Source organism: Nuphar pumila, chromosome 5, assembly GCF_984573655.1.
Source record: "Nuphar pumila chromosome 5, dmNupPumi1.hap1.1, whole genome shotgun sequence".
NCBI lineage: Eukaryota > Viridiplantae > Streptophyta > Magnoliopsida > Nymphaeales > Nymphaeaceae > Nuphar > Nuphar pumila.
The window spans coordinates 19,002,627-19,074,715 of NC_143253.1; the positions used below are offsets into that span (position 1 = coordinate 19,002,627).

A 72,089-nucleotide genomic window follows, 5' to 3' on the forward strand; every position below is an offset into this window, starting at 1 on the left:
GGTAAGTCCCATGCTCTTCACAAAAGGGTGGAGCAGCTATGCACCAGAGCCATCAGATGGGCAGAACTGAAAAGGAAATCAAAGGTACATGGACATGTTCAAAACGGAATTCATTTCTTTTCTTTCTTATCTGCTGCTTTTTCCTCTCTTTTGGCTGGTCTGCCTGGATTTTAAACATGGATTCTTGTTTTGCTCATTAAGGTTGTTAATTCGTTAAGACTGAATTCACATTTTGGCTAATTAGGATGGTTCCTCATCCTTTAGTTGTATCGAGTAACACCATACTCCGATCAACAACTTGTTGGTGATGTTTTACGGTCGATTAAACATGTGACTTTGGTGATGGTTGTATCTATAGGAGGAAAAGAAGATTGCAATCACTGTGTTCAGCTTCCCTCCGGATAAGGGCAATGTGGGAACAGCGGCATATCTCAACGTCTTCTCCTCCATTTTCAGTGTGCTCAAAGATTTGAAGAGAGATGGATACAATGTTGATGGCTTGCCAGAGACGTCAGAAGCTCTCATTGAAGGCGTAATTCATGACAAAGAGGCAAAATTCAGTAGTCCAAACCTTAACATAGCTTATAAGATGAGCATTAGGGAGTACCAAAACCTCACTCCTTATGCAAAGGCACTGGAAGACAATTGGGGAAAACCACCAGGAAACCTCAACTCAGATGGCGAAAATCTGCTAGTCTATGGCAAGCAATATGGCAATGTGTTCATTGGTGTCCAACCCACTTTCGGGTATGAAGGTGATCCTATGCGCCTTCTATTTTCGAAATCAGCAAGTCCACATCATGGGTTTGCTGCCTACTACTCATTTGTTGAGAAGATCTTCGAGGCCGATGCAGTGCTGCACTTTGGAACACACGGTTCACTAGAATTCATGCCAGGGAAACAGGTGGGAATGAGTGATGTTTGTTATCCAGATAGTCTCATTGGAAACATTCCAAACATATACTATTATGCTGCAAACAACCCATCTGAAGCCACCGTTGCCAAGAGACGTAGTTATGCAAACACCATCAGTTATCTCACCCCACCAGCAGAGAATGCTGGTCTCTATAAGGGTCTGAAGCAGTTAAGTGAGCTTATCTCCTCTTATCAGTCTCTCAAGGACACAGGCCGTGGTCCACAGATTGTCAACAGCATTATTAGTACTGCTAAGCAGTGCAACCTTGACAAGGATGTGAGCCTGCCTGATGAAGGTAAATTTAAGGGCTTTTAATATGTCTAAACAATTAAATTGAGGGAGTGTGATGGGATTGTTTATATTGAAGTGATGCGTTACATTCTGCTTTTTTAATTGCTAAGTTATAGAAATCTCAAAAACTGACATGTACTTTGCACTAGAGGGATTATGTGTTATAATAATTTAGAGAAAGAACACCGACTTAGAGTGGATAAGCAATAGTTGTCCGTGAGAGTCAGAATGTTGAATTTCCTGTATAAATTTGATATTTCCTTTGGAATTATAACGAACATTCACATACTCTTTCAGTGAAATACATTATTTTAGATTTAGACTTGATGACAAATATCTAGAAGTAAAATGGGCTGTGCAGAGCATTCAATTTGTTCACTTAGTCTCGATATCTCTCTTATATAGATCAAACCAGAAGCTACTGATAAATATATATAGAATTATAGATCAAACCAGAAGGGAATGCAAAAGCTAATTATATGATTATATTTTAGTAAAGCTACTGTCAAAGATCCAATATGATTGTGTTGTTGGAACTACTGAATACTGTATGTTTTTTGAAGAACTTAAATGTGCTTTGCAGCATTTTGTCATTTTTCTTCTGTCATTCTGCCAACTTCCATTACCTTGGCTAATTAGCTTTTTCTTGTTTTGGATCAGGTATCGAGCTAACATCTGACGAGAGAGATCTTGTGGTTGGGAATATTTATCGTAAGATCATGGAGATTGAGTCTAGGCTCTTACCCTGTGGTCTTCATGTCATTGGGGAGCCACCTTCTGCTATGGAAGCAGTGGCAACACTTGTTAACATTGCCTCCCTGGACAGAGCAGAAGAAGGAATACAGTCTTTACCAGCAATACTTGCTGATGCAGTCAACAGAGACATCCAAGAGATTTATAGAGGAAGTGACAAAGGAATCTTGAATGATGTTGAGCTCCTTCGACAGATCACAGATGCTTCACGTGGAGCCATCTCTGCCTTTGTTGACCAGACTACCAACAAGCGTGGTCAGGTTGTAGATGTTGCCGAGAAATTAGGATCAATTCTTGGGTTTGGTATAATGGAGTCATGGGTTCAATATCTTTCTAAAACGAGGTTTGCGAGTGCTGACAAGGAAAAACTGTCTTTGCTTTTTACATTCTTAGGCGAGTGTCTGAAACTGGTTGTGGCTGATAATGAGCTTGGAAGTCTCAAGCAAGCACTTGAAGGTAGCTATGTTGAGCCTGGTCCAGGTGGTGATCCTATAAGGAATCCTAAGGTCTTGCCGACTGGGAAGAACATTCATGCCCTTGACCCTCAGTCAATTCCAACTGCTGCAGCTTTGGAGAGTGCTAAGATTGTGGTTGATCGTTTGCTCGAGAGGCAGAAGGCTGATAATGGTGGAAAGTATCCTGAAACAATTGCGTTGGTTCTGTGGGGAACAGACAATATCAAAACTTATGGTGAGTCATTGGCTCAAGTGTTGTGGATGGTAGGAGTGAGACCGGTCTCTGATACTTTCGGTCGTGTAAACAAGGTTGAGCCTGTAAGCCTTGAAGAACTTGGCCGCCCGAGGATTGATGTCGTTGTTAACTGCTCTGGAGTTTTCAGGGACCTCTTCATCAATCAGGTAAACCAAGAACATTAACCTTACCGAGTGCCTTAACTGAAATTTCACCTTCATATATACTGCAAGGGAAGAGAACCACTGTCAGCGTTGATTTTGAAAAGCACTAAAGAGCCTTTACATTTCCCAAATAAGAATCCGGATTCAATGGCTAACTGAGTTCACAAGATTTCGTATCGACCATATTTTCAATCAGAAATGCAGTAGTATTTGAATGTAAAATCATTAATATTATGATAATGATATGATAATGACTTTAATTCATGCAGATGAACCTTTTGGACCGTGCTGTGAAGATGGTAGCTGAGCTTGATGAACCAGAAGATATGAACTTTGTAAGAAAACATGCAGCTGAGCAAGCAAAGGAGCTTGGAGTGAGTGTGCGGGAGGCTGCAACGCGTGTCTTTTCCAATGCCTCTGGTTCTTACTCCTCAAACATCAACCTTGCAGTTGAGAACTCTTCGTGGAATGATGAGAAGCAGCTCCAAGACATGTACTTGAGCAGGAAATCCTTTGCTTTTGATTCTGATGCACCTGGGATCGGCATGAAAGAGAAGCGCAAGGTGTTCGAGATGGCGCTCAGGACATCAGAGGCCACCTTCCAGAACCTTGATTCATCCGAGATCTCCCTCACGGATGTCAGCCATTACTTCGATTCTGACCCCACAAACCTGGTGCAGAGCTTGCGCAAGGATGGAAAGAAACCAAATGCATATATTGCTGATACAACAACTGCAAATGCACAAGTGAGGACATTGGCTGAGACTGTGAGGCTGGATGCAAGGACTAAGCTTCTCAATCCAAAATGGTATGAAGGGATGCTGGCAAGTGGGTATGAGGGTGTAAGGGAGATTGAGAAGAGGTTGACCAACACTGTGGGCTGGAGTGCTACATCTGGTCAGGTGGACAACTGGGTGTATGAAGAAGCCAACTCCACATTCATTCAGGATGAAGAGATGCTCAAGCGGCTCATGGGCACCAACCCGAACTCATTCCGGAAATTGGTGCAGACCTTCTTGGAGGCGAACGGGCGTGGCTACTGGGAAACCTCTGAGGAGAACCTTGAGCGGCTGAGGCAGCTCTACTCGGATGTCGAAGACAGGATCGAAGGCATTGATCGATAAAAACTGAAACATGAAAACCTGTCTCTCCCAAGAGGATCTGTTTCTAATTCCAGTCATAGTATTAAAGCAGCTTATATCATGTTTCCGTTAATTGCATGAGTCTTTTTTAATGTAAAACAAGTGATAGTCTTTCAATGAATTTGAACTTGAGTTAAAACTCAAGAATATCATTATTACTCAGCAAAGCATGCCAATTAAATGCCTTCCACTTTGGTTGCTCTCACAAAGGAGGCCACTTGATGAAATCCCAGACTAGTTGGATTCGTAAATGATTCCATATCCAATTATCTAAATAGGTCAGATTTGACCAACAGGGGCTCCGCTTGTCTGGTAGGAGCAGGTAGTGCACGTCAACTTGTGTTGGAACGTTGCAAGTTCGAATCCCAATGGTATCCTTGTATAACTGGTAGGGGTCTGCCTAACCCATATATATATATATATATATATATATATATATATATATATATATATATATATATATATGTGTGTGTGTGTGTGTGTGTGTGTGTGTGTGTGTGCGCGCGTGTCAGATTTGGTTTTAGACTTTTATATCCAAATCCTTACTGGAACACGCTTAGCATTTGATTACAAATACAATGTAAAGTGTATCTACTTAGCTTGCCAAATCAAGTGTAGTTCGGTAATATCTTTTCCCATACATACCAAATCCGACACTGTATGGAATTAAAGCTAGATCTGATTATGTCGCAGGTAGGGGTGGGCATCGGGCCGGTCCGGCCCGATAATGGATCAGACTGATCGGGCCGGCATGGCCCGTTTACTAATGGGCTGGGCTTTGGCCCAGTTCTTAATGGGCTCAGGTTTGAAGAGAAGCACATGGCTCGTCCCATTAACCAAACTTGCCAATGTGAAGCGGGTCGGGTCTGGCTTAGCCTGACCTGGTTCGGTCCAAACCCATTTGTATGTTACTTTTTAATAAAATCAACACATTAATTCTTAGAATACCAAAAAATAAAATTATATACTATAAAATTAATAACCAGTAATAGTTACTCATTCTTAAAATTAACAAAAAATGAATTAAATATAGCACATACACCAACAACATGTTGCAGTGTGGTCTGCCAAACCGCATGTTCAAGCCTACCGCAAGATGCACAAGGAACCTTGCAGTTGAGCTGTTAAGAGCGAGTAGGGACACTATTTTGCTGCAGCAAAGGGAAAGAAACACAAAGGCCCAAATAGCACCAACCGTGCATGTAAGATCCAAAAAGTTTTAGCAAAAATTCTGAATAAATTCATGAGGCATTTTTATGTAAAAATATCATATGAACCCGAAATACGAAATGAATAAATTTTAATAAATTAATTATAATTAAGATATATGTATCTTCGCAAATATATGTTCAAACAGTAAGGGAGCCATAACTTCATCTCTGAGTAAAATTAGAAGGTTTTTACGAGCCAACTTTCTTAGTTTCGTCGATACGAAGAGAACGACATACTCAAAATTTTTTGAAAAAAAATCACCGAAATCCTGAAAATTTCACGGGCCCTACAAAAATGTTAGCGGGTCCCAAATAAATATTCCTTAAAAAATATCAGGTAGGACCCACAAAATATTCTATGAAATATTTCAAGTAGACCCTGCCCAAATGGAACATCTTCACACTATCCGCAATGAGAGGGGCAAAATGGTAAAAAGGGGCAAACTTATCTTCTAAGAAAGCTAAGGAAGCTTTACTTCCTTGGTCTATAAATAGAGACTCCTCTCCCCCTTTTATAAATTTGATCCCCTCCCCCCCCCCCCCCCTCTCTCTACTTTGCTTCTCTTTCTAGAACCTCCCCTACCTAACCTAACCCATCTGAGCATGCCTGACCTGGCCTAAGTTTGCTTGACCTAGCCTGAGTCTAGTCAAGCTTGATCAAGTTAAACTCTTTTGGTCTTAGCCTAGGTCTGACCCACCTAACCTACTTGAGCTAAGTCTGAATCCACCAGACCCAGTTGACTTAGACCGAACCTAGTTTGGTCTAAACTACTTGGTCTTAGCGGCTTGACCCGCTCTTCCTTTTTCTCAACTAGGTCGAACTCATCTGACCTAGTTTAGCCTCTCAAAAGAAGGTTTGAAACCAGTTTAGTTGAAACTAGGTTCAAAGCATGCTAAGCACAATCAAAGCTATTTTTCACCTGTTGGAGAGTAAGTTTGATTCGTCGACCTCTCTCTCTCAAGTGTTTGCTAATTGTTCTTGTGTGGTATATATTGTATACGTTCTTAAAAGTAGTATCTGACCCTAGCCCTTGGTTTACACCTTCTGAGACACTTTGGTGTTCACGTACGTATCCTTGTGACTATCGTTGGATATTTTTTGGTAAAGGCTTATGTTTCTGCAATATATATATATATGTATTTGCTTATGCATTTGAGATTGTCATCGCGTCAAATGATGCCAAGGCTTCTGTTTTCCGCATATTACATATATGTATTTGTTTATACTTTTGAGTTTGTCATCGTGTCAAACGATGTCAAGGCTCATGTTTTTCGCATACTACATATATATATGTATTTGCTTATGCATTTGAGATTGTCGTTGCGTCGAACGATGTCAAGGCTTCTTCTTAATGTAATTTGCTTATGCATTTAAGATTGACATCATGTCCAACGATGCCAAGGCTCTTGCTTTCTGCAAATATATATGTATTTACTTTCTGCAAGTTATTTAGTTTGATTTCTCTCTCCGAACATTAAATACACTTTCATTTACACTGTCGCGTTATATCGCACAAGCTTATGCTTATATTACATATAGTTACACATAAATGAGCATTCAAATAAAGATCAACTTTAAATTGTCGATGTGATTTCATATGTCGCTCCTCGATCAAGATTCTGATTGATGAAAGAAGCCCTTGTTGGAAAAGCTTTGATCTTGCATAAAATTGTTTTTTCATAAAAACCTAAGTCTCTTGTGCATGGTCTATCTAAGGCCTAAGGTTTCAACGAACCTCGATAGATGCGAAGTACGCACAACAGTGTGCATTTATCTCTGAGTTAACCATAGTATTTCCTATGTCAAAGAGAGAAAGTGCTGCCTAAATTTTTAAAAGAAGCTCAACAAAAGAGGAGGTGCTGCCGAAATAGCGTAGCACGTACTCCGTTATACAGAAGAGGTGCTGCCAAAATTCTAACAAATACCTTCTACAAGTAGAAGAGCGATCATGCTTTCTTCGTCAAGCAGAGGAAGTACTATCGAAATGATTGACAAAAGATTTGCCTGAACTGGTTTGAATGGCACGAGGATGCCCCTATTATCGAAATGGTACCAGAATGGCTCGTCCTACTTTTGCCTGTAAGGCCACCCTACTCGTAAGAACCGGTGTGCTAGAGTAGCTGTTGTGCTTTGACTAGGTCAAGTGCTCATTGCGGCTATATATGCCAAACCGTCGATCCGTTGAGATCATGTCATATGCATGCTCATGTGAAATAATATTGCACAACTAGATTCATAAGGGTTGAAGTTTGTTGTTCATCCAAAAGAGGTAAAGTGTTGGTGATGTCATAGATACCAAGAGCAGAGTTAGACATGCATGTGAATAAAACTTAATGATTGACCACACGGTTGAACTGTGCTTCAAAATGCTGAATGGGGTTGGGGTACATATTTCCTTAGTGCATAATGCACTGGTTTACCTGAGTGGCATTCGAATATCCCACAAGTAATGGTTAGATCGTCGAACCACTTCAAGACTATTTCTCACCATGTAAGGCGATGATGGTACAATCACGATACATATTTATTATAAATCAAAGAGTTCAAGGGACCTCCCATCACTCAGGAGGTTTGGAGGTCAAGTTATCCTTAAGATCTGAGGATTGAACTCAACTACTGCAGTAGAGAATGCATCTGGAACGGCCTGGTAGGGTTATCCCGGTATAAGTTATACCCCCTACCATAGACAGGGTCAACAAGCCTCTAGGGTATCTAAAATACATGGAATAATAAACCTCCAGAACATCACGTTGATGTTGAAGTTCAAGCTTCTCATGTGTATCACGAGGTAAACGGTTAATATCGAAACATTGTATTAGTTCTAGGTTCAGCGATGTATGAATAAATGTGCATTGTTTTGATAAGTCTTGCATAACCTTGATAAATGTGTCAAGATTGGTATACTATTAGACTGATAGGGTAAAGACCCATGTTGTATCTGTACAACTAAGCTAAGCTCGAGGAGCTCACGCTTGGATTCATGGGATAAGAATGTGTCATGTCTTGGAGACTTGAGCTTGATGTTCCAATTGAGGCTCAGAAGAGGCTCACGTATTATGTCTTAAGTCTTGGAGACTTGAGCGAGATGTTCAAATCATGGCCTTGAGGAGGTTTTCGTGATATATGTCAAGTCGTAGAGACTTAAGCATCATTGTTGTGAACTGTGGCCTTAAGTGGTCTATGTATTTTCTCGAGTTTACAATTGAGATGGTTTGAATTCTTTATTATCAGACCAACCATGGTTCTAACTCAGTTTAATGGAGAATACAGGTGTTGAACCTGCGATGCGATATGCGAAGTAAGGTGACATTGAGTTCCAGAGTTTCTTCAAACAGTGTTGCACTGCTTCCTTTATAAAACTTGTACTGCTTTTCCAAGCAATGATGTTTATAATAAACAACTTATTTTGATAAATGGAATACCTTGGTGGTCAATGAGTGTTTGACCACATACTTGTGACTTGCCTGGTGTTTTCTAAAATCGATGACTCATTATCGTACATTTTTGCTGCTAAAAACCTTTTCTAAGTTTTGCTGGAAAAAAAATCATGAATTTTCCACCAAGTAATGTTTTGAAAATCTGGGGCATTACAGTGCACACAAACATGTGCTTGATGGACTTGTTGAGAAGCCAAGCACCTTGTGGCAAATTAGCACAGCTCACAGCCATGACGATGTCGATTATCAAAGCTAACACCACTCATGACCGTATAGATTAGATCACTTTAGTTAGATCAATTCGTGATCTTGAAGAGTTCAAGAAACGCATCGATCATCTGGATTTCAGCTTCAGCTTCGCTCTGATCGCATGCAGATCGTGGATGCCTCCAGCTGATCTACTCATTTGAACATCGCCTCGACACATCAAAGAGTTAATTGGTCTTGATCGTCTAATATGAGTATTCAGATTAGTGCAATCACACTTGATCGATCTTTTTTCTCTATTGTTCACGTTAATTGTTGAGTGCATGTATCTTTTCAGCAGAACTGAGGTGATTTGTGTCTTAGAACTGCAGATCATCCATAGCGCCTGATCGAGTGCTTGCGCATTGGCGCACCATGTCATCTACAGTTGTGCGTGAGACTAAAGGCATCTACAAGACTTAGGCGCTGCCTCTGCAATTAGCCTGTGTGTGTGGCTTCATACTGCGTGCCCTGCGCTTGTTGTGTGTGTCTGTGTGCCCCACACCGCTTGCCTTAGAGTATGTGTGCCAGATCCATACATCGTGCTTGTGCGTGCATGTATTTGCAATGACAGAACACACGCCTGCGTGAGCTGCCTGTCAATCCACCTTTGTGCCTAAGTGCGCTTGTAAAAATAGGTTGTGCGGCATGTGATCCTGGGAAGCCATATCAGTGAGGCGCAACACAAGTATGGCATATGCGCAAACAATAACACAAGGGACAAGCAAGTGTTGTGATCTGAGGGCTCAGTGGTGGCCTCATCATAGAGAGAAGACCTAGGCTCGGTGGTGGCCAGAGAGGGTCGGCGGCGGTGGTAGGGGTTTGGGATTGTTGAAAGAGAAAAAGTAAAGAGTCGACTTTTGCCTTTTCATTTTTTCTTTTTTAACGTGTGCGTTACGTTGAAAGGGACATTCCCTTAAAACACTATCTGATTTGAGTTGATCGTATGACCCTCAATGTTTCAACCAGTGAACAGCTTCTGGTATACATATTTCAGGAACCATATATATATATATATAGTAGTTTGGGTTGATCCTAATTTACTATATTATTATTATTATTATTTATAAGAGTACCTATGTCAAGCGACATTTTTGTAAAATGACAAGATAAGTCTTGTGATTTGTATTGTCATTTTCTAAATTGATTGTTATAAATGCATTTTAATAAAGGGAAAAATTAGGAAAGTTATTTCATAAGATTCTACGGGGATGAGAGGGAGAGAGAGGGTATCACAAGACACAGACATTATTCTTGATTTAGTGGAATTTGTCATACAGTCTAATATGAACCTCGAAGTTGGCCTGAGGTGCCAAAGATCAAATTATTCTAAATACGGTCACACTTAGTTTACCAAATATGCAACGTATACTAGATATATCCAAGAGATGTGATAATCTTATTCTTGCCTGCGGCAGGGGTCGCATCCATCGTTGGCAGTTCGCAATAGAAAGAAACAGAAAAGCAGGAAACCAATTGGCATATCTCCATATTAAAGATTGATAAATTTTTTCTCCTTCAGGCTTTCAACAGTCTCTTTGAGGCCCACATCCAAAGGAGTATAATTGATTCCCAGCTTTTGAGCTTTCTCTTTAGATATTTGGTACATAGGAACAAAAGATTTGTCGTCTGCACACCTGCAAAACAATGGAATAATCATTACCGTCTCTAATCTGAATCAAGACATGCTAACTTGCAGGTTGAATCATAGACTAATCAAGATTGCAGCATTTTATGTGTAATACTTGTAACATGTCTAGGGATGGCAGTGGACCGGGGGAAAGCGGGGCCCCGCCCCGCCTCACCCCGTTTGGACCGGGGATGAAGGGTATGAAACGGGGATGGAGGCGGGGGTGGAGGATAAAATCCATCCCCGCCGCAGAGGCAGGGCGGGGGTGGACGTGCACTTTTCCCCGCCACGATCCCCGCCCCAACCCCGCCCCGACCACTTTTCCCCGCAATATCCCCGCCCCGCCCCGCCTCATCCCCATTTGGACCGGGGATGAAGGGTATGAAATGGGGATGGAGGCGGGGGTGGAGGATAAAATTTTGAGGCGGGGCGGGGGTGGAAACCTTGTCCCCCGCCCCACTGCCATCCCTGTTACATGTCCAGAAGAATGCCTGTACAGTAATACTTTTGGCATGATGATTAAAAAGAAAATGCTAATTTTAGAAATTTCAAGTATGGCAGTCAAGGTATATTGGTTAATGTTAGGGCTAAAAATCAACCGGCATTGTTGAAAAAATTTAATTAGTGGGTGCGGTAACTGAGCTTGAACCAGGTGCGCTTGGAGGCACATATTAAACGTTTTATCTTTCAAATGATAGTTGCCTCACTTATGATCAAGTCCTTGGTATAACGATTATTGGTGCAACTTCGTTCATAAGATACAATTGAGTTTTTGCATACTCGTGAAAGTTGGTTCATGATGAGTAACTCAACACAATTAAACCGCATTAAATAGTTTCTTAACTCAAGTTTGCACACCCTAAGCTCTATAAGGCAGAATCTTACTATGTCAACCTAAAATCACTAGAGAGAAAGAGAGGGTGAGCACTAATAAGTGAGGAGAAAGATAGAGCTCGTAGTGAAAGCAATGAAGAAAATGAGAGAAGATTGAGGTATATATAAGCTCCAATCCAATAACTACCAATAAAGGGTTTAGGTTGGCCAAAGGACCAGTCAAAGATAATATACTGGCTAGGCGCAGTCAATTGACCAAAAAAGGTAAAACCTCAATCCAAAAAAAGCATAAGAGAGTTAAGAACGTCCAAAAATTGAGGTACGATCAACGGTCAACAAGATTGAGCAAACATGAAACATTGGGCAATAAATAGATTGCATGCAGGAAAGTTGGATCGGGACAATGGTGGCTCCAAAGTTGTTGACTAGGTCTTGGTAAAAAATAAACGGGCAAAGCTCATTAAATGAGTTGATCAAGGCTTCAGGATCAAGGATCAAACCAATCAGAAGTAAAAGAAAGAATAGTCAAAGGTCAAATAAAACCAGGCCAAACCCAAGTGCAAGTCCAAGTCAAAAGCCAAATCCAAATCTAAAATCTAATGTCCAAAGTTCAATTGATAAGCTAACACTACATTTTATAAACCCATGTGAAGTTCCCTATTCTCATTAATCTTAAACTTTTGAAAGAAGTAAAAATAAAAACCTGCGAACTGAGATAAATATAAGAAAATGAGCAAACAAAGCTGGGTTCTAACCTACTAATTTTAAGACAAAACCCAAGCAGAATGAACTGAACTCAGCCTGTTTGGGCTTGGCTGGCTTACCAATTGAATCAGCTCGTCCGGACCCGATACCATACCCCAAAATCTGGTCCAAGTCTGGTTCCACCTGCATCCAAACCAAACCCGACTCGTTGACAACCCTACCCACTGAGCCCAACCCACAGACACACATGCATGACTTGTCTTCCCCGACCCCACCTCTCTCTCCCCAAAACTCACACTTCTGCAGGTGTAGCTGCGGCAGGTCTGCTCCTAGAACAAGGCAAAGGAGGAGCAAAGCAAAAGCCATGGATACTCTCTCTCTCTCTCTCTCTCTCTCTCCACTGTGCACCCACCTTGGGAGTTCCACGGGTTAGTTTGGTACAAAAATTATTTCCCCGGGAGATTTAGCACTATTTTGTGTAATTAAGAAGTTACTCGCTCAAGAGAGGATCAGGCAGTTCGGAACCCAATTCCCGAGCCAATGTTAACTTTGCAAAATTCAGGAAGAATCAAACCCCCACCTCTTCATCTTGTGTAAAACTACAAGAAAAATAAGGCTCAAGGTGGGTTGTCTATTTGGGTTGAACAGGACCACCAGCACCGATCTAGCAACAAAACTTCAGAGATGGGGCAGGTAGAAATTCAACAAGCTCCTTCATGTGGGAGAACTTATTGCAGTCCAAGTCCTGGTCTAGAAAATCTGGCAAATCAGGAACCAGATCACCTTTGAAAATTGATGTTTCAAAGAGCCAGAAATTACCAATGAATGCACCCAATCGACAAGAGCGATCATCTTGCCCAAGATAAGAAGTGCGGAAAGTACAGACTCACATAAATCAATGGAATCCTCCACCTCAAGGCTGGTGCAAGATCAATGTTTTACAGCACATTATCAGACAGCTGGAAGCTCGGTTACACGGTTAGAAACCATGATGGATGGTTGAAAAAGGCAGGCTGGGTGACTGGATCTGACAAGATTGAAGACAAGGAATGGAAGGACAGGGAAACTATTCTAGTGGGAGTGGACTGCCAGGGAAAGTCGTATTAGAATCGTCTCTCAGTGATCTGGTGTGCCTCATTAACAATCGGATAGGGGGAGGGGGTGCAGGGGTCTGGTCCCGGACCAAATCATCAATAAGCTGTACAGGTTTGATAGATTCCGGATTAATTTTGTGCCACGAAGAGAACAAGATTGCCAGATTTTTGGCTAGACTAGCAACTTCATCTTGGAAGGACCACCCCTCATACTGGCATCCTTCACAAGAGCAACTGTAAATATGCTCTTAATTTTGTTGTACAGATTATTTTGATCAACACACTGGTAGGGTTCTGCCTAACCCTAGTTTGCTTATTGAAAAAGAACAAAAAAAAATGTGACATATACCACAGATGTTAGAGAATCTTATTCTTGTCTAGGACATGGGTCACATTCCAAGAGTCTTTGAAATCCATGGTTGCCAATTCATGCAAAAAAAAAACAGGACACCAATTGGGAGATCACCATATTAAAGATTGGCAAATTTTTTCTCCTTCAGGCTTTCAACGGTCTCTTTGAGGCTCACTTCCAAAGGAATATAATTAATTCCCAGATTTTGACCTTTCTCTTTAGATACTTGGTATGTAGGAACAAAAGGTTTGTCATCTGCGCACCTGCAAAACAAGGAAATAATCATTATCTCTAGCCGAATCAAGATATGCTAAACTTGCAGATAGAATCATATACCAACCATGCAGCACGTCGTGTAATAGAAACTTGTAACATGTTAAGAGGAATGCCTATATAGTAAATGCTTTTGGCATGATGATTAAAAAGAAATGCTACTCCTAGAAGTTACAAGCATAGCCGACAAAGAATATTGGTTTATGTTAGGGTTATAAATCAGTAGTCATAGCCCATGCTCTGAGGAGAAAATAAAATGTCAAAACAATAAAAAAATCATGTTTAATCATATGAATCAATCTTAGTGGAATTGCAGAAAATGAGAGAGAGAGAGAGGGAGTTGTCAGTCAACACACTCCGTAAACAGTCCATGTATGCACACAACCAAAAGGTACACGCATATATGATGCACTTGAAACAACATCATGACTAACAGTAACAAATGCCGCTCAACGTATCACATCAGCAAAAAGAACAATCAGATACCACGAAAAGCCAAACATTGCCATGAATTTTCAAAATATACTCAACCAAGATCAACAAATGGCAACAAGAAGCGCAGAGAATGAAGCAACCTGTACTGTTTGTTTGCCAAACATCTTTAGCACCAAGATTTTCCTTTTTTTCATTGGTAGATTCGAGATGCAGTATATATTTATAAAGAACTTTTGAAAGCAACATATACAATTAGAATGAAGATCTGATATCCAACACTTTGTGTGGTTGAGTGCAGACATGAAACGTGTAAGAGAGAAAAAAATATGCAATTCAAGAAGATAAGAACCCTAATCTCAAAGTTGGATAACCCCTTTTTTTTAACCACAGCACAGAATTTTGTGGCAATACATAAAGAATTTCCCTACAAAAATTAATTCTTGAAAGCTTACTTTGATGGAAGCTTGTAGTCAGGGTATAGCTCATGGAGAATTTTCACAAGTTCCGAATAATGGACAACCCTCTCAACCATGCAATACCTTCCACTGGCTGAGGCATCCTCAAATGCTAGAATATGAGCCTGTGCAACATCTTTGACATTAACCCATCCAAAAGTTGCATTTGGAAATGTTGTAGTTGGACTACCTGCACCCAGACAGAAAATTTAAGAGAACCAATTGTTGGGAGCTCCTTAATAACATAAATGCATTATAGATATCTTTTTTTTTTGAAAGAAAATAAATGCATTATAGATATCACTAGACAGAGTTTCAAATACGCCATACTTATAGGTTAACCCATCAACACTGTATTACATGCTTCACAATACAAGTGATATAGCTGAGCAAGACCCTTGTTTGTTGACAATATCAAATGGTGTGATAGGTCTACAGGTTATGCAGGAGTGTGGGACAAAATTTGAGCTGATCGCAGAAACCAACTGCTACACATTTTAGATAAGATATGGAGTTGCATCTCTCACTGTTTACGTGCCTAAAATTGTATACTTTAGTAAACCTTAAAGGTTTCCAGAGAATAATTTCATAATTTAAGACTACAGTAAGAAAAGAAGGCCAGGATATTTTTAGGTATCCTCCCCATTCATGTTCAGGAAAAAGTGTAGTTCAGATAAAGAAAGTTCCACCTTTTCAGAGATTATCTAAAGATTAAAACTCGTAAACACTCTGATTGCATAAATATGTGATATTCCAACCACTTTCTTCAAACTCATATAATATAAACTTTAGGTTGATCTCATGCCACTTCTTGCATTTATTTTTCCTGCTAACTGTTAAAATGTACATATATATATAAATATATACGTATATAAATATGCATATTATCTCTATTTTTATTCTTTTATTTATTCTTTAATTATTCATTTTTCCTTTTTTTATTGTAGTCAACTAGAGTTGACTAGCCGTTAAACTAGGTCTAACAGCTAGACTTGCTCTCTCATGTGTATAAATAAGGGGTGTTATCCCCATTGTTATGCATCTTGCATACATTTTGTGAAGTTAAATAAAATATTACTTTTATATTTTGTGAGCTCTCTTGGTGTGTGTCCTTAGTGGCCTTTGTGAGTGTGCCCATAGTGGCTGTTTGTGTTTGTCCATTTGGTTACTTTGGTGGATATTTGCTCTCATTTGGTGGCCCTACTCTAGATGCATGGATCAAAAACCTCCATAAGCACTTAAAAGGTATTCAAAGATTGTAAGTGAAGATGACGTGCAATCTAGGCGATCATCTAGAATATCAAAACCCCCAGAAAAGTTCTGTCTTAAGAGTCTTTTTCATCCAAATACAAGGCATGTCTTGCACTTATTCACTCCTATATAGAGCCTTCGTCCTATGTTCAAGCTAAAGATCATTTCCGAATGGGTTGAAGCCATGAAAGTAAAATTAAAGGCTTTAGAAAAGGCCAAAACTTGGACACTTCAAGACCTTCTTGAGGAAAAGAAACTTATACTTGTATAAAGTAAAAATCAAGAGTAATGGAACCCTTGAGAGGTATAAAGCTAGGTTAGTAGCCAAAGGATATTCCCAAGAATATAGGTTAAATTATATTTGCCCCTGTTGCTAAGATAACCATGTTAATATATATATATATATATATATATATATATATATATATATATATATATATATAAACTGTTTGTAATAAGTAATGCCCTTCAAGGGCATTTTATTGAAGTGATTCAAAGAGAGGTATTCTTCCACATTTACTTCTTTATCTCTCTCTTCCTTCTCACATTCAAAATGGAGTATGATTAAGGATAGATCTCCCCTTCAAATTGCATAGCACAAACTATATCATGTGGGTTTCTGCCATGGAGAATAATCTTAAAGGAAAGAATCTTTGGGGATATGTGATGGACACAATTCCCGAACCACAACTTTTGCTCACCAAGAAAGAAAGAACAAATTAAAATTCTTGGAGGAGATGATCGTGCCAAAGCCATTAGTGAGTATCAATCCAAAGTAGAGGATTGGGAGAGCAACCATGCAAAATTTCTTGCATGGTTTATAAACAATATTGACTTAAAAATGAGTCAACATTGTTAAGTTTAGAAAGTCCAATGAAACATGGTCTTTTATGAAAAGTATGTATACCCAAAAAGATTTTGCAAGGCAATATTTTTTGCAAGAAAAGATAAGAACTACCAAGCAAGGGGACATGAGTGTCGGTGACTTTTTTTAGTGCCCTATCTCCTTTATGGAATGAGTTGATACTTTTGGAGCCAAAATGGATTGTCATTGAAGATGTGGAGTTTAGGCGCCAACAAATAGAAAGAAAGCAATTCTTTCAATTCTTGTATGGGTCTCCATCTCAAATATGAGCAAGTGAGATCTTGCCTTCTTCGTAGATCTACTCTTCTTCCACCATTGCCAAAATATGGCAAGAAAAAACTCGCCTTGGCATGTCTGAAAGAAGAGAAAATGAAGTGTTGGTGGTATCTAAGCCCGGCAACCATGTCAAATCTTACAATCCTCCACACTTTGGGAGGCAAAGTAACTATAATAAAAATAATAACCATAATAATGGTAATTATAGTAGTGGAAACTATGGTGGAAGAAAAAGTATTTGTCACTATTGTAATAAGCCAGGATACATAAGGCCTAATTGTCCTAAGCTCAATGGTAATTTCAAGAACAAGGTGGCTGCCGTTTAAGAATCCACACCCAAGAAGGAGACACTTTTTCTCTTTCCCAACTATCGGAGGCACTTCAACAAATTTTCAAAACATCATCTATATCTGGTGCCACTATTGTCTCTTCTTTTCCTCCAGGTATGTCTTCGTGGATTCTTAATTCGAGAGTCTCTTTTCATATGACCCCTTATAAGGATTCTCTTTCCGATATATGCACCAACCCAAATTTATCATTTGTTTTAACCGCCGATAGGACATCTTTAAAAATTGAAAGCAATAGGACTTTAAATTCAAATTCCTCTCAAAAAATCCTTGTTCCAAAAATAAGAATTGTTCCTAAAAATAATTTAAATATATTTTTTATTCTCAAATATCCAATTATGTATGTGAACTCCTTTTCTCATCAAAAGGTTGCACCGTGCAGGATCTCCGGTTTGGGGAAACAGATTGGGCAAGAAACTAGAAGAGACGATCTTTATTACATGGATTTTTTGTATATTCCCTCTAAGTTATTTTGTAATTATGTCCAAGAAAAAGATATTGAAATATGGCACAAAAGACTTGGACAACCAAGCTCTTCCAAAATGCATCTATTACCATTTGCGGAGACTTGTTGGAATGAAAAAAATATTACTTGTAAATATTGTATCTTTGGAAAAATGAAATCTATTATCTTTCCTCAAAGAACTTTTGTTTCAAAAAGACCTTTTGAGTTGGTGCATTTGGATGTATGGAGACCCTTTCCGGTCATATCAAAGGGTGGTTACTCTTATTATGTTGTTTTCATTGATAACTTCACAAGATATGCATGGATCTACTTCCTTAATTTAAAATCAAATGTTTTTTCTTTCTTTGTATGATGGTCAAAAATCAATTTCAAAGTGATAATTTTATCCTTAGATCCGACTCGGGTGGAGAATATATGTCAAATGAGTTCCAAAACTATGTAAGGAAAATTAGTATGCCATTAAAGATCGTATCCTAAAACCCCTCAACGAAATGTGTTGGCGGAAAGAAAGCATAGATATATCATAGAAACTGCTAGAACCTTGTTTGTAAAAATATTCCTAAAAAGTTTTGGGTCGAAGTCGTCTTAACCTTAACATATTTAATAAATACAACGCCCTCTTCGGTTTTGCAAAATACCTCTCCATTTGAAAAATTATTCAAAATGTCATCTGATTTCAAAATGCCATTTGAAAAAATATTCAGAATGCCCTCTTCGATTATGAATTTTTTGTTGTAAATGCTTTGTACTTTCCCACAAGAATGATAAATTTTCTCCAAAAGCAATTGAATGTGTCTTTATGAGATATGGAGAAACGCAAAAAGGATATAGATGTTTTGATCCTAAGAATAACAAACTTTATTTATCCAAGGATGTAAATTTCTTAGAAAAAGAAAATGGTTTTGATAAAGAAAGTAACAAAGAGGAGGTAAACTATGATTTCTTGTTTGATTTCTTGCCTAGGCATGAAGATGATTCTCATGAATCAAAAGATGGTGAATTAAGTTATGATAATGATATCTCTTTGTATGATCAAAATACTAATACTGGTAATTTGGAATCATCGCACAATGATGATAATTTAGTTGAGAACCCTTCTCAAAATATTCAAGTTTATACCCAGTGTAGTCAAGGAAACCAAACAAATGCTTATGAGAGATACTCTCAAGACCTTTCATTAAATGAAACCTCAAGTCAAGATGTGTCAAATAGAGACACCAGTCTTAAGAAATCTGATAGAATGTTCGTTCCACCTAATAGGTTTTTATCCTATGAATCCTTCTCACCAAACTATAAAACATGTGTTCTAACCATTCATTTCTATCATGAACCCTCTCATTATAGTGAAGCCAAAGATTGTCCTCATTGGATTAAAGTTATGAATCTAGAACTTGAAGCACTTCGTAGAGCCCATAATTGGAAGACAGTGAATCGGTAGGATGAAGATGGGTTTTTAAAGTTAAAACTAAAAGTGATGGAACATTAGAGCGATAAAAAGCTAGGTTAGTTGCTAAAGGTTATGCACAACAATATGGAATTGACTATGAAAAAACCTTTGCTCTTGTAGCCAGAATGACTACGATTAGAACTCTCATAGTTGTTGCATCCACCCAAAATTGGCTTATTTACCAACTAGATATGAAAAATGCATTTCTCAATGGTAATCTTAGTGAAGAGGTCTACATGCATCCTCCGTCGGGTTTTAAGATTGAACAAGAAAAAATTTTAAAATTAAAAAAGGTTTTATATGGTCTTAAACAAGCTTCTAAGGCTTGGTATGACCAATTTAGTTCTGTTATGGTAAAATTGGGTTTTCGTTCATGTTATACTGATACTGCTCTCTTTGTTAAGAATACAGGTACAAATATTGTGATATTGTTGTTGTAGGTTGACAACATGATAATTACAAAAAGTGATAAAAAGGGATTAGTAAAATAAAATTTATGTTAAACAAAAATTTTGATATGTCTGATTTGGGTTTCTTGAGATATTTCTTAGGTATTGAAGTTGCATATTCCTCTAGAGGATATATCTTATCTCAGATGAATCTGACAGCTGACATTTATGCTAAGTCAAGTATTTCTGACGACAAGGTGGAGACTCTTGAGGTTGTCAATGCAAAATTAAGACTTGAATATGGGATTCTTCTTGAAGATCTTACTCTATATAGACAGATGATCGGATCCCTCGCCTATTTGTCCATTACCAGACCCGACATAGCCTATGCGGTCCATGCAGTCAGCCAATTCCAGCATGCTTCAACAACTATGCACATGAGTGCAATATTAAAGATTATTTGATACCTTAAGAACTCAATAAGCAAAGGGCTTTTTTCATCTTCATCCTCTTCTTTAAATTTGCTTGGTTATATTGATGTTGATTGGGGAGGAAACTCTAATGATAGAATCTCAACTATTGGTTTTTGTGTTTTCTTATGAGATTCTATAATTTCATGAAGGTGCAAGAAGCAGCAAAAAGTATCAGTGTCCTTAACTGAAGTTGAGTATTGTGCGATAGCTACAACAACAATAGAGCTTGTGTGGCTAAAAAATCTTATCAAAGACATTGGAGTAATCATCTCAAATCCTTCGAAGATGTATTGTGATAATAAGAGTGTAATCTACATTGCAAGCAACTACACCTTCAACAAACAAACCAAGCACATTGAGATGGATTGTCACTATGGTCGTGATGAATATCTAACAGGGACTATTGAGTTGTCGTATGTTACATTGGAGTATCAGCTTGTAGATTTCCTCACTAAAGCACTTGTTGCACCTCGGTTTATTTTCCTCCTTAACAAACTTTCGGTAATTTCACTGTAAGTTTGACGGGGGTGTTAAAATATATGTATATATATATATTATGTTATAAACTGTTTGTAATAAGTAATGCCCTTCAGGGGCATTTTTGTGCTTTTACTTCATCATAATTAGTATTGTCCACTAGGGACAGTTTTATACTTTTCTTCTTTTTATATTTTTTGTCTTTTTATATCAAGGAAGGGGTTCTTTGGTCTTTTGAACCAAAGAGCTGTTGGCCAAGAGCTCTATTTGGGAGCTCCCTTCCCCCTTGTATTCTATAAATATGGGACCTCTTGTCCCTATTTATTAATGATTCTTCCAAGCATGTTTGAGCAATACAAGTTATATTTTTTATATTGATTGTGTTCATGTTCTAGACTCTTTGAAGTCTTTGTATGCACTTTTGTGCTTGTTTTGTGTCTTCGTGCCTTTGTATTGTCCTTTCTTGGACTTGTATATGTGCTTTTGCACCTTGTTTTCTAATATTGCATACTTCATTACAGACCATTGTTAGGACTCAAGGAGCAGTTGCTTCCATTAGGAATTGGCCCATATATCAAATGAATGTCAAGAATGTCTTTATTAATGGGGATTTGATTAAAGAATTGTACATGGAGGCACCACCTGGTATGAACAGTCCTTAAGGAAAAGTTGTTTGTTTGAATAAGGCACTTTATGGCTTAAAGCAAGCACCGAAGACGTGGTATGACAGATTTAGTAAGGTTATACTTGATATTGATTTTAGATCTTGCTTGACTGACACAGTTTTTTTGTTAAGGAAACTAATGTAGGAATTGTCATTCTACTCCTATATGTGGACGATGTGATCATCACTGGGCGAGACAAACAGGAAGTTGAAAATATTAAAAAGCTTCTTAAAAACACTTTTGAAATGACTGATTTGGGTTTTTTAAGATATTTTTTAGGGATTGAAGTTGCTTATTCCCCTAGAGGGTACTTGTTGTCTCAGTCTAAGTTCGCTTCTGATATTATTTTCAGGTCTGAAATTACAGATAATAAAAGAGTATGTACTCTCGAAGTTACTAATGTCAAGATGAGAAGTGATGATGGAGAGCCTCATGAAGATTCAACACCTTACCAACAGCTGATCGGAGTACTCTCTTATGTATCAATTATTAGACCAAACATAGCACACATTGTTCATACAACTAGTCCATTTCAATATGCTCTTATATTTGTTCACATGAGCAGTCTTACAAATTATTAAATATATTAAACTTCTATTTCTAGAAGCATTTTTCTATCTTCTTTGTCTACATTAGATTTAATTGCTTATATTGATGCGGACTGAGGAGGTGATCCCAAGTAGACACTCAATCACAGGATTTTGTATTTTTATAAGTGAATCCCTAATCTCGTGAATGTACAAGAAGCAGCAAAAAGTATCACTTTCATCAACAGGAACCGAATATCGAGTCATGGAGGTGATTTGGCTAAGAAGATTGTTGGCTAACATGAGGATTTGTGTAAAAGGAGCTTCAAAGATGTGTTGTGACAACAACAGTGCTATTTACATTGTCAACAGCCATATGTTTCATAAGAGAACAAAGCACATTGAAATGGATTGTCACTATGTACGAGAGAAGTATCTTCAAGGCAATATTGATCTACCCTATGTTACGTCAGAATATCAACTAACAGATTTGTTCACCAAACCTCTTTCAGCTTCTAGGTTTCACTTCCTTCTTAGCAAACTTTTGATCATTATACTGTAAGTTTGAGGGGAAGTGTTAAAATGTACATATTATATATAATCTCTATTTTATTCTTTTACTTATTCATTTTTAACTTTTTTTATTATAGACAACTAGAATTGACTAGCCTAGATAATCTAGCCGTTACACTAGTTCTAACGGTTAGATTATCTAGCTGTTAGAATTAGTTTAACGACTACACTTGCCCTCTCATGTATGTATAAATAAGGGGTGTTATCACCATTGTAAGTATGCATCTTGCATAAATCTTGTGAAGTTAAATAAAATATTAGCTTTTTATTTTGTGAGCTCTCTTGGTGTGTGCCCTTAGTGGTTGTTTGTGCTTGTCCATTTGGTTACTTTGGTGGACATTTGCTCTCATGTGGTGGCTCTACTAAGTTGTTAGTCGAGGAAGCGGGAGCGGGATGCGATACGGGAAGCGAGGCACTTTCAAAATTTTAGGAAACGGGATGCGTGGGACGACTTAGAAGCGAATCAAGAATCGTCTCAGAAGCCCCCTAGGAAGTGACCTAGGAAGCGAATCGAAAACGACCTAGAAAGCAAGGGGAAAGCAAAGAAATAAAAATAAAAATACAAAAAAAATGGAAAAAAGGGGGAAGCGATGGGGAAGAGCGCTTCCCAAATATGGGAAGCGTGTTTCCCAAAAATGGGAAACGCACTTTGGGGAAGTGCGCTTTCCCAATGCCTTTGGCATTTCCGGTAACTCTGGGCTCTACTCTCTTTACACTAACAATCTTAATTATCATATATTCATTGTTGAAATAGCAGCTGGCTATTTCAACAATAGATCACAACGGGTCGAGAATGGACCTTTTCTAGCCAATCTTTTTCTTTCTCCTATGGCCAGAAAAGGGCTCCCAACAAGCCCTTTTTTCTCATTCTAGCCACGCTTTCTCTGTCCATGACAGCTCAGAAAAGGTCCTTTCATGTCCTTTCTTTGGCCAGAAAATGGCCCCAGCTCACCCTCTTCCAGTAGGGCTCTCTAGCCAGAAAAGGATCTAAGGGAGCCCTTTTCTGGCCAGCCTCTCTCTCTCTCTACAGCCAAAAAAGGCCCGAGGCTAGTCCTTTTAAACCAGTCTCTCATTCTCTCTCTTACCAGAAAAGGCCCCCAATTAGCCCTTTTCCGACCATGCTCTCTCTTTGTCTCTGTTCAGACCAGAAAAGGATCCTCTAAGATCTCTCGTCCTCTCTTCTCTATTTGGCTGGAGAGTCATCCCTTCCCTCCTAGCAAGTTGGACTTGTACAGTTGTACCTGATTGTGTAGTTTGATTTCGATCATGGGTTGTGTTTATCTGGTTTCACTTTTTCTTGAGGTGTTGGTTTTCCTTTTTCTGATTGTTTACTGGGTTTGGATGACATTGGAGATCTATCGTTGCGGTGTTTTGTTTTGCTGTGGGGCTTGATCAGGTTGTTTCTTTCTAGGTTTGTTTTGATTTACAGAGCATTGTAATTTCTTCTGTGGAGTTTGATGTAGTGTTGCTTTGTCCCTCTTTGATGTTCTACATGCAAATATGTTTGATGGTTGTATTTGGTCATCCGCTGAAGAATTATAGGTTCTGCCCCTTAATTCTCATCTATCTTGTGCTTTACCAATAATGATATCAAGTTCATGGTGATGTTTTTTCTTTCCTTGATAATGCTATAGTTTGTTTCTTGTGTGTGTGTGCTAAGTTGCCCTTTTAATTTATTGTTATGCTTGTGGATCATGAGTCTTGTCAGTAGCAAACGTACATGAGTTGTTAAATATCTGAATATCAAATAAGCCATTACCATGATGCTTCCTTTAATGCTTCTTAAGTTTATGTTGTTGGAGATGTTGATAGTCTGGATTTCATTTGGTATGATGGATTTATCTATTAATGTGTTTATCATTGCGCAACCACTGCCATCTGTCTTTTATGCATTTTGAGTTTTTTATTAACAGAAACTCTTCAGCAATGTTAATATTCTTCTTAGGCTCAGATTGCAATCGACAATCATTATCTCAATGAGCACGATAAGATGTTGCAATAGCCTTCAAGAAATCTATTGCAGAGTTGATCAGGAAGCCGCTTGCATGGATTAGATAGATACCAAGCATTATAGGAGTTAGCATTCAGACAAGTTTTTTTTAGCTTTCAGACAACCTTTTTTTTTTATTTTTTTTCCTAACGTGACGACTATGTCACACGGACTCTTCTAACAGGGCACCGCAGACGGGTGCGACACTCGGACACAGCTTCCTTTGTGTTAGGTGAAGTCAACCACACTGAGGTCCATTTCTATCAAGTAGATTCAGTAAACCCTAATCAAGTTCATTTTTACCTATATTATACATATAAATACATAAATGCACACAAATACACGTAGTGTTAACTTAAAACTGTTAAAAATTATATATATATCCTCCCCGCACCCAAGTTTTTTTAAAGTGCCGCATCGCTGCATCCGCATCCGCACCCGCACCTATGTGACATAGCGTGACGATGATAGTTGCAGCTTAAAAAAATGGACTTTACTTGGTGATGGATGTTGCTCAGAAACCTTTTCCTTGTAATGAAAATACATGTCTCAAGCAGACCATTTGATAAATATGTTTTGTGCATTTGTGTATGAAAGAGATAAAGAAAAAGAGAAAATACCTTGAATTTATGATACTCCATAAGTAAATGTTATAAGGTATTTTGGTGAAATAAATCCCAAAGAATCAGAAAACCAGATTAACTGCCATCCAAACAGTTATTTTCAGATAACCTAGTTACCTACAGGTTAACCAGGTTAACAGACTGTCATCCGAACAGCAAAATCAGAATTTGAAGGTTTAAAAAAACAGGTTTTCAGCAAAGCAGGTTTTCCAGCGCATTATCCAAACATGCCATAAGTCTTAACATGATAAAATCAATTGAAGAGAAAAGGAATCGGATTTTTCTCATATATGTATTCATGCTATTTTTTTCCATGAAGGACAGAGAAAACCACCCCCGGAGTAAGAGACATGGTCATGCTGGACTTATGCCTGCCAAACCTACAGTTGCTTCTCCGGCAGCATAAAACTGTAGCGCACCCCTTCCCCCCAAGGAGTCACCTTGCTTCGGATTAATGTGCAAGGGGCTGACGCCCATGGGATTTGAACCCAGTCCACCCGTCATCCCACTAGGTTTGCTAGTTGTTAACTAAAAACCGGAAGCCTTTGATCATGCATAGTTTGTATACCGTTTGTATGCATGATTTATACAGTTTGTATGCATGATTTTTGTGTGAAATGAGCATTAAAAACCCAATGTTTGACTAATGTTTGGCATGGTCCTGCAAGGTCCTTATTGATTTCAATTAAAGAGAAAATTGAATAAGTTTAGACCCATTTGAGTTTTTTTAGAAAATTTTGGTTTTTACTTACAAGGTTTTAGAAAATAGTTTTGAAAAAGAAGGTTTTATGAATTTGTTGAAAATCAGGAAACTGTTTTAGAAAAGAAATTCTAATGCAGCCTTAAACCTAATTTGAGATTATAAATAATAATGAAAAAAGAGAGAGAAGGACGTCTCTCTCTCTCTCTCTCTCTCTCTCTCTCTCTCTCTCTCTCTCTCTCTCTCTCTCTCTCTCTCTCCTCACCGGCTTCTTCTTCTTTTTTCATCGGAGGTGCCGCACGACACGTGCTAAGCATTGGGACGGCCGCTCTGTTCTCCCCACTCCATCGGAGGCGAACCCCCAGGTACGCTTCTTCTCCCCCTTCTCTTTTATTTTTTTATTATTTAGCATAGTTTGCATAGATCAGTTCCTTTTTTAATTCGATTATTTTCTGCATGCTAGTTAGTTTTTTTTTGTTGTTGAAAAGGAAAACGCTAACTTCGAGCAGACTTGCTTATCAGATCCGCGACAGATCTGACACAGCATAACTGCTAGGCCTGATAATCTCTTTGCATGGCAGATCTGGTCAAATAGCATTGATCAGACCCAACAAAAATCAGCCGACCTGCATTCTTTGAATATCAACTAAATCGGGTGGCCGACCAAGCAGGGCCATTCAGATCTGATCGGTCAGAAACTCATCAATCCAGATCTACGTCCAAACGCTTTCTGTTTCAGACCAAAGGGGTGGCTAAAAACAATAAGTCTGATTTTGTTTCAGACCCGCTGCTATCAAGCAACGCAGATTAGGCATGTGCATAGTGGTCAGCCTGATCAGTGGACCGATCAGGCCGATCCTAGTCGGCTAGCCCCAAACCGAGCAGACCATTTGATCTACCAAGCCCAGATTTTGTCGGATGATTTAGGCCAGTTTTATCTGATATATTTTTTTTGGCCATAATCGTTAAATCTGATCAATAAACAGATTAAACCCCAACAGGCATGCAGATCAAGTCTGCATTTTTCTTTTAATTTTGGACTGATCTGTTAGCCCTGACTCAGCCGCAGCCAAGCCAGACCAGACCAATCTGCTCAGTCAACAGATCTGCCAACCGAACAGCACTCTAATCTGCACATTTTCTTTCGGTCTGCCGAACTGAATGTAATCAGGTCAGCTTTGAATCTGACCATATCAGTATACCTAGCGTGTTCAAATCAGCCGATCAGTCTGCTGCCATCTAAAGTCTTGTCTGATTAATTTTTATGGCACATCCGATTTGTTGATCAGACCCTAACAGGGTGGAGCGTGTTTTCCTTAGCTGATTGGTATAGTGATAGATTTTAGGTTAGTCAATTTATTTTTAGATTCTATTTTTTTGTTAGAATTAGATACATTTAAAGTTCGGTTCTTAGATTTTTTTTCATGTAACTAACATTAGCTAGATTGGGTAGTCTAGTGTTTCGTTTGTTTTGTGGTTTTGTGTTTTGCAGGTGGGTACAAGATTGTTGATTAGAACGCGATAGCGAAGGCCGTGCACGTACGGACAAAGAAAGCTAGATCGTGAGCGAAAAGAGCCCTGCAGATTTTTCCTTTTCTTTATTTCTTTTTTTTTAGAGCCACGGGCTATTTAGTTTATTTGGGGTTATAATAATTTTTAGACAACTTATTGAGAGAAATAGAGAGAGGAACAAAGATTTGCATATGGTTTTTATTGATTTGGATAAGGCATACAATAGAGTACCTAGGGACGTTCTTTGGTGGACAATGATGAAGAAAGGTGTTTCTCTTAAGTACATTAGTATAATTAAGGATATGTATGAAGGAGTAGTAACCAATGTCCGCACGTGTGGAGGGGTGACAACCAATTTTCCTATAACGGTTGGGTTACATCAAGGATCTGCTTTAAGCCCTTTCCTATTTGCTATAGTGATGGATGAGCTTACGAGATCAATTCAAGAAAATATGCCGTGGTGTATGTTGTTTGCTGATGATATTGTTTTGATTGATGAGTCTAGAGCTGGGGTTAATGCTAAGTTAGAATTATGAAAACAAACAGTGGAAGCAAGAGGTTTTAAGTTGAGTACGAGTAAGACAGAATATATGGAATGTCGGTTTAGTAAGCAACGAAGTAGTTATGGGAGTGTAGTGAAGCTTGGTAAGCAAGAAATACCGATGGATGATTGTTTCAAATATTTGGGATCTATCATTCAAAAGTATGGAGAAATTGATGGAGATGTAAATCATAGGATAAAGGTATCAGATTTTATATCTGGTACAGCAACTACAGGAAACAGGGCGCGAGAGAGAGAGAGAAAGAGAGAACAATGGTTGGGGCAGCTTACGATAGCTCGACCTCCAAGCCCTAACCATTTTATATATAAAACAACTATACAACTATCCTTGTAATATCAGAGATATTACAAGGCTGCCATTAATGAGAGAAATACAGCATGTGTTTCATTAACATACCATGCGTATGGATCTGGATCAAGATCCATACGCAAGCTATATTTTAACACCCTCCCTCATGTTGTACGTGATTTTGGATCATGTACAACTTGCTCTTCAATAGCCAAAATTGACGTCCTGTTAACCCCTTGGTAAACAAGTCTGCCACTTGATCTTCTGTTCGAACATGACGTAGTTCTATCTCCTTCATCTAGACTTTTTGCCGTATGAAATGTTGATCAATCTCAATGTGCTTCGTTCTGCTATGCTGGATAGGATTACATGCAATGTTTATTGCGCTTTGATTGTCACATAGAAGAAAAGATCGAATAATTGTCTCCCCAAGATCACTCAATAAGTGTCTAATCCATGTGGCTTCTGCCGTGCCTGCAGCCATCGATCTGTATTCAGCCTCTGTACTCGATCGTGCCACTGCCTTTTGTTTTCTGCTGCTCCAGGACACTAAATTGTGTCCAATATATGCACAATATCCAGAGACAGATCGTCTCTCATCTGGATCCCCTGCCCAATCTGCGTCTGTATAAGTGATGAGTTCATGTCCTCTATGCAAATTATCGTTCTTGCGATAGACAAGTTCGTCTCCTATAGTTCTTTTTAAATAGCGTAGAATGCGCTTCACAGCTTCCATATGACCCTCCGTTGGAGCATGCATAAACTGGGATACCTGAATGACAGCATAAACTATATCAGGTCTGGTAAAGGTCAAGTACTGTAACATTCTCACGAGACTTCTATACATTGTAGGGTTGACACAAAGATGGTCATCTTCAGAGCTCAGCCTTTGATGTAATACACTAGGAGTACTGACTGGTTTGCAATTCGTCATCTCGGCTCTTTCCAGAAGGTCAAGAGTGTATTTTATTTGCATGAGTGTCAATGTGTCTTGTTGTCTGTCAACTTCCACACCAAGAAAGTACCTCAACTCCCCTAAATCTTTCATTTTGAAAGTTTTCATTAAAAACTGCTTCACGTCTTGCACATGATTATCTGAACTCCCAATGATCACAATGTCATCAACATATATAAGAAGTATAACAATGTCTGCCTTTTGGAAAATAAAGAGTGAGTGATCCAGAGAGCATCTTCTAAAACCATAACTTGGAATTTGCATAGAGAAACTTTCAAACCAGGAACGGGACGCCTGTTTCAACCCATACAGAGATTTCCTTAGTTTGCACACCCAGGCAGTAGGATCCTTCTCGGCATAACCAGGAGGTTGCTCCATATACACTTCTTCCTTTAAAGTTTCATGCAAAAATGCATTTTTAACATCCATCTGGCTAAGGCTCCAACCTCGATCGACTGCTAGGGATATGATGACACGAATAGTACCCATTTTGACTACCGGACTAAAAGTTTCATCGTAGTCTTCACCATATTGTTGTGTGAATCCTCGAGCAACAAGTCGTGCCTTATATCTGTCAATGCTTCCTTCAGGCTTATACTTTGTTTTATAAACCCATTTTGAGCCAACTACATTCTTTCCTTCTGGCCGAGGGACTATGTCCCAAGTCTGGCATTCATGAAGAGCTTCCATTTCTTTATTCATAGCTTCAGCCCAATGACGGGATTGAATAGCTTGATTAAAACAAGTGGGTTCAACCTCTTTTGTGAGCTGAGACATAAACAGCTGGAAATCAAGGAAGAAGGTCTCATAACTCACCCATCGTTGAATAGGATGCTTAATGCGTGACGGCCTTTGAGCCAGATCATTGGCGATGCTTTCCACATTTCTTGGCTCTGTATTTTTGTTCCGTCTAGTGTATATCTGCCCAGAGAAGCGTTCTACTGGGGGTGGCTTAACTGGAGACTCATCTGGAGATGATTTAACATGTATTTGTGAGTCATTCAACTCCCTACTCAAGCCTAAGGAAGGACAATTTATCTGACAAGTTTCTCCTGTATTAGCAAAAAGATTTGCGCTCATCCATGGATCATATACTTCTAATTCTCGAGATGGCAACGCTGCAGAGTCATTGACCTGAAAATTTTGTTCGTCAAAAACAACATTTCTGGAGGTCCTAATACATTTTGTAGTAGGATCATAGCATCAATAACCTTTGTATTCATCTGCATACCCAACAAATCTGCACTTGACAGCCTTGTCCTGAAACTTATTTCGCAGAGATGAATCAACATGTACATAACATACACAACCAAAAACATGCAGCTCATCGTAAGAGGGATGATGCCCGAATAAAGTATAATAGGGAGATTTCCGATCCAAAAGTGTCATAGGAAGACGATTTATGATATGAACAGATATGTGAAAAACTTCTGTCCAGAGACTAACGGGCACATTGCTATCATGTAACATGCTCATCGCGCTCTCAACAATATGCATGTGTTTCCTCTCTGCAACCCTATTTTGTTGAAGAGTAGGAGGGCAAGAAACCTGTCGACTTATTCCTTTATCCCGAAGAAAGGCAATAAACTCGTTCGATGAATACTCTCCTCCACCATCACATTGTAAATGCACAATATCACAAGCAAACTTTGTTTTGACCATCGAATGGAATTTCCGAAATATTTGAAAAACTTCATGCTTGTGTTTTAAGAAATATATCCAAGTATAACGGGAATAGGAATCAATAAGGATAACATAGTAACGACTGCCAGAAAGAGAAGGAATAGGTGCGGGTCCCCAAACATCAGAACAAATAATCTCAAATGGCTTTCAAGCTCTTTTATTTATAATATGAAAATGAAGAACATGACTTTTGCAGAGTTCGCATGAAGAACATTTATTATTATTATCAAAAAATGAACATAAACTAGACTCTGGAAGGAGACCATCAGATACAAGATTTTCAACGAAACCTCGACTACAATGTCCCAAACGACTATGCCAAATATCTGGCTTATTACAATGAGATGAATTAAAAACTTCCAATGAAGGAAAAAACAAAGACTCTGAAGGTGAAGACACTGAAGAATGCTTGGACGACTTCAACTGGAGGACTGGGACTGAAGACGAAGACACTGAAGGAATCTCCTTGAAGACGTACATGTTTCCTTGTCGCTCCCCCTTAGCGAACGTCTCTTTCGTTCGTAGATCCTTAACATAAACAGAAGAGGGAGTAAATTCGACGGAAGAATTCATATCGTCAACAAGTTTAGCTACAGAAACAATGTTCTTTTTAATATTAAGAGCAAGAAGGACATTGGACAAGTGAAGTGAGGACTTTGACATAGGGATATGTGTATTGCCAGTATGACTAATGGAGTGATAAGTTTCATCTCCCGTAACTATACTACCTTTTTCAAAGTAGGCAATAAGTGAGATAACTTACCCGCATTACCCGTAACATGTGTGGCGGCACTTGAATCAACATACCATTCGCCTTGTTCATTTTGCTTGATCGTCATCTGTGACAATGCTGATAACAAAAGTTTTTGCACATCTGTGGATGGCCCTTTTGTTTCCACAGCAGTAGCGGATTTATTTTCAATTTTGTTTATTTTTCCTCTATTCTGTAGATTTAACCAACAATCAGCTTTCACATGTCCTCTTTTGTTGCATAAGAAACAAGTGGGTACTCTCCTCTGATTCCCTGTATTAAAACCCCCTGAAATATTAGGTGTAGGCAAGATACCACGTCCTCCCTGCCCAAAACGTCTGCGGCCTCTGTCTCCTTGATGCCCTTCATTCCATCGTCCAAAACCTACAGAAGTGTCCATGGCCAAAACTGAATGAGGACGAGTTGATTCATTTCCTTCTGCCCTTTGCTTCATAATCATCTCATGCTGGAGAAGTTTCGCTTGGAGGTCGTCAAAAGTGGGCAAGTGAGGAAGGCATGATAAAGTTGTGGTAAACATGTCAAAGTCAGGACCCAATCCATTGAGAAGTTGTTGAACTTTATCTTTATCTGCAATAGCACTTCCAACAACAGCCAATTGATCAGTAATACTCTTCAAGCGGCCTATGTATTCCATGACTGTCATGGAGCCTTTCTTCAAACTTTGAAATTCATTTTTCAAGAACATAACTCGGGATTCTGATATCTGAGAGTAAGTTTGTGACAGCTTACTCCACAGATCCGCCGCAGTGCAATCATCTGAAAGAGTAACCAACACTTCTTGAGAGAGTGTTGACATAATATAAGCAACCAAAGACTGATCCCGCTTCCTCCAAACTGTATACTCTGGATTCTTAATGGAAATGGTAATTGTGTCACCTTTCTCATCCTTGGTTTCCTGCAAAATAAGTCGTGGTGGTATAGGAACTAAACCATCCAAATGTTCATCGAGATCCTGACTCCGTATAAAATGAAGGATTTGCCTTTTCCAGGTCAAAAAATTAGAATGAGTAAGTTTTTCTGTAACAAGCTGACTCAAGAAATTGGCAGAGGGACCGGATGGTGAAGACAAAGAGTAATCCATATCAGTGGAATAATGAATAAGCAAACAAGATGAATGAAAAGAAATAAACAGATTTGAGATCACTTAATCAATCTGTAAAACTGTAATAAGGCATATACCTGTACGACCAAAAGTGTTGCACAAAGAACACTAAAACAGCAATGAAGGAAAGGAAAGGAAACTTGTGGAATCAAAACTGGTTTGAAATAAAAAGGGAAACAGCAGTCGGTGATGTTTTAAAAAAATTTGGAACCAACACAGACGATAGAGTAACAGAAAAGAGAGAACTTGGGATGAACACAGTCGATGAGCTGTTCACGATCTGCGTTCTCGATGAACACAGTTGATGAGCACGCTGTTCACGCTAAAAGGAAAAGAAAAGTACCAACTATCAGAAGGGGAGATTTCAGAGGATGAGATTTTAAATTTCTTCACACACAGGATGTTCACGCAGTGTTGTTGTTCACGATCTGCTGCTCACGCTGTTCTTGATGAACACGCTGTCCCCATCTCGATGAACACGCTGAAAGGAGGAACACGCTGAAAGAAGAACACGCAGTTCACGATCTGTGAAAGGAGGAACACGTTGTTCACGCAGTTCACGATCTGTTGTTCCAGAGCTTCTTCACGCACAGGATGGCATGTGCTCTGATACCATATCAGATTTTATATCTGGTACAGCATCTACAGGAAACAGGGCGCGCGCGCGCGAGAGAGAGAGAGAGAGAGAGAGAGAGAGAGAGAGAGAGAGAGAGAGAAAGAGAGAACAATGGCTGGGGCGACTTACGATAGCTCGACCTCCAAGCCCTAACCATTTTATATATGAAGCAGCTATACAACTATCCTTGTAATATCAGAGATATTACAAGGATGCCATTAATGAGAGAAATACAGCATGTGTTTCATTAACATACCATGCGTATGGATCTGGATCCAGATCCATACGCAAGCTATATTTTAACAAAAGGTTGGGTGGATGAAATGGAAAAGTGCAACTAGAGTGTTGTGCGATTGTAGAATGTCATTGTGGTTGAAGGAAAAGTTTTATAGGACGACTATTAGGCCCGCTTTACTATATGGTACGGAATGTTGGGCTGCCAAGAGACATCATATTCAAAAAATGAGTGTAGCTGAGATGCGTATGCTTAGATGGATGTGTGGAAATACAATAAAAGATAAGATTCGGAACGAGGAGATACGTAAGAAGGTAGGCGTTGCACCCATTGAAAATAAGATGAGAGAGAATCGTTTATGGTGGTTTGGACATATTCGGCGAAGGCCTAATGATGCTCCAGTTAGAAGGATGGAGAATTGGGAAAATATATTAGTTAAAAGAGGTCGGGGTAGGCCTAGGAAGACTTGGATGGAGATGATAGGAAAGGATATGAATGCTTTAAACCTCACCGAGGACATGGCATTGGATAGATATGATTGGAGGAGAAGGATTCATGTGGAAGACCCAGAATGATTTTCTTTGTTGGTTCATATCGCCGACCCCAATTGTTTTGGGATGAAGGCGTAGTTGTTGTTGTTGTTGTATAATAATTTTTATTTCTACTCGAACCTCTGTAATAGGGTAGTACGTTTTATTTACATTTCATTTAAAGCAATAAAGTTCATTCTTGTGCGGAGTACAAAAGTTATAAACTCGTTCCCTAAGTTCGACCCGGACTTCACCACTAGTGTGAACCGGTTAATTTAAGATTTGATGCACGGTTTGCAGTAACAATTTTTAATGAAAAATCCCTTTTAAAATACTTTCAATAAAAGTTGCATCAGCCTTCATTTTGTCCTATTTCACCATGACTCCGAATGCAATTTAAGAGTCAGGCAATAATGACAGGGTCGCTTGAACTTAAAATAGCTACTCTCGGCCACCGATTTAAGTTATTATATCTAAAGTACATGATATACACTTATATTCTATACCTAAATGGTTGTGATCTTTCACTTTCTTTCAGTGCATGTTGCCACAAAGAATACAACGAAAGGCCCATAAGGGGTCCCCTCATCTGGTAGGGGCAACCTGCGAATGTCACCAAGTTGACGGGACAGCACAAGTTCGAAATCGATGGGTGGCATCCCTTGCTGCAAGGTCGAAGCTGGGTGTACTCCCCAATGGGCAGGAAGGGAATCAAGGGTTTTACCAACTGGAAGCCAGCCAATGTGCGGTCGGTGATGGGGGGGTTTCCCTTGGATTATCCCAAAAAAACAAAAGAATAAAAAGTGGAAATTGGTGGAAATTCCATGCTTACCATTTATAAGATTCAAGATTGCAGCAGCACTTGTGTTCAGTGTCGGCTGCAAAAGAGGACCAATGACCATCGCAGGATTTATCGTGACTATGTCCATTTTGGTCTCTTCTGCAAACTTCCATGCATGCTCCTCAGCCAAGGTTTTTGAAAGTAGGTACCATGACTGTCAGTAGTAGAACACTGTAAGTAGAGGGAACTTATGAAGTGATTGTTACTGTGAGAACAACCGGACTTGATGAATAAGATTTTGAATAAAGAACAAGAATCATTTAATTGGCAAAAAATGAGAATAAAACTTTTGCAAAAACAATTCCCCACTAGACAAAACCAGACTTCTAGAACTTTATTCAGCATAACTAGGAGTAGCTTAGAGAGAAGTACAAAGGGGAGGGAAATGAGAAACCACCCAAAAACATGAGAAAACATAGCCAGGTAAACCCCAAGAAAGACACAGTTTCAGAACCAACATAGCTTGTGCTAACCACTTAGTGTCCTATGACTCCACTTAACCAATATGGAGGATCTCACCACCCTTTTCTTTTAGATATAAAATAAGAAACAATCCACTTTAAATATAAAATATAAGAAATCAACCAGAGCATATAATAGGAGCAATTAACCTGTTCCCTATATTTTCTCAGCTATATTACTGATAAAAGAAGTCCTCACAGTTGTTACACCATCACCAATCAAAGATTACACAAAGAACTCTAAGGTAAAGGAGGTCATCGAAAAAAATTAAAAGGAGAAAGAAACACAACCACGAATGGGGACACACACACACACACACCACACAGAGAGAGAGATGAAAAAACAATGTATAGTATAGAGTCTATCAACCTTTGTTTCCCTACAGAAATCTGCATCTGAAAACCAGGTCTCATCAACGACCACATCAGGAGTACGTGCCTGTCGGACATAGGCAACAGCAGCCATAGATGATGTCACAACCACCCTTCTAATGGTAGAAGTCTTGGCACATGATCTGAGAACATTTAATGTGCCTTTAACTGCAGGATCAATTAATTCAGCCTGATATGTTTAAGCCAACAAAATGAAAATGGTTAAGAAATGAATATATCAGGTGAGGATTTGAAGATGCTAAGAGATAATTAAATAAATATATATAAAATTCTACTGAATAAAAATAAAGGATAAAATTTGACTGAATAAAAATAAAGGAATGCAAAATGGGTGAATATTAGTTGTTTTACATCCTTGCAACACTGCCTGCCATTCACATGTTTTACAGCATTTAGTTTTTCAGCAAGAATCGAAGCAGCAATAACTCAGCAAGCAGCAAATTGAATCACTTCATAGTGTGTATAAAGATCCAAGATCAGTGGCATGCATTGCAAGAGAAAATCATATGCGGAGGGTGGAAAATGCATGGCATTGGGAAGGAGGAACAAAAAAGAGAAACTCTACAACTTGAAAATTAATTACAAAGACCATCGCACAAGAGCGGTGGACAGGGTACCTACACCTTAATCTGAAAGAAATCTCAGGAATTTATCAACTTTGGAACATCATGTGCTGCATTTAGAGCTGTTGATGGAGGATGTGACCTTGCAGTTCTTTTAGAATTTCTGTTTTGAGTGTTTGAGTAAATTTCTGCTAGCCAAAACATAGTATTGTTTCACTGAAGTGTTAGAGTTGGCTTGTGAATCAATCTTTGACATAGCATAAAAAAAGAATCATAAAATTGGGATATTGAAAGACTTATAAGTAGAGTCTCTTATATGCCCTGCTCATTGTGACATGTTATCCTTCAGTATAAGCACTTCTTTAGTTCTTTCACAAAAAGTACAAGTGGCCAGACCCATTAGTGCAGACTACCTCCCTCATCTCAACCACAAGCTGCTCAACCATGATAACACCCTGTTGTTGCCTAGTCCCATCGCACCTCAACCATAAGCTACAGAATTCAAGGCTCAAGCTACACTTCCACGAAGGGATTTAGGCCAACCCCAGCATGACCAGCAGTTTCTGACCAGCAGTTTCCCAAACCAAGGTTATCAGACTAGGAAGCGGAAGCGGAAAGCGATGCATTTTAAAATGTATAGGAAGCGGGAAGCAAGGAATAAAAAAAAAGAAATATAAGAATTGAATGAGAATCAAATTGAAACACAAATAAAAACTAAAACAAAAGTGACTATTCTTAAATTTCATGATTTTTTTAGTGTAAGAATTAAATTTCTAACAAAATCTAAAAATAAAGACTACCAATTTAGAAAAAGCACATGGAAGTGAGTGAGAAGCGTGAGAGGAAACACATAAAGAACATGAAAAGTAGAGTGAGAGAACATAATAAGAAGAATAAATGAAGCGTGTGGAAAGCATAGGCAAAGCATGGGAGAATCGAGATTCTCATCAAGTTTCAGAAGCGAGGAGTATCGTGCTTCCGAAGCGTGTTTCCAGGAAGCAGGCTTCCCACCTATCTAAGAAGCTTCCGGTAACTCTGCCCCAAACTAATTCATCATGTTGGTAGAGCATTAACGTTTCACACTCAGGTTCTCAAATTATCAGTATTGCATATATTCACCATGTTTCCTCCCCAACTTGCAGGCCTATTTAAAATATGTTCAGTTACGAGATCCAACTGTTCTTTTTTTTGTTGATAGAGAGAAGAATGTCAATCACGCACTAAAAGGTGGACTCTAGGATTTCTCTACCATTCATGGACTTCAGTTGTCAATGATAAACAGGAACAATATTAGGAAAAGATAAGCCCTATCAAAAAGAGCAGAAGTGCATGACTAGAGCAAGAAATGAATGAAATTGCATTAAGAGAAAAGGACATATGATGAACCTGTGGGTCTTGTACATCATGATAGAATGGTGATGCTGTATGGAAGACACCTTCACAGCCACTGAAAGCAGCATCAAAAATTCCCTCATCCAGTAGGTTGGCTTTGAACAAATGAAGCCTTTCACTGGCTCCTTCAAGAGCATGCAAGTGCTGCGTCTTCTTTGCATCATCTGAAAATCCACATGTTGATAAGAACCAGAATAACCAAAAGGAAAAAGGCACAGAGAGGCCAGGGCAAGCCGCTAAAAATATTTCCAATGTCAATAATTCATACATGAAAGATATGTTACACGACATCTCAATCTAAATGATGTGCCAGTGGAATCAATGAAATTTAAAAAAAAAACTTTTTTAGCAGTTCTAGATGGATAAAAAAACAAGACCAAAATGTTAATCCCGAAAACAAAAATAAATGATTTAGGAGTAGGAAAAAGAAAATGATTCGAAGGAATTGATAAGTGAAACAAATTTGGGAAATCATGCAAACTTTTTCTGTGAAAACACAATAATTCTGGAAAGGGAAACAAAGTACAAGAGGAACGAAATTGTCATCAACAATGTGCTAAAAAAATGGGACTTCAGTAAAACAGTGTTTCACACCAACAAGAATATAAGAACTACAATTACTACACTGTACTGTGCCTCCAGTCCCCAAAACGAGGCTATTGGTAGATGAGTTAAGAACCACAAAGAATCCTGAATGAGATGCAAGTCCTCCACAAACCTATCACGTAAATCAACACAATATAACATACAGCGCTCAGCTTAAATAAGATAATATGGACCAGACAGTCTCGAATCTCACCACAGGCTAGCCCCAATCTTGGCTATCAAAAAGTATACAGAATTCAATACTTAATATAAGTTTTTACCACTTCCTCATATTCATTATTTCACAATGATCATAAGTTCAGAGTCTCATCCTAGCAATTTCATTCTTTTCTTTCTGTGGAGCTGATAAGGAGATCTTTTGTTCAAGTTCTCCATTCGCATGGTAACAACCCCTCAATTAAGAAATGCCAAAACTTCAACTTTCCATAGTTGTATAAAAAATCAATAATAAACAACAATCTTTGCAAAATGAACATATGTGTAACAAGACCTCCTATTCCAATGCCCAACTCAATCCACCCATTATTCAAGAAACAAACTTATATTTAAAAAAAAGGGGACTAATGCGATCCAAATAAGCAGACAGAAGAAAAAAAAACACCCACCATCCATCATTAGACCATATCACCATATGATCATCCATAACTCCAAAAAAACACCAAAAATCAAACTGAAATATGTACATGGGAATGCTTACTATGGCATGAACGCTAAAGTATCCACCTTTTAGAGTACCATCAATAAATGGGTGATCGAATTCACATAGAAACACAAAACCGACTAGAAGATTGTGAGATTATGCTTCTTGTTTCTGTGGTCGGAGCGAATGGACAAAAAACTTGGGTGCTAGGAGGAAGTGAGTTGTGAAAAAACAGAAAAAAAAAGGAAAGGAAGACCAAACCTGGGTCTCTGACAGTAGCTCTGACGGTGTAGCCTCTCTGAAGGAGGAGCTTCACTAGCCACGACGCTATGTAACCAGACGCCCCTGTTACGCACACCACCTTCCCCATTCTCTCTCTCTCTCTCTCTCTCTCTCTCGTTAATCTTTATTTGGCTGCAGTGGGAAGTGTGAATGCGAACGAGAACCAGTCATAAATGTCGGTTTTGGGAAAATCTCAAGATATTTGACTCAAAAAAAATCGCAAGATATGCGTAAAATTTTCTGTAAACGGGTAGGGTTCGGACTCGGGTGAAAACTCAAATTTGATTTGAGACGATGGTACCGGGTCTCAACCTGGGTCTAATCGGACTCATCATAGGAGAAACCATACCGGGATCTTATAAGGATTACATGACACTTAGCATTTTTATATTGAAAAAATATGGTTCTTAATGGAAACTCGGGTCAGGCCCGGGTCTGGTATAAAATTTCACAAACTATACCCAGATCCATATGTTAGGGTCCGACCCAAATTCTAATTAGGCCTTCTTATTTATCACCACCATGACCTTATAAGGTTTGGTATGGGTTGGGTCCAAGTTAAACCCAACCCATTGACACCCCTAGTCATGGTCTCAGGCGGTTAAATTATTGCGAAAACTACTCTCAAAATAAAAAATAAAAGAGAAAAGTTATTTGTTTATGAAAGACAATTATGATTAAGGGCTTGAGGTTTTAAATTTAGGCCCTGTTTGAAATCTAGCAGTCCATGGTTGGTAGTTGGGGAAGAAAGTATGGTGTTTGTTTGGGAGCATCATTATAAATTCTGCCAGTACTTTGCAAATCCATTTTTAAAGTTGTTTGGATGATATGTGGATTTCATAGTTGCCTCTCCACCTAACCTGTTTAGAAAGAGAGAAATATAATGTGATTCGTGTGATGATAGTGTGTTGCATTTGGTGTGGAAAAAAAAATGTAGCTACCAACTACCGTAGACAAGATATCAATGGTGCCCTCGCATTAAAGATGTTGAACTGTTGGTTCTGTTGATAGATTTTGGGATTTGACAAGATTTTGGGCCTATCTCATATGTGTTTAGAGTCTTACCTGTAGTTGTGTAAATACAAAAATTATTGCAGTATCTGTGATGAAATTCCTTACATTCAACAGGTTTATAACAAATTTGGATGACTCCAAATGTACAAAATCGGAAGGAACACTAATTGCCAATTTAACAAGTGAATTCAACAATAGATTCTAATTGTTGATGCGTATAAACAAACAAAATATCCAAATTTACTTGAGGATCTCGTTATCTTGAGCATTGTAACAAACAGTTGGTATGCGTGTTCAATGAACTGGTTCAAACCCTAAAAGCAGGGACATTAAACCAGAGCTTTGGAAACAGAAAGTAAAAGAAAAAGAGAAAATTGGCTGGCTGGCTGGAGTATTTACGTGGAGTTAAGATGATAGTCAGGATCTACCGAATCCCAGCTTGTTAATCACAAAAAAACAAAAAATAAAACAAAGGCTGGGATTACAAATAATCAAAGTTATATACTCCAACAGGATACATTGAAAACTTTGACCTTAGAAAGAGAAAAAGGGTTGTTCATACTGTTATAGACTCAATGAATTAACTTTTCAAAGAGAGAGGGAGAGAGATTGACCTAGACAAAAAACATATATGCCATGATTTTGTTGCAACATTTATGTTGGATATACCTCAGGTAAAGTAGTTGAATTATTATTTTTATGTTTTATATTATTATTTTTTCATATGTGCCTTATTTTTAAATGTGTTTGTGCCAACAAAAATGCTTTAATTTCTCATAAGATCCCTACAAAAATTAAGAGTTTTCTCACGGTTGGATTTAAAGCAATCAAATCTGCAAAAACATGGGTGGGAACAAAATTTACAAAAAACATGTTATTCAAGAACCACATCAAGAATCGAAGCATACATAAAGATTCACCGTACAAATCCTCCAAAAACTAATTTGATCCATTAAAATATCATTTTATCATGCTTAAATACATTTAAACATATTATGCATACACATCTACAAATCCTATTATGCTTTCATATATAAAAACACATCAAAAAAACATAAAGAACATGGGTTTTTCAAAACCGATCTCCCGAAAACCTATTTCGGACTTTGAAACGGTAAAAACACATCAAGAACAAATCATATTCAGATCTGGACCAAAATATTGATCAGCAGATGCGTAAAGAACACATTTTCAAGTATGGATCATGCACCTCAGCCTATACATGAATTTTTGTAGGGCAGGTCCTACAAAAATGGGTGAATGTTATATTTATGAATATTCTGTGTGAGTGCTTGCTGTGAAATTGAGGGGTCTCAACCCCAAATAATTTCTCTGATGGCGAAGATTTGCCATTTATATTTGATATTTGTAAGAATGACAAATGTAGTGTGATATATGCGATGTGTATTGAAATTTCATGAACGTAATGGGTATTGACCCTTATGATGGTTCCATGTATGAAACTTTGATTTGTATTAGACATTTGCGAATATAGAAAATGGTGGATAATATAAGTGATGCATGTTTGAGAGATATGATTGTATTGGGTATTAACCCAAATAACTGCTTCATGTTATATTGTGCAATATATACTTTTGAATGCGGAAGTGATGGGTATTGACCCAAATGATTGTTTTGAATGCGAGGTTCGCTATTTGTATTTTAAAACTTGCATGTAGGACAAATATTTCTGAATTGTGATATACATGATTAAATATAATGAATTGATAGATATTGACCCAATGTATTCATTTAGTGTTGAAACTGTGAAATTTTTGTTATTCATGTTTAAATTGTAATTGTGGCAATGTGATATGCATGTTTAAATAGCATAAAAATTATGGGTATTGATACGAGTGTAACTGCTAATTTGATAATGCCTAGCATATGCGTTTACTTTATTAAATGTCATGCATTAAGAAAAAGTTATCGAAAGATAAGAAAAGCTACACTTAATAGTTATGCATGAAAGCAAGTGAGTCAAATGTAAACCGGCATTGCACTGATCTCATGGGAATTTGCAAATATAGTTGTAAGTAAACCCTGACAAACGAGGGTCAAATGTGAACCTTTTTTTTACCACAACGATCGAAGGGGATCTTGTACTCTGATACACGTGGCAGAGTTTAAGCTATAGTTGTATGTCTTAGTAGTGCACTACCATTTGCCAGTTCGAGGGATAACATAATGATGTGTCTCATACTCTGGTGTCAGCCTCTTGTACTCCCTGAGGTTAAAATGTGAAAAATATAAATTGGTTGAATGAACACCCCCTTGCAAGACTTTAGTGACCATAGTCTACCAGAAGTGATGCCCTAGGTTAACAGAATAAAATTAATATGAAATTATTCAAGCATAGCATGTAAGAAAAAAACAAATTAATTAAAAGATAAAATAAAATTGGTCATGTATAAGGTAAGTCATGATTGCATGTTTGAATTATATGCTATACATAAATGCATATTGAATTTAATGTGAGCATGATCATGTGCTTGAATTCTATATGAGCATAATTGTACACTGAAATGAGTGTTATTATGTTTGCATGCCTAAATTCAATAATATCATGAATGTATACCTAAATTAGATAAGTTGTATAATTATATTCTTGATTGATTGTGTGTAAGAGTATACATAGGCTACTCATATGCATGAGTTGTTTGATATGAATGGTATGTAGTTGTGTTGTGTCCTTTGATCGACGCATAAAATATGCATAGAGTTTGTGTAGATCACATATATAGTTATACGTGAATTGTGTGTTGAGGCATACACATGAAACTATGTGTATTGCATTTTCAATCATTATAGGATGATTCATGGTTACGTAAGGAGGTACATAACCTATTGTGTTTTATAATAATGTAATTGACATTGCAAAGACCTAGTAAGAGTCTGCAAAATTATACAGAGATATGATGTGTCACACACCTGATTTTTTTTTTATTTTTCAGATCTACGTATGTAGATGGAGGATTGTTGTAGTACAGAGACTTCAATTTTTGGGATGGATTGGATTGGACTTCTTCTATATAGTTTTGGTTGTTTTTGTAAATCTGGATTTCATTTATAAATTAAATAAAAATAAAATTGAGTGTGTATTATAAATGTTTTGAATAGTTTGATTTTATACCTGCAGTCGAGTTTGGGGATTGTTTTTTAAAATATTTGAAAAGACTTCTGCTATGTTTTCAAAGGTCTAATATCTTTATAAAAAAAAATCTCTTAATTTTTTGGGGCATCACAGTAACGCTACCGAGGAACAAAATGACCAACTAGATCAAATGCACTTCCAACGATTTCTGAAGGCTACACCATGAACTATTGGTCATAGTCTTATAGACTTTGTGATGCAGTTTTGGAACCTCGCTAACACTCATAAAAGTTGTTACATAATCTGGTAAAATTATCCACTCCTATATAAAAAAACAAAGCTATTGTTAAAGTTCCCTTATATTTGATGCTATCAAAATGCTAAAGTTACCAACAGGGGCTCCTCTTGTGTGGTAGGAGCAGCTAGTGGCATTGCAGGTTCAAAACTCAATGGTATAGTTGTATAACTGGTAGGTGTCTGCCTAACCCAGCTTTTCTTTAAAAAAAAAATGCTAAAGTTGCAAATGATTAGGGATGGCAGTGGCCCGGAAGAAAATGGGGCCCGCCTCATCCTGTTTGGGCCAGGGATGGAGGACATGAAACGGGGAATGGACTGGGGATGGTGGTTAAAATCAAAACCCATGTGAGGATGGATTTACTCTTGCCCTCACCCCGCCCCATCTCCGATCTATGTTAAGAAAATTACTATTATATTCTTATACATATTATAAAATCTTATATATATATATATAACATAAGACTCTTTCTCGAATCTCGAATCTCTCTTTTCTCTAACGAGCTGCACGAGCTCTCATTTCTTTCCTCTCCTTCTTCTGACGGCGGAAGGCAGCAGCGGCGGTGAAGGAAGGACCAAGAAAATGAGGCCCCTCCCCGCTTTGCCTCGTTTGAACCGGAGATGGATGACATGAAACGGGGAATGGACCGGGGATGGAGGTTAAAATAAAAAACCATGTGGGGGATGGAGGGCAAAATTTTGAGACGGGGTGGGGGTGGAGACCTTATCCCCCACCCCGCCTGATCCATTGTCATCCCTACCAATGATAAGGGAGTTAGGTTCGTTTTGGAATTTTATCAAAATGCTACCATAGAAATGGGGAAGATCTTTTGTTACGTGCATGGAATAGTAAAATGCTTGGTAATGTTTAGAATTTGAAGTTTCTTGGAAGTTTTCCAAATAACCACCAAACGTTTTGGTCCAAATCATGTGCACACACCAAAGTTTTTTGCGTGAGTTAGGCAAATGACACTAATAAGGTTAATTGCCTCTATAACTTTGTTAATTATTTATTTAAAATGACCATTTTACCCAAATACATTTCCCAAATTAAAGGGTCTAGTTATGAAATTTTCCTGTCCTCATATCTCTCTCTCTCTCTCTCTCTCTCTCTCTCTCTCTCTCTTGGTAAGGAAATAGGTTGGGCGTGGGTTAGGTCAAGCTTAGGGGTGTCAATGGGCTGGGTTTGACCCAGACCCAACCCGTACTAAACCCTATAGGGTTAGGGTTTGGTGATAAAGAAGGAGGTCCGATTAGACACTGTGTTAGACCCAACCTTTTGTGAAATTTATAACCAGACCCAGGTCCGACCCAAAGACCCATGAATTTTCAATATAAAAAATAAAAAAACATTATTTTACCAGTTATGAACCAGTCTGGTTCATGTAATCCTTATAGAACCCAGTTATGGCTTTTCTTACATTGGACCAGATTGGACCCAGTACTAGCACCTCAAAGTCGGATCTGGATTTGGACTCATCTAGGTCAAAACTAGATCCGATCCTTTGACAACTCAAGCTTGATAGCAGTGGACCTGGTTTTTAAAGAATAGACCCTATTCTGGATCTAGTTCACTGTATTCAAACATCTGGTATTGGATCCATTGAAAATATGCAAAATGTACCTATTTCTATGCGGAAAAGGTAAAACAGGTTAGATTAGATCAAATCACGTTTTTTTGACAGATTCTTACCAAGATTAAACCACCTTTTTTGTTTGAACATCCTGTATGGAGCTCTGTTTCGGTGTCTAAATATATAACTTCATGGGACCCACCAGGAATAGTTTATTGTTGACTTAAGCTTTGCAGCACAGAAACGCACCATGGGCATGGTGCTTTTCGATATCCTTCACCATCCCCCCAAGGCCTATGTTGAGCTTCGACTTATGCAAGGTGCAACGCCTGCAAAAATTGAACCCCAACTGCCTGTCTGATAACTGAGGGCCGTTCCAACAAAGCTAACCCCTTTTGACCACTAAAGACTTCTAGCTAAAACCCATCAAACTTCATTTTTTTAATTGCTAGGCCCTAGTCACACAGTCAACTGTCTTAGAACACCCCAATGCACTCGAATAATCTTAATGCACCTGAATGCCCAAAGGTTGTTGAGTTTTATACGCCATGGACTAGCGCAAAACAAACTCTTTTTGTTGCTTTTCAAAAAAAAACTCTTTGTTGTTTTTCAAAAAAAAAAAACTCTTTTTGTTGCTTTTTTTTTAAAAAAAACTCTTTTTGTTGGTGCACATGACAAGCGGAGTATGAAAATGATAATGGCCACCTAAATTAGGAGGTAAGTATGATCTTTCCCCCGTTAAAGGCCAATGATGGAAGTCCATATGAGGCACCTTATAAGTATATGGATGGCACCCACCCACCCCTCCCTCGCCCCGCCCCCACACACATGTACAAACTACACATACTTGACCGCGTACATGCTGTGATTTGTTGATGATAATCCCAATGAACTAAACAAACTTGAGAGCCAATTGCATGCATGTCTGATCAACACAGATAGAGAGACGGGGAGAGGGGGGAGGGAAGTGTACAAGTCCCATGGCATAGTGAAAATACCTTTCCCCAGCTTTTATTACAAATAAGAATGAAGACATCAGTAATCTCACTGTAAGGAGTTAAAAAAAAATGACATTCTAGCAGAACAATTTCGGTAACGCCCTGGCTTACCCCAACCCATGTAATTACTAACAGCACATTATTTTGGAGAACATTGAGTGTCGATATATTCATCGCAAAGCTACACAAATGAGAGAACTTAGATTGACAGCTCACTAATCCAAAAACCCACGCTTCTTTATGTCGGGCTCTTTCCTGAAAAAACAGAGGCGAAAGCAAAAATGATAGGAAGTGTTAGGATGAATTTGCTGACACCTTCTTGCGAACTACCCTCTTCCGGCGTGTCCTGTTTGCTGTTGTCGTCTGGGTGGAGTCCTCATTGCCCGGATTGATACCAAGAAGTCCAAGCCCAGATACTATGGCACTCTTGGAAATGAACCATTTTGAATTAGGTTTGCTATCAACACCATCTGTAGGTCTCTCATAAGCCTTCAACAGGTTATCGGATTGAAGAAGAGGATCAACCTCCACTCCTAGCCACACAATCCGAGATGTTTCTCCAAGCTCGATATTCAATAGCCTGCATTAATGGGGGGAAAATTCCATAACCATAATGTCTTTCATCTATCAATTTCACTAATCACAATAAATACAAAAAAGAAGTCTTTTTTCCACAATAGCTTTCTTTATTATCATCTTCACTGATCACAATAAAGTAGGAAGAAAATCTCCTTTTTTCCCTTAGCTTATGAAATAGGACAATGAGACTCTAATAAAGCCTTATTTATTTAAAAGGTTCTCATTAAATTGAAAAAAGATCTAAAAGAAATTATGTAAAGATTTTCAGTAAAAAAATTATGAAAATTTAGATGAATCTTATCATACAATATGCCTACATTATATTTGCATATAAGTTTTATCCATAGGTAACCAGAAAAGCTGAATGATTTCATTGAAAAGTACTTCATGAGCTATTAAGTTGACTATTGTTTACATGACAATACCCAAATCCTATAAAAACATAATTTTCTGTTATGACCCTGCTAGCACCAGCAGCTAGAACGTAATGTAAAAGCCACACACTAACATTGCAATGCATTTGATTGCACAAAAAGACAACACAAACCTACCTACATCTCTAATAAAATACATCAAAGCAAAAGGAGAAAATATGAAGAGCAAACGGTAACATTTGATGGACCAAAGATCAGAAGGATCAGATTTGATTCGAGGCCAACAGCAAACCGAGGCATTTCAGATGTAATCTCAGATACCCATTTTTTGGCTCAAATTTTAGGCAAAACCAGGTTAAATCTGAGATCCTCATATCTCAAACCCAGCCCACATATTTGAGATGTTAGACATTCAAACATACCCGCAGCTTTTGAAGTAGTAAGCACGCTTTAGTAATTTATTAAACCATGGATCCCAAAATGGAGTTAAACCATAGTTGGAAACATGTACAACCAATGAAGCTGAAGATGCAGCCAAAAGCATGAGATGTTCACAGGGAAAGATTATCAGCAACCAACTAGTGTCCGTCAAAATCTTACAGCAATAAGAGCGCACAACATGAAACCGCCTTATGGTATGGTCTAATGTATATTATTCATCTGTTAAATAAAAAACAAAGCTACAAACATGAAGCAATAATTTATAAACATATACATTAAAATTTTTGACATTGACTAATGAGAGTACGCTTTAGTTCATACTATAACCTGACAGTGATGAAACCATATATTCATCCAGAAGCATCAAATGACAACAGGCAGCTAAAGAATGTCCATATAACACAAGTTTACCTGAATGCAGTGCTGAAAAACATCACCACTCCAAGAACGTCAAAATGATCATACATTGCTCTTTCTACTCCATATAGAAGTTGATACCGCAGATTTGCATAAAGGCCTAAGAATGCCCCGTAGCCAAGAGCATTTGTACTGATAGTAGGTAATGTCACTGATATCCTGTAATAAATGCAAGAACTGTAAATTTATGAAGATTCCATAAATTGGAGTGAACACTATCAGCTAAAGAGAGAAAAGGAAATACCTCCCCTCTTTCTTTGAGGCACAAAGTTTTGATAAACAACCTTGAATTGCTCCACCAGCCACTCCAACCGTGCATAATTGTGCAGCTTTATAAAGGAATGAATGAATTCTTTTCTGTAAATCAAATTCTCGAAGAGGGTAGCTCTTCTCAAAGATGTTGTTGGGAAGTTTCTGCAAGGTATTTTGCAAATCAAATTGGAAAGTACTTCCATACGAACGACAAGGAGCAAGTGACCAAATGATCACAGCATTACAGGCTGAAACTGTCAAGATGTTAACAAGTGCAAGATCCCACTCCTTCTTCAGCCTGAAACAAATGAGCCTCATCAATGATAGAATACAAACAAGTAAATTCATTAAAGAAAAAGAAAGGAGGCTTCAGAAACAAAAACGGTACCTCCCCTTGCGATTCTGGATCTCCCACCAAGCAGTACAACCAATTGTACTAACTTGTTCAAGAAGCATTTTATAGACGAACGATGGATCTGCAATCATTCTGCATGGTTTAAAAATAAAATTAGAAAAGCTAAGGTAATTCAATAGGTACTCAGGTAACAATCTTAATTGAAGATTCAGTTTTTTTTAACAACTCAATGGACTTGAAAAACACCAAAAACACAATGCTGAAAAAGTGACTCAAAGATAAAAAAACAAGACAAAAGGTACAACTGAAAACAAAAAGAGAATGAGCAGTATGGAAACACCAACATATCAATTGGAATGATGTCAGTATCCCAGACTCAGTTTTTGTCAATGGACTTTGCAAAAATGATGGCCAAATAATACCATTAAAACTATATATCAATCATTAAAATTTTGTTTGGTGGGGGGAGAGAGGAGGTTGTTAGTGTTTGTGGGGTGGACAAAGACAAAATGAAACAAAAGGTTTTCTCCAATTGCTTAGGTTGCACGCTATGTCACATGGGTGCGGGTGCGGGGATTCGGCACTTCCAAAAAACCCGGGTGCGGGGGTGCGGCAGGGGAAAAAATGTAATATATATATAAGGGGGGTCCAAGGGTTCCCCCGGCGCGGGTCGTAAAGAATATTTAAAAATCAATTTAAGCTATTTTTTTACATTTTATTAAAAATAATCGATTCAAGTCAGTATCGTTATCAATTTTCTGACGATACAATAAGCATCGGCCGATCCAGGCCACCCATACTGGCAACACTGGTTTTTTCTACTCGTTAATCTAGCGAGGACAATAATAAGCTGAAGGCGAAGGACAAGATGGCTCTCTATCTTATCAAAATTTTTACTGCTTTTTTATAGTAAAAAGCAGATGTAATGGGTCTCAAACTTCGATATCACTACATTGAACTCAATTGAGAGAGAGACGAATGTTGGGTGCACAGTTCACTTTATGCTCTCCATTGTCGACTCTCTTTGGTGCACAAAATCATCGAGTGCTGTGTCGTTGAGAATTAAAGAGTGCCTACGAGGGCAGGGTACCCCTGACGGCAAACTGCCACAAGGGTTACAACAATGCCGTCCATCATGCTGGCCTGTGTCATATAGGCAGGCACTCAAGGGACCCCTGGATCTCTAGGGTCATAATCAACTGGGCACGGGTATGTCAGTAGCTTTTAAAGGTGGGCCACGGAAGACAGGGTGGTCGTGAGGCCCCCACCCGGGGTTTTCCTTGCTTCAGCCAAGGTTCCTCGTTATGAAAAAAAAACAGGGCACCTCTCAACCTCATTACAGGACACCCCCAATCAAAACAGAGGTTTGTGGATGTTATTAGAAAAGGAAAGACCGTGGAGTCACTTCAAAGTTTTTTCTGCTTTTTGTCACATTTTAATTAAAAGGATGGAGGGAAATGGCGCATCAAGCTGTTAAAAGAGCCTACTTGATCATTCTTTTCGAAGAACTAAAGATGGGTAATAGATTTAAGAGGTTAGAATATTAGATGGATGCTTGGCATATTCTTCCTTTTTGGGGTTTGTCTTGTCCAGGCCATTTGTTATGCAGCAGCCTTGTTGCTTAGCATCCAGATGCACTACTGCTGACCATTCATCTCAACATCTCTTAAGATGGATGAACAATGCACCCATCTTCAGAAATGCCAAGATGGGCGGTTATCAGATTTTGTATCCTGCATCTGAAAGAACCATAACTGAGAATTGTTTAATCACGTTTCCCCCAAAAGAAATGAAACATAATCATTTTGAGTTTGAAACCTTAGCCAAACACTTGATTTTTTTTAATCTCTTGTCTACTTTTTGTGGAAAAACCAATCGCATTCGTTAAGGCAAAGAACCCCAACTGAACTTAAGAAACGAGTCAACTCTACATGGGTGAAGAACTATAAGTTTTTGTCCTTTTAAAAAAACAAAAAAAAAATGGACCATCCGCAACCCATTTCATAGGGCAAAATTTTTAAAAAAATGGACCAAAATGACCCTGGGTGCGGTCAACGCACCCAGGGTCGGGTTGACCGCACCCGCGTCGAGTCGCGTCGACGCGGGTGCGGCACCCTGCTAGCCGAGTCCCTGTAACATAGATTGCACGCAACAGTCACAAACTCGAACTATCTAATTCTTAAACTTAAAATATAATAAATACCTGCCAATGAAAGCTCTAGATAATGCCTGAGGGAGAGCCCTTGAAATAAACCTTGCAGTGGTTGGCCTGGCAGTAATTGATAAGAACTTTACCATCTGAGCAGAACTAACCAAACCCTGAAGAAAATAAGGTCAGTTTCCATAAGCCACTTTCAAATCCTGAACAAGCACAAAGAATCAAAGACTTTACCATTTCATAGGCTTGACGAAGCCCAGAAGGCAAATGCATCATTGTCTTAGACCACTCTTGCAGAACTGCATCTACAAACTTCCGGTCAAAAAGCTGGCAACAAGAACTCGTTAGTTCTGAATACTTGATTAAGCACGTTACACATAATTTCTTCTTACAAATAGACAAGGACCAACAAACCTCTTGAAGAACAAGCCGCCTTCTAAACCATCCTCCTTCATCTCCTTCATCACCATCTTCAAAATCACCAAAATAGTCATCATCATCACCACCATCATCACCTCCATCACCACCACCATGATTATTCTTCTTCCCAATATTGCCACTACCACCCCCATCTTCTAACTACAATAGCACATATACATCATACAAGATAATTACTGAGGAAACTATGCCATTTGATATATCATAAATTCATAACGGAAAGATTGAAAGATCTCTAGGTATTTGTGACATTGGATGAAGATAAAAATAACCACAATATTAATATTGAAGCAGTGTAATTTCACCACAAAATTCTGACAAAGCAACAAAGGCCATTAACACATTTGATTTAGATTCAACAGGATTTATATTGATTCAAACACAAATCCCCTTGAAACAGTACAAATTTCACCACAAAATTTTGACAAAGCAAACAAATGGCCATTAACACATTTGATGAAGATTCAACAGGATCTATACTGATCCAAACACAAATCCGTCCAATCATGATCAGTTCATTTAAAGAACATACAATTGTTCCATAGCAAAGGAGTATGACAATATCTATCAACCTAAAATAAATTTATCCAGCAGACATCCAACCGATCTGAACAGCATATGTTCATTTTAAAGCAACTCAATGTAAGGCAATTCTCATGAAAAAAATGTCAGTCATGAAAATGAACTTCCTTTTTCACATTAGTGTCTCTGTCATGCTGAAAATGTTAATAACATGGTGGTGTAGGACTAGAGAAATTGATGGATCACCGTTCATGAAGTAATGATAGGCTAAGATGGTTAACACTACAAGACAAATTAGCACGCATGTGCATGCACACACACACACATACAAAGTGATCAGTATATGTTCTTTCTTGATATCTCACAAGCTATTTACTTTAGCATGACCCAAGGAGGAAGAAATTTCCTCAAAGGTGTCAAATTGAAGGGAGCTAGCCTTGGGAAGATGAAAAGTGCCAAAAGGAAAAAAAATGGCATTTGGTGCAGCTTTGATGCTCTTCTCCATGTGACATTACTTTTAATTTAAAGGAAAGAAACAAGTGCCATTATAGTGAATCCATGAACGACAAGCAAGGGGCAAGGAGTCACCAACTACTGAAATATCATAAGTAACAAAAGAGCAGCCTATGAGATGAAGATATCACCATTTCCAATCTGATGATTCACCTATCCATGACACATTTAGATCATACTTCCTATAGTGGGAGAGCCTTGAATGTTGATCCATACAGTCCACCACATCAAGAAATGGTACAATCTCCATGCCGTAAGGTCATCTATGACCACACAATTTAATCCCTTTGCATTACGGGATTCCAATGTCTCTGTTCCCCACCACACCTATATGTATACTTCGGTCATGCAAGCATCAAGAGTCCATGGAAGAAGGTGCATCAGCCATATAGATGCCAAAGATTCCCAAAATTGATCATGAACACATCTACCAGGATACATTGAGTCAAAACAACTTGCATCATGAGATTCCAACTAGATTGTAGGCACAGTCGATTTTTTATATATATATATATATAATGTTGGTTAAACTGAGACAAAAGTTAGATTTTCCCTTGGAATTTCCTGAAGGTTAGGTGTCTTTTTTAATGAAATAGGAAACATAGTGCTATAAGAAAATTTCACTATAAAGATAAAAAATGTCATCACAACATTGCTATATTTGTAACTTTTATATTTTTGAATAACCTAATATCCACCGCCCTTTTTTATCTTTTTTATCATATTGTTATATTTTCAAAAGATAGGCATTACTTGAGACAATGCTTAAATCCCAACTTTTTAAGTTTGTTATAGTTAATATCCTTGTCGTCTACAATATAAATCAAAGTGCTCTTCTTCTTTTAAAGAGTAGAATTCATATGATAATAAGAGCATGCTATATATATATGTATATATATATATATATATACGTTTTGGGATGAAGGCGTAGTTGTTGTTGTTGCTATATATATATATATATATATATATATATATATATATATATATATATATATATATATATATATATATATATATATCGGTCTCGGCTATATATCAATAAGCCAAATCTCATGATAATAAACAATAAAGGTTGCATTGATAAATCTTGGGAAATCTTAGAAAAATATCGGCACTAAAATCATATAAAAATATAAAAAATAGAAAAAATAAGTAAGAAAAGAATATGCTTATAGTTTACATAATAAAGTTATTGTAGAAATGTAAACAAAAATAATAAAAAATTTGGAATACAAAAAATATAAAAGAAAGAAGAAAAAACACATTCAAAACATAGAAAATAAATATAAAAGTAAAAGTGAGTGAAAATATCACGATACTACAATGATATTATCACAATAAACATTAATTTGAAATGCTCATGATATTTTACCTTTAGCATCGTTTACCCATTAAAAAGATAGACATAGGTAATATGTTCAAAATATGGTCAATATTTTGAATATATATATATATAGAGAGAGAGAGAGGTGGGGCTGATTCTGTACACTTGTGTGTGTAGGAAGCCCTATACACCATTTTTCGGTCATTGTGTTACCGGAAACTGGAAAAGTTAATACCATTTCAAAGGGTGTGATGCCCTCTACCCATATTTGGTCTTTATCACAGACCTTAAGTGGCCATAAAATGTTTAGTCTCATGAATGCCTTTCACTACAATAGTTGAGACAATTTTGGACTCACGTTGACCTGAAACAATCCACTCCATGACTTGCACCCTTCCGGTATCAGATTGGAAACCATCAGGGTGGCACTAACCATGCTGGCTGGTGCGACTCTGACAGTTGCAGCCAATCGATACTGTGATGTGGCCAGAAAATGCTAGTGTATCACCGTCCTAATACACTCAAGTGTACAAAACATTTTTCCATATATATATATATATATATATATATATATATATATATATATATATATATATATATATATGTGTGTGTGTGTGTGTGTGTGTGTGTGTGTGTGTTACTAGAAAGTTGGTGATAGTAAATGCCAAGAGTTTGTTCCCAATTAAGATGATCATATATTTAATTACTGCAAAAATTTTACAAGTCTCAAATCCCAGTGGTTGCCTTGTTGACTTCATGTGGCTGCCAGAACAAACAAAATTTATTGGGAGAAAAGATCATTTTATCTCATTGTGATGCTCAATAGGAAAGATGTATAATGTTCTCTATGGCACAAAAGACACAAACAAATGTTAAAGGATGAAAATTTAAGGAAGCACAAAATGAATGCATATAAGATATAATTGAGGATGGCGCTAATGAATGAAGAAGAAATGGAAGAAGGAAAAAAAGCACATGAAATGGAATAGAAATAAAACCAACAATGAACACGAACAGAAGAAGCTCCAACTGTTGGATTGAGGATTGCTCATGTAGTTAGTCTAGAAGTGCCATTAGAATTGAAACCATTACTATGTTAATCATGATATATTTTGAGATTGCAAGGATATTCAAATTAAAGAGGACTGATTGTTGCCCATTCACATAGTCATTTTGAATGAGGGAGCATGAGACTGTGTATGTAGTTGCATCACTTAACAACATGGGAATGTGTATATATTTGCACAAGAATACTTGTTATTCAATCATTTTCATCGTCCTTATACATTGTAAATTGTAATAGATATCACTTATATTTTGGAAATATTACATTAACATAAAAAATGATGAAAAAGTAAAATTCTTGTAACAATTTCAAAATAGCTTAGTTTAAAAAATATCATGATATTTTTGCAATAATATCACAATATATCATTATATTAAAAAAGTTATTTCTCTTATTTTTTATATTTTAAATAAGATTTTTCTTATTATTTACCTTTTACATTTTATAATATCTAAGATTTTTTCTTTCCAAGATATAGCTGACATTGATGTGTGTTATTTTATTCCTAGTTTCCTACATATCTCACTTTATAGTTTATAATGTCTGTTATATCACATGGACACAACTAAAAGGATATGAGACAGCTGTTCTTGTGCAGTTTCTAATTAAAAGCAGTATACAAGGGGGAACATGATACAGGAGGAAGTTTGGACTTTGAAGTGGTCCTGTGACATAGATTTTGGGCAGGTAAGTGTGTACAAGTATGACAAAACAATCAAATTGCATGATCATAATTGATAATAGCTGAAGATTACAATGTTTAAGACTTGAAATAGTACTAAGTGTTAGTCAATCACTTCCATTGTTTTATCATACTGGGTGCTTCTCATTTCATAACCAGAAGTTAGCATTTCTTATTAAGTTATAGTTTTTCTTCAAAATGTAAACTACTTGGCAAATTAATTTTTGTAGCTAACCTTATTTTTTATATGTTTCTTTCTAGGCTTTACATGTTTTCATTGTTCTATAATTTGATCCGGTAAGTTATAGGGCAGAATAAGGTAAGTCCTACGCTATAAAGGTTTATAGTTTTAGAAAATTTTAAAAAGTTGTCTCAGCTGAACCAAATCCAAAATCCAAATCCATCTTTGACTGGGTCTATGAATTCAGATCCAGGTATAAGTCTAGGACTATAGATTCAAACTAGAAATAACTTAACTAAACAGGCCAACTTGGGATTGGCACAACAATTTTAAAAAAATGAACGAATCAAGTTGGGCCCATCTCTAATGAAAGTATGCTTGACTAGAATCCCAATTGGTTTCCTTCTAGAAACCATGCTTAGCATGTATTCTTAAATATGTTTGTCCTATCTCAAAAGAAGGAATAAGGATCCATCTAATAAACTATGGGTATGTTGCCATTGCTTCAGGTATCTGTCATGATTGTTAATGGCATCCCTTATAAGACTGTCTGATCTGAGATATCTTTGGCCATCAACACTACATCCTACTACTAGTTATCCATGATAAGGTGCACCAAAAAGCAGCACTAAGACACAAGGTGTACCATTTTGTGGCTACTCCTGCTGGAATCCCAGCCACAATAACATCAGGGTGTGCTGCCTGAGCCTGAACCTCCAGGTCACCCTTTTGAGAAAGTCCAAACACCAATATTTTGTTTGACAGGCAGCTAGCTAAGTAGAATCATAGAAGAGGGATATAGAGAGATGTTATGCCGAGTGACAAATAGCAAGCAGGAAAGAATGATTATAACATTTTGATCATTGTTTAAAGGCAATTTTTGCATGAGTGTCTGCACCATGGTTACCGGAAACTTCTACCTATCTTGAGAAGCTTGCTACCTAGGAAGCCGCCTTGTAAGCTGGAAAATAATCGATTTTGAAACTCACTTACATTATCATGGGAAGCACACTTCCAAAGACATCAGATATCCAGCACAAGAATTGAATTTTACTAAAAAACCAACACATTTACACAACGAATGATTTGTGATTCCTACAATATCTAACTACAGGCGATCTATTTAAATTAGATTAAAGAATAAAACAAATGGCAATATATCTTCTATAATTTTGTGAAACGTCATGCAATTTTAAATAAAACTTCTTAATTCAATTTTAATAGTTTTTATTAATTTCTCGTTTCTTACTTCACATGTACATGTAAACCCCTCGTTTCTCTCTTGTACTTCTCAAATTGCTTTTCAATTTCACTTCCCTTTTTTGCAATCTTGGTTATAGGTGTTCCTTGACTTTGAAATCAATGTCTTCTAGTATGCCTACGCGAGGCTATCTACCTAAATATCAGTGTTCTCACTTTTTGCACCTATGTGAACAAACAAATATGAGCAAGAAATGCCTATTGATGTCAACAATTTCTTAAAGCTAGAAATATGGTTATATTCATTTTGGTGTATCAAATACATAGCCAACTAACCAGCAGGGCCCCTATTACAGTCAAATTACAAGTGTTTAAATAATGATGCGTGCACTCATGAGTCAAGGAGTCACACCGAAGGTTCACAATTAGACCAAACCAAGCATGGCAGGCAGTCCTGTATACCTGACTGGAATAATAAAGACAAGATCAAAGAACAACCCAAAACAAGGTAGCTGAACCATGTACTTTAACAAACACAAACATGCTATCAAGCGACACATGCTAACAGTATAATCACCCACTCCTTCAACAGAACATGCTAGAGCACAACTTACAATTCCATTCCTATAATTGTCAAAAGGGTAAGAAATTCCAACGATGCACAATCATTCTTAAAGCAAGACAATGCCAACTACCACGACCATCACGTTTCTTTTAAATCTTCATACCGCTAAACAATCGCCAGAACATTCTTGTTACCAAACCAAGAACACATGTTGCTCACATTCACCATTTCGCACTTTATCATCACAACCAACAATACAAGAAGCAATCATTAGCATTTAGACACATTTATTTTTCGAAGATCAGACTTTCTGACCATTTTTTTAATACATAGCCACCTCTGGACTCAATCCTTCATTGAGGATGACATTTCAACCCATTTTCCAGATCAACAAATTCTAAAATCCTACTTCCACCTTACCAACATCACCAAACACATATATTCCCAATTAATATCTTCAAATACACTGCCAACAAACAAAGAGATGCAAACTAACCTGAGGGCCAACTTTCGACGTCTTCTTTGCCAAATCAAGCTTCCCTTTCTCGAGGGTCACGGTGCCGAACGCCCCGAACTCCCGCTGCTTCATCACCGACGCCACCATCACCGAAGAAGACGACGCCGAATCCGATCCACCCGTCGAGATCTTCCAGCAGCGCTCCAGCCCCTCCCTGGGGTCCGTCTCAACGACGGCCCTGATCCTGCGCGACGAACGGAACCCCCATCTCCTCTGGACGGCGCAAATTTCACGCAGAGAAACCGGTTCTAAGGCCAGCGATCGTCGGGGGTTGCCGGAATTGAGGGGCAAGACGAGCGGTGCTGGAGACAAAGAGGAGACAGACATCTCGCCGCCCTCTTCAGAAGGAAGGACTCAGACGCATATCCTCTTCGGAAGACACGTACGAAGGACGCAGAGTAAGAGGCGTAGAACGAAGCTAGGGTTTTCTGGAACCCTCGGGCTCTTCTCTGTTACAGAGAGGGCGATGGCGCAAAGAGACGTTTGAAGGGCGTCGTCCCACTCCTTTTATACGCACCCAATCCAGATGGATTCCTGAGAACCCTTGTTCTTGTATTTACGAATATGCCACGCCATCTCATTTCGGATCCTCTTGGTCCAGGATCCGGTACATGGGTCCAGTAGGTAAGCTCAGACCCAGTTGGCTTTGGGTGGACCTGGACCATGGCTCACTCGGCCTAGTCAAGCAGGGCGCGGTTTGATTGAGTCTTCCTGAATGGGAGGGCTTTTTTATTTGTAATTAAGCTGAGGAAAAACTGCTCATTATCGACTGCAGGCCACCAATTCAAAGAGTACACCCAATTTCGACCTTGTGGCAAGAGACAACTCTCTTAGGTTTCGAACCATAGTGGTCTCGTGTCAGGGTGACTTGTGAATGTCACCAAGTTGTTGATAGGACATCCGCAAGGTCCGAGTTGGGTGTCCTCCACAGTGAGTTGGGGAGTCCTCTGTTAGGAAAAACCACGAGCAAGAGACAATCAAAAGGAAACAAAGAACAAGAACGATCAAACAAAACACAAGAAGAACACAGATTTACGTGGAAAAACCTCTCCTCAAATCCGAGAGAGAGTAAAAAACCACGGCCGCCCAGAGAGAAATTTTATTACTCTTAACATACAGTTACAAGAAGAGGGAAAGAAAAGCGAGAATATAAACAAGGCAAGGGCGACAACCCTAACCCTAACCAAATCGGGTCGGATCCACTGAAAACCGGGTCCCAAACATAAGCCCCAGAAAAATTTTCTTCTGGGGGGGGCGCTGCCCCCCTATAACCCCCCGCCAGGGGCGGCCCCCCTGGACCCCCGCCCGCTGACCGCGCAGCGGGACCCGCGCCGGGGGTAGCTCCCGGACCCCCCTTCCCGCAGGGGCCAAAACAGTGAATCAGGCTCCACAACTCATCATTCTCAAGGGTTTTACCAACAAAAGGCCAGCCAATGTGCGGTCGGTGATGATTTTTTTTTTTAATTATCCAAAAAAAAAACAGTCGGAGCAGATTTAAGGAGAGTGCTGATCCCTTTTATCTCAAATTCGACTCTCACTAGGTGTGCAGGTGCCTTTAACTGGTGAGTTACTTAAGGGCTTGGATGTCATTGATCACAAGAAGGCTGGCCCATTAAGTGACTCAGTTCTTGGCGAGAGTGCACCCAGCTGGTTGAGTCCACTGGGCTTGAGCCAGCCCAACCAAACATTGTGGACCGTATGGTGAGGGGCCTAGTTCAAGTGCCGATGGCTCACCAAACTTGTGCGGTGAGAGAGGCAGCTGACTTTTGGCTGGCATGGTTGGCCCACTGAGTGGTTACACACCATCGACTGGTAGATGAGTTTAGAAGCACGAGAGTGATTCATAAAATATATAAGAATCAAGCAAGAGCCTCATCATTTTGACACGTGCTATGATTAGCAGCTGGCTGGATTGATTCTTGGAAAATGGCGTTTTCCCTTCTACGTGGCAGAAGCAGACCGTCTGTGCTTTTTTTAACTTTTTCATACAAGAATCATTTTCAGAAAACACAGGGCTCGAGCTAGGGTTGGGAAAATAAGCTGAGCTGCTGGTGGCGTGGCTCAGTTCAAACGTACCGTGCTTTTTTGAGCTCGTAAAATTAAGTGCGTGTCAGGTTAGAGCCTACTCTGACGGATTGATGTCGTTCATCCATGCGATGAACGGCATCCCAAATACCATACATGTGAACTATTTTTCAGCTGTTCATTTTGCAAACTTTTATCGCATGGATGTCATTTCTTTGTGATGTCTATGGATGGGAGTGGGGCCTTGCTCGGAGATAGCCTGGTTCATAACGGGCTCGGGTTTGAAGAGCCATGGCCCGGCCCATTGGCCAAATGGGCCACCGTGCAGGCCTGACCCAAATTCATTTATAAATAATAATAATTTACAAGTTCTCAACTTCTCATGCACCCAATTAATTATCTTTCTAGTTTTCATAATTAATACTAACTAATTAGGTAAATAGTAATAGTTATCAAGTCACTATGTGCTAGTTAAATTTTTAAATTTTTATATTATTAAAATATAATAAATAACTTAGGCATGTCGGACTGACTCACGTATATAACAGGTCGGGTTTCAGCCCGATACCTAACGGGCCCAAGGCTAAAACTTTGACCCAAACCCGGTCTACGGGAGGGCGGGTCAGCTTGGCCCATCGGCCCACCCCTAGTGATGTCATTTATCGCATGGATGAACGGTATCAAAGTGAGCTCTAATGGATTATCATCAAAGCACGTTTTGACCTGATACACACTCAGTAAAATAGGCTCAACAAGCCAAACATGAACAATATGTGTTTGGCTCCACTTGGTTTCTATATAATGTAGGAGCGGAGGGCTTCATAAGGATTCATTTATGTCTAATTTATGTTTTGAATTTTTTTATCAATTGGATCATTTAGTATATGATTCATTTGAAATAGATAGTAGATTGTAAATTTATGTTCTTCGATGCTGATGAAATGAACTTGTTTCTGTTACTAGTTTATTAATATCTTATATAAAAGATATTTTTATATTGTTCACTAGCTAATTGAGTGTTTCATGATTTTGTTAAATATCTTGAATCTGCAAAAATTGGTGGTGCAGAGCTTGAGAAAGATGAGCAGAATCACAGTATCCATGTCTGCCCATGTTATTTGCGCACAACCTAAAACAAGCGTTGGACTTTGAAACAAAACATCTGAGCATGGTTCAAACAAACGTTAGACTTGGTACAGGTGTTACGGAATGAACAGAACCAGTGTTCTGTTCATTTTGTTTTGTAATTTCATGGACAAGCCATCAAACATGCCCAGGTGAGACATACCTGGTGGGGGACAGACTAATCCCTGCCTGGGCGTTGTCCCGTGTTTGATATATATGTGGGGACAAAGCGGTCCTCGTGAAGACCGCTTTGTTCCTTTAGGGTATGTTTGATGGCTTGTCCAAGATTAGACAGAATGGCAAAATAAAATAGGCAAATCACGTGTTCTATCTCTTCTGTAACAAATGTACCAAGTCCAATGTTTGTTTTGATTGTCTGCCTCTGTTGTATTCCAAATGTTTGTTGGTTGATTACGATGTATGGACAACTTGGACAAACATAGATAATGGGTCAGGTTACTTCATTTTGGATTGTATGACCCGATTCACCCACTATTATCCATGTTTTAACATGATTATTATGGATTTACCATGCATTCACTCAAACAATTACAAAAATAGGATTTTAGATACAAAAATACTTACCGATTTTACAATGTATTCACTAAAACAATTGCAAAAACAAACATTAAAATACAAAAGACCTAAAAAATTGCATAAATCTCCATCAAACCGACATGCATTAAGTATGCTATTAAACTCCAAGTACATGTCAAGATTTAGCACCTAAAAAATTAGTAGAAGCATATTTAGCATTCATTCCCTAAAAAGGCAAAAATTTGTCGCTCATTAGGGAGCGTCGATCACTATGGACAGACAGTCGTAACAGAAGAGCTTCGGGGTCGGGGTGAGAGAGGCAGCGAGAAAGGGGTGAGGGGATGAGAGAGGGGCATCGCTCGCCAAAGGCAGAAGGATGGCAAGTGGAGCAACAGGGTTGGGGTGAGAGAGGTAGAGAGAGAGTGGAGGTGCTCGGAGGTAGGGGTGGGCAACCGACCTAGCAGCCCAATGGGCCATGCCAACACGGCCAACCATGGGCTGGGTTTGGGCCATGATTTTAGGTCTGGGCCTGTTAGATACCAAGCCAAAACTTGTACCATTATATACGTGGGCCTGAAACAGGCCAGTCCAATGGGCTTGAGTTATTTATTAATTTTTTAATAATATAAAAATTAACTTATCTATCTTGACCTGTACCCATAGGGGGTTAAATACGTGAAACATAAATTTTAACTATACAGCTTTATGATTCTGTAATTAGTTGTTCGTGTATGTGTTTAATTATGTTGATGCAATGTGGTTGGTTCAAATGTGCTTTAAGACATGTTTATGAAATTAATTGTAATTACCTTGAATTACTAAAATATTAACATTAATGTGCTCTTATATGCCTAACACATTGCTTATGTACCTTGGGAAAAGATTTTCTCTTGAGACTTGTGAAGTCTGACCCCCAATATTACCATTTTACAGGTCAGAATGACTGAGCGGGAGCTATTGCGAGGGGCTTGGGCTGGAGTCGCGAAGATCACATCTTTCCTTATCAATCTAGGATTTATTTTGCTTGTCTAAACATTTTCACTTAGTTTTATTTAAATGATGTAATAACTCGTTAAATTCTAGTTGGATGATATTTATGTCAGTATTTTTGTCGAACGCAAAATTACCTATATATGCCCAAGGTTTTCCAACTACAATGTGATTATTTCTACTGCGAGTTTAAAAAATATGCCTAAAAATTTGGATAAATTCTGGGGTGTTACAACCACTCTATTTGAATAGTGGTAGAAATCTAAGGGAGTTCGGGCCAAGAATTCTGCTAGTAACAATCAGGCTCGCAAGTAGCCGTTTTTTGGTGGCAGGGTACAACAACCACCATTCAAGAAACAAAAGTAGTTCGCACCACCTACAAAAAAGGGAAAGTACAATGGAGGTATCAGGTCTCAACTAGAGCAAGATCAACAATGCCCAAAGTGCAACTGTATCTACATTGGAGAGTCGTGCCCTCATGAAACTAGAGTTTATCATTAATGCGAAAAGATAGGCCATTATATGAAGGATTGTCACAAGAAGCAACTGATGAAAGAAAGCGAGCAGCAGAGGGAGGTCAGACCCAACAATAGCAACAATCATAGTAGCATAAAAACAAGGTAGTAGCCCATGTCTATGCCACCATCATGAACTAGTTGTAGAGGGGCAACTTGGTGCAAGGTACTATGCTAGTCACTAGTCAAGCTACTTTCGTTTTATTTTATTGTGGAGCAACTCATTCCTTCATTTCTATGAACTTTGCTAAATAATTGGTATTGAAAACTGAACTCCTAAATCATGTTTTAGATGTATGCAACCCTATGGGGCACAAGTTTTTTGTGTCATGTATATGCCAGATGTAGACATAAAGTTGCATGAGCATGACTTACCTGCTAATCTTGCTCTACTTGATATGACCAAGTATGACATCATATTTGGCATGGACTGGTCGTATGAGAATTATACATGTATTTTGTGTCGAGAAGGAAATGTCATATTATCTCGATCGGGTGATCAAGAGATGAAATTCAGAATCTCTAGACCTATTCTGAAGGATCGAGTCATCCCAATATTGGAGGCTCAAAGATGTTTAAGGAATGAATGCACTTAGGGATGGCAGTGGATTGGGGGAAATGGGGCCTTGCTCTGCCTCGCCCCATTTGGACCAGGGATGAAGGTCATGAAATGAGGATGGAGGCGGGGATGACGGTTAAAATTCATCCGGTGCGGGGATGGACTTACACTTTTCCCTGCCCTGCCCCATCCTCATCTCAATCCCTGCATTGCCCTGCCCTGCCCCATCCCCAATCCTTCTAAGGGATGACAATAGATCGAGGAAAAATTGGGCCCTGCCCTGCGTCGCCCTTGTTTGGACCGAGGATGGAGGCAGGGTGGAGGTTAAAATCCATCCCCGTGCGGAGATGGAGGCTTAGATTTTGAAACGGGGCAGGGGTAGAGACCTTGTCCCCCACCCCTGCCCCAATACACTTGCATCCCTAGATGCACTGCCTTCCTAGTAAGTGTCACCCTGGTGGAGCCTACAACCTAACCAATTGAAGGGTTGGAGATTATCTACAAGTTCCTAGACATATTCCTAGAGATGTTGTCTGAACTCCTTCCACATCGTGAAGTGGAGTTTGGTATTGAGTTGTTGAAAACAACACCAATTTCTAAGGCACCCTATCATATGATGCCAATAGAGCTAGAGGAGATGAAGAAGCAATTGCAGAAGCTGATGAAACGGGGGTTTATTCGATCAAGTGTTTCACTCTAGGGAGCACCATTATTATTTGTAAAGAAGAAGGATGGTGTAATGAGGTTGTGCATTGACTACATGATGCTTAACCAAGTTACCATAAAAAATAAGTATCATTTGCCCCGTATCGATGACCTATTTGATCAACTACAAAAAGCTAAGGTATTCTCAAAGATTGACATATGATCTGGATGACATCAACTCAAAGTAAAGAATGCAGACATCCCAAATACGACATTCAAGATGAGATATGGCCATTATGAGTTCGTAGTGATGTCTTTCAGACTCACTAATGTGTCAACTGCATTCATGGACTTAATGAATTGGGTATTTCAGCTATACCTAGATTTTTTCTTGATTATCTTTATAAATGATACCTTTGTATATTCAGAGATCGTGGAACAACACCAAGACCACTTTAGGACAGTGTTATGAACTTTCAAAGAACATTAGCTCTATACTAAGTTCTTAAAGTGTGAGTTCTGACTTGAGAAAGTTATGTGCTTAGGCTATGTGATCTCGAAAGATGAAGTATCTATAATCTCGAAGGATGGATTATCTGTCGACCCTGCCATAGTGGATACTTTTTCTAGTAAGCTTTATGAGATATAAAGATAAAATTTTGATTCTTGTTGGATTCTAATAGGTGGTTGTTGTACCTAATTGGAAGCAATCAAAGAACGTCAAAGACATTCAGAGTTTTCTCAGTCTTATAGGTTATTATCAGTGATTTATACAGGATTTTTTTCGAAACGCCTTATTGATGACCAAGCTCCTAAGGAAGGGAGTCAAGTTCCAATGGGATGATAAGTGTGAAAAAATCTTTCAGATATTGAAGAAGAAGCTCACAACTACTCCAGTGTTAACTTTGTTTTCCGATTAAGGTGGTTTTATGGTTTACACAGATGCTTCAAATATAGGCCTAGGGTGTGTCTTGATACAACACATGATGGTGATTGTTGATGCATCTCGATAACTGAAGACTCATGAAAAGAATTATCCTACCCATGACTTGGAGTTATTTGCAGTAGTGTTTGCATTTAAGATATGGTCGCACTACTTGTATAGGGGAACATGTTGAGGTATTCACTGATCACAAGAGTAAAGTATTTGTTCTCACAGAAGAAGCTTAATATGCAACAACAACAATGGTTGAAGTTCATTAAGGACTATGAATTTACCATCTTTATTATCTAGGAAAGGTAAATATGGTAGTAAATACTCTTAGTCGCAAGGTTGGTGGCACTTCGACCAGTCTATTAGAAAAATGATGGAAGCTACTAGAAGATTTTATTGATTGAGAATCCTTTGTTGATGACCTTAGTGCTACTGAATTATCCATTTTGATGGTCCAATTCATCACAAGGATATTTGATATATAAGAGGACCCTCAGTATGGGAAGTTGAAGAGACTCGTTCAACATAAGAATACATCTTTTAGACTTAAATAAGATGGAAGTATCTAGATAAATGAGCAAGTTTGGGTACCTAAAGACCCTAAGCTGAGGGAAGAACTTCTAGATGAAGCCTATAAGACCAAGTATATTATTCACCAAGGGAGTATAAAAATGTTTAAGGACCTACAATAAAGGTATTAGTGGAATGACATAAAACAAAAAATCATAAATTATGTTTTATAATATTTGACTTGCTAGCATATCAAGATTGAACATTAGAAACCTTGTATATCGATGCAGTAGATAGAGATCCCGTAATGGAAATGGGATGATATCACTATAGATTTTGTAGTGAGTTTACTTAAGACTCGATGAGAACACGATGTTATATGAGTTATAGTCGATAAACTCACCAAATGAGCATATTTTTTGCTCATTTGAATTAGCTAGTCCCTTTAGAGTCTAACAAATTTATACATCCAGAAGATAGTTCGGTTGCATGGACTACCAGTCTCGATCATATCTTATTGTAATCCTCGCTTTACTTCTCAATTTTAAGGATAGTTATAGTAGACTTTGAGTACGAAGTTAAAGTTCAATATAACCTTTCATCCCCAAACTGATGGTCAGTTAGAAAGAACTATACAGACTTTTGAGAACATATTGCGAGTTTGTGTTCTAAATTGAAAAGTTGATTGAGATATGCATGTGGTATTGTCTAAATTTGTGTGTAACAATAGTTATTATGTTAGTAGTGGGATGACTCTCTATGAGGCTCTTTACGAAAGACTCTATCAATCTCTAGTGTATTAGGACAAAGTTGGTGAGTGGATTGTGTATTCACCAATCGTACTATAACACTATACTCAGCATGTACAGATGACACAAAATAAGTTGTGCATGACCCAGAGTTGGCAGAAGAGCTATCTAAAATAATGATATATAGAACTCACTTTTGACGTGAGAGATTTCATTTTTATTAAGGTATTTTCTATCAAGAGTGTGTTCTGATTCGGAAAGAAAAAAATTAGTCCTAGATATGTCAATCCTTTCGGGGTCCTAAAATAAATTAGTGAAACAACATACCATGTGATGCTACCTCTATAGTACGCATAGATCCATAACACTTTTTATGTGTCTATGTTGAGAAAGTACATCCATGATTCATCTCTTGTTATTCAGTATGAGGATGTGGATATTCGTGAAAACCTGATTTTGAAGGAGAGGCTAGTGAAGATTATGGTCCAAAGGGAGCAAGTTTTAAGATCGAAAATCAATCTTTTTTTCAAGGTGTGTTGGCAACATCATGGCATTGAAGAATGTACATGAGAACATGAGGCTAGTATGAAAGAGAAATACCTCAATTTGTTTGAGTAGTTCTTGTATTGAATTTCGAGGACAAAATTCTTTTAAAGAGAAAAATATGTAACACTTGAGAATTTTTTATAAATAAAAATAAAATTTCATGTCACAAATATGGTTGAATTTTATTTTAAAATTCAATTTCATTTAAAAAGGATTTTCATTTGAGTTTGAATATGCAGTTGATTTGAATTTCAATTTGCAATTGAATTTGAATTTAATTGATAAATTGGACCCATTGGGTGGGACGTCCTCACCTACTTTTCCTATTCAAAAAGGTTACCCTAAGTCAAACCAATTAAGAGTTCCTAAATATGTAGGAATCCTAATTGACTAGGATTTTCTAAGTCAATATCATATTTAATTAGAGACCTACATAGTTATGGAGTCTTTGTTTTAAGGTAAGTTTAGAATCCCTTCCCTTCACACACACATTTTTAAAGAAGACCACACATAGGAAGGGGATGGTAAGTAAGCATGGCATAGAAAAAATAAAGGTTTAGAAAACCCTTTCCTCACACGGTTTTGGAAAGTTCACAAAGTGAAATGACTCTAAGAAACTAAGCCATGTGAAAAGAAAACTTATAGAAGTTTCTATTTTCCCTAGGACGCCTAGTCAACACCTTATAAAAGGGAGCCTCACATGTCCCCCTATCTCTCACCCTAGGTGATATAACTACTAGTTGAAAGGAGGTTCCAACGTTGAGAGGGTTCTTTGATCTAATGTTTTTGGCTATTAAGGTAGGTGCACTCTAACATGGTGTGTGTGCATAATGCTAAGATGCATATGCATGTGATATAATCCACAAATGCATATCAATATACATATATCAACCATATAAATAAAAAAAGTCGATATGATATTGATCATAGAGGTTTACAAATCCTAAACAACTTTAGGAAAATCGGTTTTGGAGAAACCAAGTTGCTTTTTCTTAAAGAACATTTTTATGAGTGTTTGAATTTATATTATGGGTGAGGTTTATATATAAACTACATGTATTAAATATGATCTATGCTAGAACTAATATTGGTTGTGCATGATTAAATTTATATCTAAACAACATGTATTAGATTAGGTTCACGTTAGATCTAATATTAGTTGTGCACGACTGGTTTAAAATTAAAGAATAAGATTCATCTACGTAAAACTAATTTTTTAGAGAAAAATGTGTTTTTCTTTATAAATATGTGGGATCTTGTATTTGATACATGTTATAAATTTGATCTTTGTATTTTCAGCATGCTTAGATGTGTGAATGCATGTATGTGATGTTTTTGTGTTAAATCAAAATCATCAGATGCATGTTTTTGGTGCTTTTTTTATAAAAACCACAAAATCTTTATATGCTTCATCAAAATTCTTGTTGTCCTGTTATTTTCATTTCAACCAGTCTTAAAGAAATTTATGGTTCTTTAAAATGGTGAATCTAAAAATTCATAAATTTAGAGAAATATTTCAGACATGTATGAGCATAAAAAAAATTGAACTCATTTGAGTTTCAGACTGAGAGATACGACTTCTTCAAATCAGTACAAAATTTATGTCTTAACAGAAATTCTATGTAGTTGCATATTTTTTTAATTTTTATTTCTCTCAAATTATTTAATATTTATGATAAATATTTTTACGTATATTAGTTTATATATTAAAGAATATATGATAAAAATCTTGTACACTGATTCATTATAGTTTAAGAATTAAAAATCACAAAGATTTGTTTTAGAACCTGAAATTTCTAGAACACAGTCTGTTTAAGAACAAGAATAGACTATAGTGCATGAATTTTAATTCCCTAATAGGATATAATTTAGACATGATTCTATTTGGAGCTTTTGTCATACAATTAAGCTAACTACAATAAAAATATAGAATTTATTCAATTCTATAAATTAATGGTCTAATGTTTCTTCGAAAAGACTAAACCGAACAAGTTTGTTCTGTGAATAAAAAACATGTTTTACTTACTGAATTTTTATTCCTTTATCCAAAGCGAGTTTGGATTTAACCTTTTGCTTATAAACAACTAACACATATGGGCATCTATATTAAAATTTTATATTTAAATTTATTCTAGACAGGTTATAGTAGAATTTTGATAGATTGAGCAATTTTGTTCATGCAATTCTGAAATTGGAATTTGTGTTGAAAACATGTCATGGTTCCAAAAATGAGCCGATTGAACATGGTTTGGTTCTAGATATGAACCAAAGGGGTACACTACCCATATTTGTATCACATCTGGACCTATTGAGGCTGGGCAAAAGTACCAGGACTTGTAAATAATTGATGAATACTACACTAATTTTTTTGTTATAAATGATACACTCACAATGTTATGCATGCATATGTGTATGAGATACAACATGTGATTATGATATGCTTGTGATGTTATGAATGCATATGGTTTATAATATGCAACATGTGGTGATGTTATGCTCATAATGTTATACATACATATGTGTTATGATATGTAGCATACAGTTGTGATATGCACATGATGTTATAGAGGCATATGGTGTGATATGCATATGCTAAGGATAATTTGTAGCATGATGATAATGTACATGTGACATGTAATTTCAATGCCAATAAAAATATGTCATATGTTCTATTCGTGTATAAGATTATGAAAATCGTATGCATGCATGCATGCATGCTTATAAGTGCATATTGAGCAACAATTTAAAAAAGAAACCGAGGATATACTGAATGAAATGAGTTATTCCTATAAATAAGAGGCATTGACCTATGACCTTAATAAAGATAACCCTATTTTGAGGATTTTGGGTATACATCACCAGGGTATATGTTACTGAAAATCTTAGGTTTACCTTGGAGATGGTAGGTGGTACAAAACTTTCGTAGACAATTGAGATTTTATTTTTTGAGTGGAAATGGATCAGTTGGTCTCCAGTCCTTGAAGTTAAGGGGTGGACTACCAATTTTGTCTTAGGTGGTATGTTCATGGATTCTGCAGAGTTGTAGGATCGATCTTGTTTGGTTTGTGCCACTGAGAGAGCTTTTCTCGATCGTGAACCGCTCTCGTGGGTACCCAACTCAGTCAATCACTCAAAAAAATTAAAAAATACATAGATAATAAACTCCCAAGTGGTCTCATGTTTTTCGTGATAATACACTTCGAGTAGCCGATAGGGTTGGTAAGCAAGAGAAACAATGCATTAGTTAAGTAAGTTAATTAATTTTTCATTTATGCAATTGTATTATGTCATATTTGTGTTGAAAGTATGCATTACAAAATATTGATGTTTAATCAGTAACATGTTTTGATAATATGCTATATAAATTTAACTATTGTAGTTATTCGTATGAATACATGATGTTTGTTGAATTGTATTATATGTGTTCCGAAAGAATATTGAATACATGTATATGTATGCTAGTACTGTGTATGCATGCATTGTTATTGTGTTTCCTACTGAGACTCATTGAAGTTCAACCTTTTTATATTACAAATATTATGATACAAAGTGAACGAACTTGAGCGATTGCGGGATAATGCGGGTGGTGCCAAGGACCAACTATTTGAATCATGAGGAGTTTGCTTTGAATAATTATTTATTATTCTTAAGAAAGCTTTTATGAACAAATTATTTATTTGATGAATTATTTAAATTGATTTATGGAAGAGTGATGATGTGTTTAAACACTTGTAACCCGCCTAAAGTTTTAACGCAAACCAAAATAAAAAGTTTTATTGTATTTTTGATTTTCGTGATAAAGTGTTGTCCCTAGTTGGCATTTTCTCTAACTCAATTCTAGTAGATTATTAATCATTAGCGCTTACAAGCTGACTCCCTAGACCTTAATCCGAATAGAACTATGTCATTGATAAGGCCTTGTATAAAAAAATATCATGTATTTTTGAGTTAAAATTTTGTAGCGTTATAGGTGAAACCGAAATTACAAACAAATAAGGATGCGGTGAACATGCGGTCCACCACATCCAAAGTTTTTTTTCATCACTTTGTTCCACACACGATTTTTGTCTGAAATTGCGTGGGCACATGGGATTAAACAACCCCTCATGTTGTATTCCAGAGGAAGCGCCAGTCACACCTCCCATGATTTGACCTGGATCTGACCCATATTGTTGAGTTTGGGTAGTATATATCTGAATCTGTTCTCGAAACAAATGCAATCAGACCTAACCAAATTCAGCCGAAATATGTAAACAAATATGATTAGAATCAAAGCTAAAACATGGCCTAACTTCTTGTTCTTTGTACGAAGGTCAATAGATTTTACCTACTTTCAGCAGATCCAGTGTCACAATGACTCAAATGATAACTGAATTTGGAATTTCATTACGATATTCATGTCAAACATAGGTCCAAAATGTAAGATCATATGGCCATAAGTGACTGTTGGAGTGGCTATTCCAACAGTCACGTTGCAAGAGAAGTGTCTCTTGAACAAATACATTTCAAGAGAAGAGTCTCTTGAGAGATGAAGGGATTTCTCCCAGAGGTTGTGTCCCAAAGCTTGAACACTCTTCTTTGTCTATAAATGCAAGTGAAACATTGTATAAAATATACATGTGATACACAACAATTCATAGCAAGAGAAGAAGAGAGTTGAGAGTTTGGACCCCTCTGGCGATTTCGAGCGTAACTGTGAGGCCTTCATCCCGTTGTAAATTCGGATCTGTGTGAAATAACTTTCCAACATTGGTATCAAAGCACGGGTTGTGCGGGCTTCACAGGTCCCTGTCGCTGAAAGTGTGCACATCGTTATTTCTGCATCATCATCACCGAGAAAAATAAAAAACCAAAACAAAGAGCAAAATCAAACAGAAAATTAGCGAAAAAAGGTCAGACTTTATTTTTGTTCTATTTTAGGCAAATCGGTGAACCAGGGTTCCCGATTGTGGAAACTCAAAAAATTAAAATTATGGGTTAACTCTGTTTACACTCGCCAGAACCGATGCAGGTGGTAGGCTGAAAAGAAGCGTTGTGCGGTAGGGCTCTTTGCCAGAAACTGTGACAGTCGGTTCTGTGAAGGGCTCAAACCGCCGGCCACCCATGGAGAAATCCATCGTCGGAAAGGGTGAAGGGGACGAATCACAAAAATTTGGGGATTTTAGAAACACCCCCAAAAAATGAAAAAATTTGTAAGAGAAAGAGGGCTTGTCTCCCTTTTTCATCTCTCTCTACATTCCTCTCACCATCGGCTGACGGTCTGG

The 72,089-nt window shown here is 37.9% G+C and overlaps 3 protein-coding genes across 3 annotated transcripts in view; 1 reads left to right on the forward strand and 2 right to left on the reverse strand.

The window, feature by feature from the left end:
• Positions 1-4,095, forward strand: part of LOC149837005 (magnesium-chelatase subunit ChlH, chloroplastic-like) — a 5,719-nt gene extending 1,624 nt beyond the window's left edge. The window contains exons 2-5 of the mRNA XM_090005740.1: positions 2-84; positions 359-1,211; positions 1,868-2,817; positions 3,084-4,095. Of these exons, the coding sequence (XP_089861866.1) occupies positions 2-84; positions 359-1,211; positions 1,868-2,817; positions 3,084-3,938 (2,741 nt within the window). The 3' untranslated portion in view covers positions 3,939-4,095. The remainder of the gene's footprint in view (position 1; positions 85-358; positions 1,212-1,867; positions 2,818-3,083) is intronic.
• A 9,288-nt stretch (positions 4,096-13,383) lies between these two features.
• LOC149837006 (cinnamoyl-CoA reductase CAD2-like) lies at positions 13,384-39,297 on the reverse strand. The gene is made up of 6 exons (XM_090005742.1): positions 39,112-39,297; positions 37,599-37,768; positions 35,627-35,818; positions 34,787-34,949; positions 14,627-14,819; positions 13,384-13,729 (listed from the first exon to the last, which is right to left on the reverse strand). Exons 1-6 carry the CDS (start codon positions 39,218-39,220, stop codon positions 13,585-13,587), a joined length of 972 nt encoding a protein of 323 aa, XP_089861868.1. The 5' UTR covers positions 39,221-39,297; the 3' UTR covers positions 13,384-13,584.
• Positions 39,298-46,096: 6,799 nt separating this feature from the next.
• On the reverse strand, positions 46,097-58,172 carry LOC149837007 (protein RETICULATA-RELATED 6, chloroplastic-like). Its single transcript, XM_090005741.1, has 8 exons — positions 57,670-58,172; positions 51,097-51,261; positions 50,917-51,009; positions 50,728-50,843; positions 48,558-48,656; positions 48,162-48,467; positions 47,912-48,076; positions 46,097-46,686 (listed from the first exon to the last, which is right to left on the reverse strand). The coding sequence occupies exons 1-8, from the start codon at positions 58,015-58,017 to the stop codon at positions 46,401-46,403; spliced, it is 1,578 nt and encodes a 525-aa protein (XP_089861867.1). The 5' UTR covers positions 58,018-58,172; the 3' UTR covers positions 46,097-46,400.
• Between the last annotated feature and the right edge of the window lie 13,917 nt (positions 58,173-72,089).

Bases quoted from the DNA above. Each gene is read 5' to 3' on its own strand.
- LOC149837006 (XM_090005742.1), bottom strand. From the start codon at position 39,220: ATGGGGAAGGTGGTGTGCGTAACAGGGGCGTCTGGTTACATAGCGTCG. The intron at 37,769-39,111 runs GTTTGGTCTTCC...GTGGATTTTCAG, and splicing joins AGCTACTGTCAGAGACCCAG to ATGATGCAAAGAAGACGCAG. The intron at 13,730-14,626 runs GTAAGCTTTCAA...CTTGTTTTGCAG, and splicing joins GACTACAAGCTTCCATCAAA to GTGCGCAGATGACAAACCTT.
- LOC149837007 (XM_090005741.1), bottom strand. From the start codon at position 58,017: ATGTCTGTCTCCTCTTTGTCTCCAGCACCGCTCGTCTTGCCCCTCAAT. The intron at 48,468-48,557 runs GTACCGTTTTTG...CATTTGTTTCAG, and splicing joins ATCCAGAATCGCAAGGGGAG to GCTGAAGAAGGAGTGGGATC. The intron at 48,077-48,161 runs GTATTTCCTTTT...CATTTATTACAG, and splicing joins GCCTCAAAGAAAGAGGGGAG to GATATCAGTGACATTACCTA.